Source organism: Bufo gargarizans, chromosome 1 (assembly GCF_014858855.1).
Source record: "Bufo gargarizans isolate SCDJY-AF-19 chromosome 1, ASM1485885v1, whole genome shotgun sequence".
In the NCBI taxonomy this organism is placed as follows: Eukaryota; Metazoa; Chordata; class Amphibia; order Anura; family Bufonidae; genus Bufo; species Bufo gargarizans.
In genome coordinates this window covers 618,198,989-618,271,077 of record NC_058080.1, presented here as the reverse complement: position 1 = coordinate 618,271,077, position 72,089 = coordinate 618,198,989, and positions in this window count along the sequence as shown.

The following is a 72,089-nucleotide window of genomic DNA, read 5'->3' as shown; positions in this document are numbered from 1 at the left end:
GGGCACCAAAGCATGGTGGCTCCAGGCAAGGCTGCTAATATCTTTAGGTTCAGAAGACGAACAGGGGAAATGTCTAGCAGACATGCTGGACACAACATCAACAGACCAGACATGTAACAATGCACAAGACATAACAACCAAATCCCAAATCGAACCCACACCAAACATAGACACATAAGGATGGGTGGAGACATGGAGAAGACATAGGGATGACATTGCTAAAAGACCTTGATGTCCAACAAGGGGCCCTCAATGACTAGGCAGATGGAATAGCCACAGAAAGGAGCATAGCTTCCAGCCCGGAGAAAGGCTAGAGCACAACTACCCTCCATGCAACAAGCCTAGGCTAAATAGCTCCAAGAGACCACACCCTGATCCACACCTAGTCAGGAAATTAACCCCACACTCACCAAACAGCAGGAAGAATCAGTGCAAACCGAAAACTACTCGTTGCCCCCGGCAACCAGTCTGCACGGCAACCGCGTCATGGTCAAACAATACGACAGTGACAATCAAGTTTAACGTCGGCTGTTCTGGGCACTCTTTGGCCACATGGCCGTACTGCTGACATGCCCAACAGCAAGGCCCTCTCTCCTGGGTCATCCTGGGTGAAGTAGCGCAAGGTGTTAGGGGTATTTCCGGAGACTGGGGTGATCCTGCCTTCATCTGGGACACCTCCAACCGAAGTTCTCTCAATTTTGTCTGCAGGGCCTGGACCAGATCCTTTAAAGATTTGGATTCTTCAGACCCCGGCCAGTACCTTGTAGCATGGGTGCTACTCACTACTCTCGCCACCATAGGTACATGCTCTTCCTCCCTCTCCACGGCAGCTTGGTAGACACTGTAGAATGTCATGTTGGCTGCCGTCCTGGTCATCTCTTGCCGCTTGTCCTGTAGGAACTTGTTGGAGAGCCTCACTATGAACTGATCCCTTAGTAACCGGTCCATCTCCCGGAAGGCTCTCATGGCCTCTGGGTCCCGCCACTATATTTCATTGCATGTCTCCTGTAGGGCATTGGAGTACTGCATCAGGGTCTCGCACTATTGCTGTGGTTGGTTAAAGAGCAGGGAAAATATCTTCTCTAGAGTGTCTTTCTCGGGTTCTGGCCTCACCATCATGGTCCATCTGACGTCACCCTCTAGAGCCCCCAATGCAACTTCGGCTCGCAGCTCAGGGGTCAAGTTACACATTTTAACCGCACTTCGCACCCTCTCAGTCCAGTCCTGCAACATCATGTTTTTACTGTAAGATTTTGGCAGATGACGCAACAGCGCCCCCACAGGGATGTATCCTACTGGGGCAGGCATAGCGTTGGCTGCAAACTGGCCTTGCAGTGGCGCACTCTGAGCTGGGTCATGATCCGGTGCCACTATACCTGTTATTACCCTATCGACAACACAAACGATTGAGTGAGTGCTTAGTATGGGGTTTTCTGTGGTGCAGCACAGCAGCTTACAATCTTATCAACTCTAGAACACCGCTTCTCCCATAACTACATAGTACAGGAACCCGTATCAGAGTATTGTTTCTGAGCAATGCGCTGAACTGAATTGAAGTAGTGAGACAGTTGTCAGCTCTCACTTGCGCAATGTCCCTTTTAGTTATGGAGTTCTTGGAGTAAATGTGGAAAACACTTTTGGCCTTATATAACACAGAGTCACAGTCTCCTAGGCGCCAACCTGTGACCGGATTATGTTCACACTAGTGATGTCCGGTTCATGAACGAATTGTTCTTTTAAATCGATTCTTTTCAATGAACCGGAGGAGTCGATTCATCTGACTGAGTTGATCCGTTTGAAACAGCTCAGTCAGACTCAGTACATAGCAATGAGCCTACAAGAAACCTCTCTGTCTATATTTGACAGCACAACGTTCCACCTGGAATAACATACAATGTCATAACAAAAAAAGCCAGTGGAAATAATATATCCAATTTCATATCACTTTATTATGTATAAAAAATAGTGACTAGACTGTCATGTATCCCTACAAGGCTAATAATAAGCACTAACCGGGTACTACTGTAGGTCAATGCTGTGTCTCACAAGCACCCAATGTATGCCCTGGAGGTGATATAAAATATACACCCCCAATAAAAAATATGTATAAAACAATTGTATCAAGGATTATTTCATGGCTGTTAGTGAGAGCCACAGCCTACGTCTATGGTAACCATAAATATATGGTGCATGGTACCAGTATGTCATACAGAATGCTTAGTAAAATAGGGCTGGAGGGGTTAAAAAAAAATTATAATAATTTAACTCACCTTAATCCACTTGTTCGTGCAGCCCGCCTTCTCTTCTTTCTTCTTACTTCAGGACCTGGGTAAAGGACCTTTTGAAGACATCACTGTGCTCATCACATGGTCCATCACATGATCTATCACCATGGGGATGGATCATGTGACGGACCATGTGATGAGCGCAGTGAAGGTCCTTTTCCTCCTGCACAGCAAAGAAGAAAGAAGCGAACAAGTGGATTAAGGTGAGTTACATTTTTTGTTTGTTTGTTTAACCCCTCCAGCCCTATTTTACTAAGCATTCTGTATTAAGAATGCTATTATTTTCCCTTATAACCATGTTAAAAGGGAAAATAATAATGATCGGGTCCCCATCCCGATCATCTTCTAGCAACCATGCGTGAAAATCGCACCGCATCCGCACTTGCTTGCGGATGCTTGATTTTTTCACGCAGCCTCATTTACTTCTATTGGGCCTATTGCGTGAAAAACGCACAAAATAGAGCATGCTGCGATTTTCACGCAACGCACAAGTGATGCGTGAAAATCACTGCTCATGTGCACAGCCCCATAGAAATGAATGGGTCCAGATTCAGTGCTTGTGCAATGCGTTCAACTCACGCATTGCACCCGCATGGAAATCTTTATTTTTATAATTTTTTTTTTTTTTTACCACTCAGCTTGTGAGCTCTCCCTCCACCTTCTCCATGACAGAGATTTCCGCATGGAAATCTTGCCCGTGTGAAAGAGGCCTTAGATTTAAAACAATACATGATTGTATAGATGTATTTATTACATATACTACACTTCAGATAGGTAGATAAAACCCTCTAAATAACAGTATAATAACTGAATGAAACAAGACATTCAGTGCATTATAAGTATATAAATGTTTTTTTTTTATTTTTTTATTGAAATGACTAATCTTCATTGAACAATCTGCTGCCAGCAGTGTGTGTTCCCAGCAGAATAGAACATGGCGGGCAGTCAACATTTCTGTCTAAGACATGGTGTGGGCTTCATAATGTGCATTAATTGTTCATATTGTGTCAATACGTCATCACAGTACACTGTGTTCTCCTGAAGTAGCTCTCTAAGCTTTGGACTACAATTACTGGACTAGCTGTAGCTTCCAAGAAATGTATTTCACGTTTATATTTCAAATCAATCTGTTAATTTGTGTTTCATTGCTAAGTGAACCCTGATATATGGTTGGAAATATATCCATTAAAGCAGTGGTGTATACCCTTTTTTGGTTTGGGGGCTGCATTGTCACATCGCACTATTTCAAGGGGCCACAAAAAAAAAGCTAATCAGCGCTTGTTTGCATCAGCCTATATTACACAGGCTAATGCAAAGTAACTGGGGAGGAATGATCACTACCACAGTCATTCCTCCCTCATTCACTTCTATTCATTATTGGTAGCCGATCCCTGATTACATGGTGAGATGTGCTGATGATAATTGTACATCTTTCATCCTGATAAAATATGCAAATCAGCCGACAAACGAGTGATTCCTTGTTTATCAGCCGACCAGATATCAGGAATGAGCTCTCCTATGAACACTTGTTCCCAGTAATTGTCCTGAATATGGGCCGTGTAACAGGGGCTTAGAGAAATTTCCTTGTGAAAAGTGATTTTTTACACGTTCCTGCAACATAGCCCCTGAAACAAAAGATTCATACTTTCCTGCTCCCTGCGGCTCCCTTTGTTTCCATGATCTCCATCTTCTGGTTCTGGCGCTGTTTACATCCGGTTGGATATGGGCAGTCACTTGTACCTTTCCAGCCAATGACTGGCTTCAGTGATGATGTGGCCACAATCAGCGTTTCACTGCTAAAGTTAGTCATTTGTTTGAGAGGTGCTCCGGGAGCAGAAGATGGAGACAGCGAGAGCAGCACAATGCAGGAAAGTAGGAAACTTCTGTTTCAGGGGCCATGCTGCAGGAACTTGTAAAAAATATAGAGAAATTAAAAATTATATGTACCCCAAAATAGTATCAATAAAACTGGCACCTTATTCCCTAGTTTCCAAAATGGGGTAACTTTTTGGGAGTTTCTACCGTAAGGGTGCATCAGGGGGGTCTTCAAATGGGACATGGCAAACCAGTTCAGGTAAATCTGCCTTCTAAAAACCATATGGCGCTCCTTTTTTTCTGCGCCCTGCCGTGTGCCCTTACATCAGTTTACGACCACATGTGGGGTGTTTCTGTAAACCGCAGAATCAAGGTAATAAATATTGAGTTTTGTTTGGCTGTTAACCCTTGATGTGTTAAAGAAAAAAATGGATAAAAATGGAAAATCTGCCAAAAAAGTGAAATTTAGAAATGTCATCTCCATTTTCTTTTAATTCTTGTGGAACACCTAAAGGGTTAACAGAGTTTGTAAAATCAGTTTTGAGTAACTTGAGGGGTGTAGTTTCTACAATGCAGTCATTTATGGGGAGGTTTCCACTATGTAAGCCCCACAAAGTGACTTCAGACCTGAACTGGTCCTTAAAAAGTGGGTTTTGGTTTTGGAATTGCTTCTAAAATTCTAAGCCTTCTAACGTCTTAAAAAAATAAAATGACATTTCCAAAATGATGCCAACAAAAAGTAGACATGGGGAATGTTAAGTAATACATATTTTATGAGGTATCACTTTCTCTTTTAAAAGCAGAAAAATAAAGAAAATTGAATTTTTCAAAATTTTTGGTAAATTTGGGATTATTTTATAAATAAAAGTTATTAAATATATTAAATTTACTACTGTTATAAAGTACAATGTGTCACAAGAAAACAATCCTAGAATGGCTTGGATAAAAGCGTTACCACATAAAGTGACACATGTCAGCTTTGGAAAATTAGGCTCTGTCAGGAAGGGGGAAATGGCCCGGATGTGAAGTGATTAACTTTTTTTTTTATATAGTTCTGCTACAAAAAGACCTTTTATTTATTTTGTATTTTTTTTTATCATCACTTTATTATTTATTTTTAAAATATATTTTTGCCACATAACATGACAGTGATCAAGTTTATTTTGCACTTTTTACTTTTTATAGTTTTCTTTTACTTGTATTTTATTTATTTATTATTTTTAATGAAATTTTTTATTTATTTTTTATATATATTTTTGCAGCACTGTATGTCCCCCAAGAGATGTTTAAAAGATTTCTGGGGACACTGAATTGTTTTTATTTTTATTTGTTTGTACTTTTTTCCTTTTATTTATTTATTTTATTGTGTTTTAAATATTTTTTTACTTTCAGTATGTATATTTGCCACATAATTTGTCCCCAAAAGGTCCATAAAAGACCTTTGGGGACACAGACTTTTTTTTTGCACTATTTCCACTGTTACTGGAGCATCCAAAGGAGTTATAGGGAAAACCAGCCTCCTGGCGAGGATTTGTACAGGGCAAAGCTGGTGAGGCTCTGTACTCCTCTGCCCCTGACACCCGGCGATCACGTGATTGCCAGGACTAAACTGCACAGTGCGCCGCTCACCTTTGTGAGGAGAAGGCAGAACCACTGATACACTGCTTCTGCCTTCTCCTCGGCTCCACCGCCATCTGACAGCCGGGGACCCGTCCTGCTCCTGCTACAGTGCAGGAGCAGGAGCTGTAATCCTGCAATTGTGCGGTGCTAGCTGATCGCACCATCACTGATAACGAGCGGTACCTGAGGAGATGAGATCCTGCCAAACAACAACATACAAAGAGGAAAACAGAGAGACCTGTCAGATAGTCTCACGTGCAGCAAGTCTATCTGATCTTCTCATCTCTCTCACAGGAGGGGACCGTGACAGACAGAGGCCGCAAACCATGGCTCAGGGGACGCAGGTTGTGCACCCCTGATTTAAAGCATGAAAATGATTTCTGAGCTCTGTAGAGGGAAACGGCACATGCTCATCCTGCTCTCTGCTAGAGAATACTGGTAGGTACTTGGGGCTCCTTGTTCTCAGCAATGGTGGGGATTCTAGAGATTGGACCACACTTTACTTATTTTTATAACCTGTCTGTTGGGTTTGAAAAAGTAAAAAGGTTTTGTTGTGGGGCAACTTGCCACATCTTACCACTGGGATTATTGCCCATTCCTCCTTGCAAAACTGCTCCAGCTCCTTCAAATTGGAATGTTTAGACTTATGAACAGCAATCTTTAAGTCTGACCACAGATTTTCTATTGGATTGAGATCTGGGCTTTGACTGGGCCATTCTAACACATTTACATGTTTCCCCTTAAACCACTCAAGTGCTGCTTTAACAGTGTGTTTGGGGTCATTGTCCTGCTGAAAGGTGAACCTCCACCCTAGCCTCAAATCACACATAGAGTGGTACAGGTTTTGCTCAAGAATATCCCTGTATGTAGCACCATCCATCTTTCCCTCAACTCTGACCAGTTTCCCAGTCCCGGTGTTCTAAAAACACCAGGGGTAAGGAGATCTGACTGTCTTTTCTCCTTACCCTCACACAGCGCACGCGTGGATTGTGAAATCTCCTTTTGCTCCCAGTGCTATCAGCCATCTGGGGGGTGGGAGCAGCATATTGGGGGCCTAATGAGGGTAAGGAGATTTCACAATCAGCGCAGTGTGAGGGTAGTGAGAAAAGACCGTCAGATCTCCTTACCCCTGAGGGCGCACGTGCAGTGTCCATGAGTCAGCTCTCCCTGTAATTTTAGCTTACCGGTGCCGGGGTAGTGTGCTTGCGATGAGGTGCACACCCCTGGAAGTTGAGGAGCACACCCCCGGAAGTCACGAGGGGTAAGGTATTTTAACAAAGGGGGTAAGGATTTTTGTTAGAACACCGGCTGCTGAAAAACCTCCCCACAGCATGCCACCACCATGTTTTACTGTGGGGATGGTATTCTTTGGGTTATGTGATGTGTTGGGTTTACACCAGACATATCCTTTTCTTTGATGGCCGAAAAGTAACATTTTACTCTCATCAGACCAGAGCACCTTCCTCCATACATTTTGGGAGTCTCCCACATGCCTTTTCACAAACTCACAACGTGCCTTTTTGTTTTTAGCTGAAAGTAATGGCTTTCTTCTAGACACTCTGCCATAAAGCCCAACTCTATGGAGCGTACGGCTTATTGTCGTCCTATGTACAGATACTCTAGTCTCTGCTGTGGAGCTCTGCAGCTCCTCCAGGGTTACCTTAGGTCTCTGTGCTGCCTCTCTGATTAATGCCCTCCTTGCCCGGTCTGTGAGTTTTGGTGGGCGGACGTCTCTTGGCAGGTTTTCTGTTGTGCCATGTTCTTTCCATTTGGTTATGATAGATTTGATGGTGCTCCTGGGGATCATCAAAGATTTGGATTTTTTTTATATCCTAACACTGACTTGTACTTCTCAACATCATTGTCCCTTACTTGTTTGGAGAGTTCGTTGGTCTTTATGGCAGTGTTTGGTTAATAATGCCTCTTGCTTAAGTGTTGGGGCCTTTCAAAAAAAGTGTGTATATGTAATGACAGATCATGTGACACTTAGATTGCACACAGGTGGACATCATTTCACTTATTATGTGACTTCTGAAGGTAATTTGTTGCACCAGAGCTTTTTATGGACTTCCTAACAAAGGGGGTGAATACATACGCACATGCCAATTTTCTGTTTTCTATTTCTGAACAATAGTTTTATATATTTTTCTCATTTCACTTCACCGACTTAGATTATTATGTTCTGATCCATCACATAAAATTCAGATTAACAAAACATAGAAGTTAAGGCTGTAATGTAACAAAAGACAAAAAAAAGTCAAGGGGGTGAATACTTTTGCAAGGCACTGTATTAGCCTGAGACACTGACTATAGTACCATGATGATAGTGGGCTAATAACAAGATAACCTGTAGGATGAAATATGATGGGCACCATAATGTTACATGGAAGGACACAGCTCACAACAGTCATACAGGAGCTTTTACTATCCCACATTTTGGGCAAAAATATTTCAGTGTCTGCTCCTTTGTTCAGATTTCCTGGGTTACTATTCTGTAAACATAGAATAGAAACACAAATACTATAATAATAGTAGTATTGACTGGATTACCTTTATCTTTCAAGTTGCCGTGCATGGTCAACCATTGATTTCTGCACAACAGGAACCGATGCGTATAATATTTAACGACCATGTAATATAGAGACACCCTTGTTTCAATCAACAAAAAATTGGCTGCACAGAGAAGTATGGCATTTACAAGTCACAGCAACAATTATTTGTTGTTGTTACCCTGAGTGGCATAACCCTTTTGTTTTAAGCATGTCACATCAAATTGAGCAGAATCAAACTCATCATTTAAATTCATCTTCCTTTCAGTTAAATTGCACTTAACTTGCCTAAGTGTCAGAATGACATGAAGCTGGCTTGCCTTAGTTCCTCTTCTGTCAATCTGTATTGTAAAATGGATCTGTTCTAATCAGGCGTTATTGCCAATGCTGTCATCTTATGGATGAATGAGATAGGAAAAAGTTGTGTTGCATTCAGCCATCTTGAAATAACCTTGCAAATAATAGAATAAAAAAATGAATGACTCAGATAGTAAGTAATACCAGGACAGTGACAGGCCTGCTCCCCAAAAAGCTTCAATTTAGAATATTTATGCAGATGAAGACACAGAGTGGTGCCATTTGTCTGATTGAATCAGGCCACTGCTGAATTAAAACACAGAGAAATGACAGGCCGTTTCCAGCTAACAAAATCTCCTGCCATTGCTGTGATACATTATAATCCTTTGTGGCTAAAATGTACAGTGACAAAATACTAAATAGTACAGATGACCGAGCAGTCCTGCTGGAATGATTGTAGGTATATCTGTAGTGCTGTGGAGCAAGGGTTCTTGGGACTATGGACATTTTTGGACATTTGCCCCTACCACACAAAGTCATCAACACTTTATGGCACTTTGAAGAGTTAACTTGCTCTGTGATATATGCTGTTGTATGTGCTTACAGGTGCATCTCAACAAATTAGGATATAGTCAAAAAGTTAATTTATTTCAGTAATTCAATTCAAAAAGTGAAATTCATCTATTATATAAATTCACTACACACAGAGTGATATATTTCAACCGTTTATGTCTTTTAATGTTGATAACTATGTCTTACAGTTAATAAAAACCCCAAAGGTAGTATCCCATAAAATTAGAATATTGTGAAATCAAGAAAAAACACCTGAAAAGTTTTTAAATGGTGTGTTTCAGTAGGCTACACAATCATGGGGAAGACTGCTGACTTGACAGTTGTCCAGAAGACAGTCGTTGACACCCACTACAAGGAGGGTAGGCCACAAACAAGGTAATTTGAAGCAAAAATTATGGTAGAAAAAGGTGCAAAAGCAACAGGGATAGCCACAGCCTTGAAACAATTGTCAAGAAAAGGCTATTCAAGAATTTTGGGGAGATTCACAAGGAGTCGACTGCGGCTGGAGTCAGTGCTTTAAGACCCACCACACACAGAAGTATCCAGGACATGAGCTACAACTGTCACATTCCTTGGTCAAGCCACTATTGTCCTAGAGACAACCTCACAAGCATTTTACCTGGGCTAAGAAGAAAAAGGACTGAACTACAGCTCACTGGTCCAAATTCCTGTTTTCAGATAACCGATTTTGCATTTCATTTGGAAATCAAGGATCCAGAGCAGGGCCGGCTCCAGGTTGATGTGGGCCCTTGGGCGATAAATCAGAGTTGGCCCCCTTGAGGCTTTTTTTTTTTACATTTACATGTCCCCCTGTGGCTCCCACATGGTATAATGACCCCCCAGTGGCCCCTATACAGTATAATGACCACTATTGGGCCTTCACACTGTATAATGACCCCACAGAGGCCCTCCATTCAGAATAATGACCCCTAGTCCCTCCGACACTGGGGTCATACTGTATGCAGGGGCAATGGGGGTCATTATATTGAATGGGGGCTATGGTGGTCATTATATTAAATGGAGGGTCAATGAGGATCATTATACTAAATGGGGGGCACTGGGGGGTCATTATATTGTGTAAAGGGCCCTCACAGTGTGTGGCCCCCTCACATACCTATCATTGCTGGAGCTCAGAGGAGCCAGCGGTCCTGTCATTCACTAACCACAGCTCCCTGCGCTCCTTCTCTCCTCAGACCCGTTGCAGCAGTGAGACACACGTCATGACACCACCCCTGGGCCAGGCCTGGAGGAGAGAAGGAGATGTGCAGTGATGTAGCTAGAACTGACTGGGCCCCACAGCAAATTTTAGTACGCCCCCCACCCCCCCGTGGGTTCACATTATGTTTTTCTTATCGGTTTGATGTATACAAATGTGCAGCACTCCACGTTTTTGTATCCTGCAGAGTCCAGTAAAAAAATGCATACGTTAACGTATATGTTTTTTTACAATGGTGTATGGTGAACGGACACCACTGTACGGCATCAGTCTGAGGTATCTGTTAACACATACATTTTTGGTATACATTAAATGAATAGCAAAATGGGATGTGAACCCAGCCCTAGTGTCAGAATAAGCACCAGTACATAGCGGGGCGGAGAGGGGAGGCCGCCATGTACTGACAGAGCGCTACCTGGTCCTGGTGGTCAGGGATGAGGACTGTGTTTCCCAAGGATTATTTTCTACTGGGAAATACAGGGCACAGTATAATACACTAGAATCTATATACTATAAAGATATTAGCCCTACCCTTGAATAATAATACAATTAGGGGGTCATTTATTATATAAAAATACATCTATATTAGGCGTATTTCTGACACAGATGTGGCGCAAAGGTCCTTAGCACCGCAATCTGTATCTTTTCCCGCTCATGCCAGGTCTAAAAAAAAGTGGCGTGGGCAGGGAAGGGGATAAAGTTATGGCCATACAGTTATTGGATACCACCGTCATACAGTGATAACACCGCCAGACAATGATAAAACCACCATACAGTGACCGGATAAAAGGGTATAAGGGGGCACAGTACAGGGAATGACTAGGGGCACTGTACAGGGTGTGGTAAGAGGGCATAATGCAGGGTATAAAGGTACACAGTACGGGGTGAGGGGCACAGTACTGTGTGGGGGCACAGTACAGGGTGGGGGCACAGTCACATGACCCTGTGATGCTAGAAGGTCCTTATGGTGAATGCGATTCAGATGCCACCATAATGTGAGGAAGAGGAGTGAGACAGGGGCCCTGGATGGACAGGAGAGGTGGACACAGCAAGTAGGTGGAAGGGGCTCTGAGAGGGATTCATAAAACAAGTAGTGGAAGGAGGTCTGTGCAGGGCAGCAATAGGAGATAGGAGGGTGGAACAGGAGCTCTGGATACATGAGGGAGGAAAGGAGACAGCAGGGGCTCCATAAGGATGAGATAGGACAGGATATGGGGGGGGACAGGTGTCATGGAGGCAAACTTCTTAATGAGGCAGTAAAACAACTAAATAGATTGAAGCAGCATCCAGCAGCACATCGAAGAGTCCCCTCCCCTGTCCCACATAGAAGAGACAGTCACAGTGCAGACTCACTGACAACCTGTGTTCACATTCTGCTCCAGCCCTTCACAGTGCAGACTCACTGACAACCTGTGTTCACATTTCTGCTCCAGCCCTGCCAGTCTTTTTCCTCAGGCAGCATGTTCTGTGTAGCAGGGGCGTGTCTGAGTCTCTGCAGCAGCCGGTCTCATGTGACTCAGAGGGCCCACCAAAGGGGTACTGCGTAAGTGAAATGACAGCAATGAAATCTTCCATCTGTATTGATGAAAGTGCTAATAGCAGCTCAGTGGGCACCCCCAGGAGCATTGGGCCCCGGCACTTGCCCGGATTTGCCGGGTTATGACGCCAGCCTGATCCAGAGTCTGGAGGAAGGCTGGAGAGGCACACAAGCCAAGTTGCTTGAGGTCCAGTGTGAAGTTTCCACAGTCAGTGATGGTTTGGTTAGTCATGTTATCTGCTGTGTTGGTCCACTGTCTTTTATAACATAACTTCCATAACACCTCAGCAGTGCCACAGGCTTATCACCTCCATGCTATGCCACATTTATGCAGTAATTTATGCAAAAGGAGCCTCCACCAAGTATTGAGTGCATATGCTGGAAATACTTTTCAGTAGGCTAACATTTCAGTATTTAATATCATTTTTTACATTTTATTTTGTAAATATTGTACTAACTTTTGGGTTTTCATTAGCTATAAGCCATAATCATCAACATTAAAAGAATTGATCGCTTGAAATAGATCACTCTGTGTGTAAGGAATCTATACATTAATTTCACTTTTTGAATTGAATTATTAAAATGCATTACCTTTACGATAATATTCTAATTAATTGAGATGCACCTATGTCTCCTATAGCAGCCCCAGTATTTATAAAGCCCTGCTGTAGTGCTCCCTATAGGTAGAATGACCATCTGTAGTGCTCCCTGTATTATAATAAGCCCTGCAGTTCTCCAGCCTGTATTATAATGCCCCCTTATTCTGTATGTCCTGATGCGCTTTCATATAATACAGGGCAGTGAAAGGTTAATACGACAATACAAATGACGCAAAGGTGTCTCTTAGTATTGGACTCAAGTCTTTCCTCTGTTGTAAGATTGCCATCTGTGTCATAATCCCTGACCTAATACCTGCTATGTGGATTTTAAATACTTGCTTCAATATCTGGCACATCACATTCATCTTAATGTCTTTGCCTTGGGTTGAAGCCATCTGTGACACTGGTGAATGTTTGAAGAGAATGCCAAGATACCCAGCCAAGAATTTGTACTATAAATTGCTTTTCCCTGCAGTCATCTAAAGGTCGGGGTGACCTTGGCCACTGCTGTTGTACAGTCTGTAACCAAGGCGTTCGAATACTAGAGGTCAGGTACAAAAATGTAATCAGTTACAAAATTATAGTAAGGCATGAGACATTTATGAAAATGCTAGTTTTATGACAATTCAGTCACATATCTGAATGAAATACTTGTAATTTGTGTCATGTCACCAATGCATCAATCTTTTAACACAATGAATTACAATTGGAATGAATTGGAACCTATAGATCTGGTTCATATCGTTGCCATCTCTTCAGACTGCTGATAGGCAACCTTTAACCATACCACTGGCTCTTACTTACACCAACCCCTCCCCTTTCTGTTAGCCAAATAACTGCCACAGACTCCATTAACTTGTTTTTTGCCGGGCAGTGAACAGCCACAGCTTCTTTATTAATTGTAACATGGCAAGAACAAAACATAGAACCTTCTGAAAACCACATTATATGGAACGGTACCCCAGCGTCTGGCCACCAGGTCTGCGTGCCGCCCAGAAAACATATGAGCGGCCAACAATCCAAATGGCCAGCCGCACGGAACCTACAAAAAAACGGAAATGTACTAATAGACCAAACGGAAAGGTATGTGTCTCGAACACCACAAATACCCCCCTTATTTATTTATTTTTATAACAAAAGGTCAGGGTGAAGATACTTGGCAAAACATGCGGAGCGCCATCTGCCTATCCACATAACCTTAGTTTTTGGTAGACCCTTCTTTGCTGCCTCTGTGGCAGCACCAATACGAAATGAGTGAGTGCCAAATTCACCTGGATCGGTACCCATAAATGTCAGACAGCTGTTAAAATGGGGATAAATTAGAATCTAGTCAGGGCGGGCTGTCCTGATGAGAAAATAAATTAGAGCCCCCATGCGTGACACTCTATACTCTGACACCAACTGGACTGGGCACGCCGTGCCTGGAACCAGCTCTAGGGGGATCCATGCCCCCTTCCGAACTGGTCAGTTTTGGAACACCTAATATAGATTCTAAGGGAACCATTGTCCAGTAGGACATCATCGAAAAACAGCCCTCCCAGCCTCAATTTTGAAGGTGGTAACAACTCGCCGATGTGGCGGCCAGCAACGCAGTCTCAAAAGCCGAAATACAAACTGATGGGCAGGTGCCAAAGGTGCAATGGGCATTCCTTGCCATCCCGATACGCCTCAGGAAGGAGGTCCCAAAACTCCTATCAATGGGAACAAGAAAGCAACATCAGCAATTTTGTTAGACACACCTAGAACATGGTGAGCCCCGAAATAAATGTTGTGTTCCAGACAACACAGTATCAAATGGCACAGCAAACCAAGTGAAGAAGATGACAGGCTAATGATGCAATGAACCACGCTCAGGTTATCTATCCAGAAGCAGGCGCGGTGGTTAGATAATATATAGCACTTTTCAGCACTCTCAGAATGTAAGGACAACATGGATATGGACTCAAGCACAGAGGGTGAGAAACCATCGACTCCTATGTCTAATGTATGCAAGACTGCAGCCAAGGACAAAAAAGATAAAGTGAAGTCTCAAAGGAAGTAGCTGTTGCTGGGTGATTCAATCATAAGAAGTGTGGAGCTTAAAGAAAATGGTTTTGTGAGATGTCTCCCTGGGGCTACTGCTAGAAGAGATAGAAGACGTATTATTAATATTGTTAAGCAAGCAAAGCAGGAAGGGGACGTGGATGTTCTTGTCCATCTAGGGACAAATGACCTGGCTTGCAATGAAGTATCAGAGGTGAAAAAATCTTTTATCACACTTGGTAATGACGTACAGGATTTTGCATCCACCATTTCATTTTCTGAAGTTCTGCCTGTGCATAATGTTCAGAATGATAGGCAGAGGCGCATAAAGGAGTTCAACATATGGCTTGGTAAATGGTGTCAAGAGCAAGGACTTGGCTTTGTTTCTCATGATAGCTCTACTTGGAATAGAAAGGAACTGTACAAAAAAGATGGTTTGCATCTTTCTCTCAAAGGAACAAATGTACTTAGTGAACAACTCCAAGAATTTGCGAAAGAGTATTTAAACTAGGAAGGGGGGGGGGGGGGCAAAAGAGTAAAAATAAAAGAGTCCAATTGCCCCCCGAAACAATGCCAGAACAGGTCAGAAGCACAGAGGTTAAGAAATGATAAGCTCAGAGTCCTGTCTACAAATGCTCGCAGTTTAGGTAAAAAAATCAATGAACTTGGGTCAATAATGGCATCTGAGAATGTAGATTTAGTGGCTGTTACGGAGACATGGTTTAATGAAAGAAATGACTGGGACATAACCATACCAGGGTACTCTTTATACAGAAGAGACAGAGAAGGCAAGAAAGGAGGAGGAGTGGCCCTGTATGTGAAAGATAGCATTAAATCTAACCTAATACAAGTTGGTGAGGCCAACATAGAGTCAGTTTGGGTTACGTTGCAGTTTGCTAATCATGCAGTAACTCGTGTAGGTGTGATATATAGACCACCTGATCAAGTTAAAGAACTAGATGATCTACTAGTTGAAGAAATAGCTAAAATGACAATGAAAGGAGAAGTTATCATTATGGGAGATTTCAATCTTCCAGATATAAACTGGAAAACCAAAATAGCAAGTTCTACCAGGAGTACAGATATTCTAAATTCCCTACTGGGGTTATCCCTACAACAAATGGTTGAGGAGCCAACCCGGAGGGAGGCCATTTTGGATTTGATATTCACAAATGGGGATTCGGTATATGATGTCATTGTAGGCGAAACCTTGGGATCTAGTGATCACCAGTCAGTGTGGTTTAATATAAGAACTGTGAAAGAGTCCCACCACACAAAAACAAAAGTTTTAGATTTTAGAAAAACAGACTTTTCAAAAATGAAATTAGTCATAAATGAGTCCTTATCAGACTGGAACGGATTACATGGAGTCCAGGAGAAATGGGACTACTTAAAAGGTGCATTATTGAAGGCAACAGAAAATTGCATTAGACTTGTCAGTAAAAGCAAAAAAAGGAAGAGACCACTGTGGTACTCAGCAGAAGTGGCCCAAATCATTAAAAATAAAAAGCTAGCATTTTGTAATTATAAAAAAAACCAGAGCAATGAAGATAAGGAAATCTACAAGATTAGGCAGAAAGAGGCCAAGCACGTTATAAGAACTTCTAAAGCTCAGGCAGAAGAAAAACTAGCTCAGTCTATGAAAAAAGGGGATAAGACATTCTTCAGATATATAAATGAAAAAAGGAAATTAAAACAAGGAATAACTAAATTAAAAACAAAGGACGGAAGGTATGTAGAAGAGAATAAAGGGCTAGCCGACTGCCTTAATGAATACTTCTGTTCAGTTTTTACAAAAGAAAAAGAAGGAGAAGGACCTCCACTAGAAAGTATGACTATTAAATCGTTTGATGCATGTGTCTTTACAGAGGAAGATGTTCTAAGTTTGCTGTCTAAAGTGAAGACAAATAAGTCACAGGGGCCTGATGAGATACACCCAAAATTATTAAAAGAGCTTAGTGGTGAGCTGGCAAAACCGTTAACAGATTTATTTAACCAATCATTAGTAACAGGAGTCGTCCCGGAAGATTGGAAATTGGCAAATGTCGTGCCCATCCACAAGAAAGGTAGTAGGGAGGAATCGAGCAACTATAGACCAGTGAGTCTGACATCAATAGTAGGCAAATTAATGGAAACCCTACTAAAGGATAGGATTGTGGAACATCTAAAATCCCATGGATTGCAAGATGAAAAACAACATGGGTTTACTTCAGGGAGATCATGTCAAACAAATCTTATAGATTTTTTTGACTGGGTGACTAAAATAATAGACGGTGGAGGTGCAGTAGACATCGCATATCTAGATTTTAGTAAGGCTTTTGACACTGTCCCACATAGAAGACTTATCAATAAACTGCAGTCATTGAGCATGGACTCCCATATTGTTGAGTGGATTAGGCAGTGGCTGAGTGACAGACAACAGAGGGTTGTAGTCAATGGAGAACATTCAAAACAAGGTCATGTTACCAGTGGGATTCCACAGGGATCTGTACTGGGACCAATTTTGTTTAATATCTTCATAAGTGATATTGCAAAAGGCCTCAATGGTAAGGTTTGTCTTTTTGCTGATGACACAAAGATATGTAACAGGGTTGATGTTCCTGGAGGGAAACGCCAAATGGAAAAGGATTTAGGAAAACTAGAAGAATGGTCAGAACTCTGGCAACTGAAATTTAATGTGGATAAGTGCAAGATAATGCACCTGGGGCGTAAAAACCCAAGGGCAGAATATAGAATATTTGACACAGTCCTGACCTCAGTATCTGAGGAAAGGGATTTAGGAGTAATTATTTCAGAAGACTTAAAGGTGGGAAGACAATGTAATAAAGCAGCACGAAATGCCAGCAGAATGCTTGGATGTATAGGGAGAGGTATAAGCAGTAGAAAGAGTGAAGTGCTTATGCCGCTGTACAGAACACTGGTGAGACCTCACTTGGAGTATTGTGCGCAGTACTGGAGGCCATATCTCCAGAAGGATATAGATACTCTAGAGAGAGTTCAGAGAAGAGCTACTAAACTAGTACATGGATTTCAGGATAAAACTTACCAGGAAAGGTTAAAAGACCTTAATATGTATAGCTTGGAAGAAAGAAGAGACAGAGGGGATATGATAGAAACTTTTAAATACATAAAGGGAATCAACTTGGTAAAGGAGGAGAGCATATTTAAAAGAAGAAAAACTACCACAAGAGGACACAGTTTTAAATTAGAGGGGCAAAGGTTTAAAAGTAATATAAGGAAGTATTACTTTACTGAGAGAGTAGTGGATGCATGGAATAGCCTTCCTGCAGAAGTGGTAGCTGCAAATACAGTGAAGGAGTTTAAGCATGCATGGGATAGGCATAAGGCTATCCTTCATATAAGATAGGGCCAGGGACTATTCATAGGATTCAGATATATTGGGCAGACTAGATGGGCCAAATGGTTCTTATCTGCCGACACATTCTATGTTTCTATGTAAGCCATAAATCTCAACTGCCACAATTATGTGGAAAAGCTCAAAGAAGGTAAGATTTTTGCACAAACCTAACCTTGATGCCATGTCTCGAGCCAGGGGAGGCATACAATTCCATACCAAATGCAGTCTTAAAACCACAGGAGCTAGAGGCATCCGAAAACAATGACAGATCCGAGTTGGAATGCTCATCAGAGATGTAACAAGTGTGACCAATGTAAGAGTGCAGGAACTCCCTCCAAACCTCCAAATCAGCTTTCAATGACCTGGTGATTCAGATACAATGAAGAGGACACTTTACACCATGGGTAGCTAAAGAAAGGTGTTGGGGAAAAAAACCTGGCCCATAGCCCTAACCGACCGTCAAAAACTAATAGATTTACAAGGGACTGGACCTGGTGAAGGGTGACTTTCCTAACCACCAAAAACCCATCAATCAAACTGAGCAGACTCTGCAACTTCTCAAGAGGAAGAGGGAAAACCATTTCCACTGTATGAATCTCGATACCCAATAAAGACAGCCCCTTAAGAGGGCCCTCTGTCTTTTCAGCCAAGATAGGCAACCCGAGTTGCTCCATGACAGAGATAAAGGTCTCCAGGATTTCCCGGCAGTTATCCCCTCCCACTGGGGCCACAAATAGAAAGTAATCGAAATAATGAATGACGGCCCTAGAACCTGATTCAAAACTAACCCACTCAAAAAAGGAACTAAATATTTTAAAGTAGTGACATGATATAGAACAATGGGGAGGCATGTGTCTGTCATAATAGAATTGGCCTTCAGCAAAGCAACCCAAAAGTTGATAGCAATCTGGGTTAACAGGGAGAAGTTGAAAAGCCGATTCTATATCCGATTTTGCCAAGAGTGAGCCTTGGCCCTCCTCCCTGACCAACATAATAGCACGATCAAAGATGACATAAGAGACTGATGCTTCCTCCAGGAAAATGGCATCATTCACTGACGTACCTTTTGGGTAGAAGAAATGATGGATCAACCTGACCTTACCACCCTCTTTTTGGGGGGACAACCCCAAAGGGGGACATCTGGAGGTTAGGGAATGGAAAAGAAACAAATAGGCCTTCAATCCTGCCTAGGGCTACTTCCTTGGACAGCATATCCCTTGCCGACTTGAGGTTCTCAGCAAACATGGGTTCCCTACTCAGAATTAAGAAACCAAACGAGAATCCAAATTGCAATTGAGTTGCGGCCGGCTTATTGGGATAATGGTCGAGCCAGGGGCCCATCGCAGCTACACATACCAGAGTCTTTTGGATCACTATGCACAGGGGTTAAGGGATCTTAACTGGGGGCGGGAGCACTGAGCCACGGCATGAGGGCCTCCACAGGCTGATCACACGTGTTTATACTCTCAGAGGCCTGCAATCTTGCAATATCCCTTGTTAAATAACCAGCATGCTAACGAGAAGCCACTGATCCCTGGGTGGAAGGCTCCTGGACCAGTGACCCCTCCTGAAAAGGGGGTAGAACTTTGCGCCATCATCAGGCATAATCAAACGTCAGTCCCCTTTACCCCCAACCAATTTTGGGTTGTAAGGACAACCGCTGGCTAACCTTGCAAAAGAAGGAGTCTTTGTGGACACCCGCTGGCACTGAAAGGGGCTTTGCAGGAGCAGTGAAAACTGGTGGCTGAATGGGAGCTTGTTGTAATTTATCCAGAACAACCTGCAGGGCTGCTGCCACCACCTCCATACCACTACCACCTGCTCCCCAAGCCCCCATGTATTGGTACTCAACCAAACCAAGAGGAAACTGGGACCACAGGAGGAACTTCCACTGGATCAGCATCCTGTCAAAAGGTTGCAGAAACCAGAGGATTGGCTAGGCACCCGCCTCTTGCATTTTGACTGTGAAATTAAACCAGACTCCTCTGAGGCGCCTGACAAAAAATCATAAGATGACAGTGAGCACCATCTCGAGGATCTGGAGCACCGACTTCTCTCGGATTCCCTGGAACTGTGACGGGACTGGGGCCTACAGGAACCATGGTGGCCACTCATGAATTCCTGCAAGGAGGAGGATGAAGTGGATTGGCGTCATTGCCTGCGGAACCCAGAGGATGTGGGAGGGGTCGGGGAGGGACTAGCAGGCGTCTGGGGAGGGCCTGGGAGGGGCTCCAGCTGCAATACACTGGGATCTGATGTAGCTGGGGGCTCTAAGGCGTCCACTACAGGAACAGCAGGGGCAGGCATCAGCTGAGGGTTGCTGTACAGGCACCCCAGCAATAGGTTGAGATGGGGAGGGTGTAATCGGATGCTCAGGGGGTGACTAAGAACTTTCTTGTGCCCCTTAGTGCCTGATCTCGTCTGCCTTACAGTTTGCTGGCCAAGCGCTCCAGGCGGCATTGGGGGGAAGGGTAGGAGCCACAGCGCAATGATGTGTGCGCTGCTCCACCGTGACCAGGGGAGTGACGCTGTGGCTGTGAGTGGTACAGCGGGGTTGAGGGGAACTATGGCCAAGGCAAATGGGTGGCAGAAGCGCCGTGCGGATGGCCACCTCCTCCCTCTGCTGCACTTGATCCAGCTGCACCACTCAGCACCGCAGCGCAGGTGACAGAAGCAGGAGGAGGGACAGAGGGAGTCAGAGGAGAGCTGATACTGGCTAGAAACGACAGAGCCAGCCTTTGCCTTCAGCCTAGAAGCGCACCAGGAGAACTGCCCAGAGGGCATTGGCTCCGATTGACATCCATGGGGTGGACAGAGCAGGAACAGGTGAGGTCACCAGACAGCTTCCACGATCCAAGAGGAAGTGCCTTGGAAAAACAAGGGGATATATACACAGTAGGCATGTCCCAAGCATGGCATTGAAATAGGGGTGAGGAGATGTTCTTTATCCTATTAACCCCTTGCTACTCATTTAGGCCACCCAGCTTGCTAGGTAGCCAAAAACAAACCCTGCAAAGGGAGAAAAAAAGGTGGGGAGGGGCAATAACCTGGACCATAACCCTTTGGGGGTAGGGCACCCTCAGTCCTTGCACACCTTCCCTAGATGGTCAGGTGCCTCCCATAAGCTCAATTGTTCTGTTTTTAAGTTTTAAAAAAAAAGGCTTTCCACATTGCTTAAAGGGCTTGACCCACAACAAAAAACCTTGGCTCAGCTATCTCCAGCAGTCTCAGAGTTGAATTGAGTGAAAACGGAAATGCGAGACAGCCGGCTCCATTACAAATGTATCCCCCATCCTTTTCTATCATTTGGATGGGAATATGTTAGGCATTGGGACAAACCTTTTAATCACCCAACAGTCACACTGAAATTGGAGAAATCCTCCTAAAAACCCAATTTTTGAAGGTCTTTTTTTATTTATGTCTCAAATAAACATAGTTGGTTCACAACTCTTTGGTGCCTTAACTTCATTTTGACCCCTTAGTGACGTAGATAATTTTCTCCTTAAAGAGGACCTGTCACCAAAAAATGAAATTAAATCTGAAAGCACCATGTTATAGAGCAGGAGGAGCTGAGCAGATTGATATATATTTTGTGGGAAAAGATTTAGGCCTCTTTCACATGGGCGCCATGGGTGAGGGCCGGATAGGATGCGGGTACGTTCAGGGAAAATCATTGCGTTTTTCAGTTTTTTCCACGCAAGTGCATTTTTGCATTTTGCACGAGCGTAATAAAAAACGGAATGTTTGGTACCCAGACCCGCCGAACCCTTTACTGAAGTTCGAGTTTGGGTTCGGTGTTCTGTGGTTATACAGGGAGTGCAGAATTATTAGGCAAATGAGTATTTTGACCACATCATCCTCTTTATGCATGTTGTCTTACTCCAAGCTGTATAGGCTCGAAAGCCTACTACCAATTAAGCATATTAGGTGATGTGCATCTCTGTAATGAGAAGGGGTGTGGTCTAATGACATCAACACCCTATATCAGGTGTGCATAATTATGTGCATAAAAATCCTTTCCTTTGGCAAAATGGGTCAAAAGAAGGACTTGACAGGCTCAGAAAAGTAAAAAATAGTGAGATATCTTGCAGAGGGATGCAGCACTCTTAAAATTGCAAAGCTTCTGAAGCGTGATCATCGAACAATCAAGCGTTTCATTCAAAATAGTCAACAGGGTCTCAAGAAGCGTGTGGAAAAACCAAGGCGCAAAATAACTGCCCATGAACTGGAGTGCCCAAAAAGCACAAGGTGTGCAATACTCAGAGACATGGCCAAGGTAAGAAAGGCTGAAAGACGACCACCACTGAACAAGACACACAAGCTGAAACGTCAAGACTGGGCCAAGAAATATCTCAAGACTGATTTTTCTAAGGTTTTATGGACTGATGAAATGAGAGTGAGTCTTGATGGGCCAGATGGATGGGCCCGTGGCTGGATTGGTAAAGGGCAGAGAGCTCCAGTCCGACTCAGACGCCAGCAAGGTGGAGGTGGAGTACTGGTTTGGGCTGGTATCATCAAAGATGAGCTTGTGGGGCCTTTTCGGGTTGAGGATGGAGTCAAGCTCAACTCCCAGTCTGCCAGTTTCTGGAAGACACCTTCTTCAAGCAGTGGTACAGGAAGAAGTCTGCATCCTTCAAGAAAAACATGATTTTCATGCAGGACAATGCTCCATCACACGCGTCCAAGTACTCCATAGCGTGGCTGGCAAGAAAGGGTATAAAAGAAGAAAATCTAATGACATGGCCTCCTTGTTCACCTGATCTGAACCCCATTGAGAACCTGTGGTCCATCATCAAATGTGAGATTTACAAGGAGGGAAAACAGTACACCTCTCTGAACAGTGTCTGGGAGGCTGTGGTTGCTGCTGCACGCAATGTTGATGGTGAACAGATCAAAACACTGACAGAATCCATGGATGGCAGGCTTTTGAGTGTCCTTGCAAAGAAAGGTGGCTATATTGGTCACTGATTTGTTTTTGTTTTGTTTTTGAATGTCAGAAATGTATATTTGTGAATGTTAAGATGTTATATTGGTTTCACTGGTAAAAATAAATAATTGAAATGGGTATATATTAGTTTTTTGTTAAGTTGCCTAATAATTATGCACAGTAATAGTCACCTGCACACACAGATATCCCCCTAAAATAGCTAAAACTAAAAACAAACTAAAAACTACTTCCAAAAATATTCAGCTTTGATATTAATGAGTTTTTTGGGTTCATTGAGAACATGGTTGTTGTTCAATAATAAAATTAATCCTCAAAAATACAACTTGCCTAATAATTCTGCACTCCCTGTAATGAAAAATAATAGCATTCTATAATACAGAATGCAAAGTCAAATGTCAATTGAGAGTTAAAAAAAACCAAAAACATTACTCACCTCATTCCCTTGATGGCGCAGCCGCGATCCTCTTCTTTGTGCTTCTTGAAGGACCTGCAAAAGGACCTTCGCTGATGTCATCACACTCACCACATAGAAACATAGAAACATAGAATGTGTCGGCAGATAAGAACCATTTGGCCCATCTAGTCTGCCCAATATATCTGAATCCTATGAATAGTCCCTGGCCCTATCTTATATGAAGGATAGCCTTATGCCTATCCCATGAATGCTTAAACTCCTTCACTGTATTTGCCGCTACCACTTCTGCAGTAAGGCTATTCCATGCATCCACTACTCTCTCAGTAAAGTAATACTTCCTTATATTACTTTTAAACCTTTGCCCCTCTAATTTAAAACTGTGTCCTCTTGTGGTAGTTTTTCTTCTTTTAAATATGCTCTCCTCCTTTACCGAGTTGATTCCCTTTATGTATTTAAAAGTTTCTATCATATCCCCTCGGTCTCTTCTTTCTTCCAAGCTATACATATTAAGGTCTTTTAACCTTTCCTGGTAAGTTTTATCCTGCAATCCATGGACCAGTTTAGTAGCTCTTCTCTGAACTCTCTCTAGAGTATCTATATCCTTCTGGAGATATGGCCTCCAGTACTGCGCACAATACTCCAAGTGAGGTCTCACCAGTGATCTGTACAGCGGCATAAGCACTTCACTCTTTCTACTGCTTATACCTCTCCCTATACATCCAAGCATTCTGCTGGCATTTCGTGCTGCTTTATTACATTGTCTTCCCACCTTTAAGTCTTCTGAAATAATTACTCCTAAATCCCTTTCCTCAGATACTGAGGTCAGGACTGTGTCAAATATTCTATATTCTGCCCTTGGGTTTTTACGCCCCAGGTGCATTATCTTGCACTTATCCACATTAAATTTCAGTTGCCAGAGTTCTGACCATTCTTCTAGTTTTCCTAAATCCTTTTCCATTTGGCGTTTCCCTCCAGGAACATCAACCCTGTTACATATCTTTGTGTCATCAGCAAAAAGACAAACCTTACCATTGAGGCCTTTTGCAATATCACTTATGAAGATATTAAACAAAATTGGTCCCAGTACAGATCCCTGTGGAATCCCACTGGTAACATGACCTTGTTTTGAATGTTCTCCATTGACTACAACCCTCTGTTGTCTGTCACTCAGCCACTGCCTAATCCACTCAACAATATGGGAGTCCATGCTCAATGACTGCAGTTTATTGATAAGTCTTCTATGTGGGACAGTGTCAAAAGCCTTACTAAAATCTAGATATGCGATGTCTACTGCACCTCCACCGTCTATTATTTTAGTCACCCAGTCAAAAAAATCTATAAGATTTGTTTGACATGATCTCCCTGAAGTAAACCCATGCTGTTTTTCATCTTGCAATCCATGGGATTTTAGATGTTCCACAATCCTATCCTTTAATAGGGTTTCCATTAATTTGCCTACTATTGATGTCAGACTCACTGGTCTATAGTTGCTCGATTCCTCCTTACTACCTTTCTTGTGAATGGGCACGACATTTGCCAATTTCCAATCTTCCGGGACGACTCCTGTTACCTCACCACGTGGTGAGTGCGGTGACATCAGTGCAGGTCCTGCTGAATGAAGTTAGAGTGCTTCTGTGGTGTCCCTGTCCGTGCCTCCGCACCGCAAAAAAAAGAACGTTGTGGACAGATCACGGACCTATGTTGAATGGGTCTCGATCCGTCCCGGCCGCCACATGGAAGTTGCCCGTGCATTGGGGAGCGCAAATTGCGGTCCCCAATGCACAGAACAGCCGCACAACGGCCGTGTTCATGAGGCCTATCTGTGTATGTGTGTATGTATATGTGTTTGTATGTATATGTGTGTATCTGTGTGTATGTATATGGGGGGGGTGTGTCAGGCTGGGGGCAATATGCATAAATTCTTTCAAACTGAGCGTTATGTATAAATTATGTATTTTTAGGGGGCTATTTTAAGGGGTCAAGTGCATTGTATTATTTATTTCAGGGTTGCAGTGCACTTTATTGTTCAGGGGCGTAGTGCACTGTATTATTTATTGAAAGGGCACAGTGCATTGTATTATTTATTTCCGGGGCATATTATATTATTTATTCTAGGGGTGCAGTGCATTGTATTATTTATTTCAGAGGCACAGTGCATTGTATTATTTGTTTCAGGGGCACATTATATTATTTATTTTAGGGGTGCTGTGCAATGTATTATTTATTTTAAGGGTGCATTGCAATGTATTATTTATTTCAGGGGCACAGTGCATTGTATTATTTATTTCCGGGTCGCAGTATATTATTTATTTTAGGGGCACAGTGCAATGTATTATTTATTTCAGGGGCACAGTAGATTGCATTATTTATTTTGGGGGTCCTGCACAGTATACTATTTATTTCAGGGGCGCAGAGCATTGTATTATTTATTTTGGGGGTAAAGTGCGTTGTATTATTTATTTCAGGGGCCCAGTGCAATGTATAATTTATTTTATGGGTGCAGTACATTGTATTATTTATTTTAGGGGTCCTGCGCAATGTATTATTTATTATAGGGGCACAGTGCGTTGTGTTTTTAATTTTCAGTAGGAAAATAAAAAGTAGTGATCTGGACTCCTTGGGGGAGATTTATCAGAACTAATGTAAAGGAAAACTGCCTTAGTTGCCTATAGCAACCAATCAAATTCCAACTTTCATTCTTCAGAGCTCCTTTTGAAAATGAAAAGTGCAATCTGATTGGTTGCTATGTGCAAGTATGCCAGTTTTCCTTTACACCACTTTTGATAAATCTTCCACCTTGTCTGCAGTACTACTCATTTAGTACTGCAAATAATTGTCCAAGATCGTAGTGACAGATTACCTTTAGATGGTATTGTGGTGGTAATATCACATTGGGTTAAGGCTACTTTCACACTTGTGTGGTTTGATTCCGTCAGGCAGTTCCGTTGCCTGAACTGACTGCCTGATCAGGCAAACTGTATGCAAACGGATGTCATTTTTTCTGACTGATCAGGCATTTTTCAGACTGACCAGGATCTTGATCAGTCTGAAAAATGCCTGATCAGTCAGAAAAATGCATTGCAACACCGGATCCGTTTATCCGGTGTCATCAGGCAAAACGGATCTGTTTTTTTTCTTCTCATTTTTAAAGGTCTGCGCATGCGCAGACCGGAAGGACGGATCCGGCATTCCGATATTTTGAATGCCGGATCCGGCACTAATACATTCCTATGGAAAAAAATGCTGGATACAGCATTCAGGCAAGTCTTCAGTTTTTTCGCCGGAGATAAAACCGTAGCATGCTACGGTTTTCTCTTTTGAATGATCAGTCAAAATGACTGAACTGAAGACATCCTGATGCATCCTGAATGGATTGCTCTCCATTCAGAATGCATGGGGATATGCCTGATCAGTTCTTTTCCGGTATAGAGCCCCTGTGACTGAACTCTATGCCGGAAAAGAAAAACGCTAATGTGAAAGTAGCCTTAGCTGTACATTTAATAATAATCTTCATTTATATACAGTACAGACCAAAAGTTTGGACACACCTTCTCATTCAAAGAGTTTTCTTTATTTTCATGACTATGAAAATTGTAGATTCACACTGAAGGCATCAAAACTATGAATTAACACATGTGGAATTATATACATGACAAAAAAAGTGTGAAACAACTGAAAATATGTCATATTCTAGGTTCTTCAAAGTAGCCACCTTTTGCTTTGATTACTGCTTTGCACACTCTTGGCATTCTCTTGATTAGCTTCAAGAGGTAGTCATCTGAAATGGTTTTCACTTCACAGGTGTGCCCTGTCAGGTTTAATAAGTGGGATTTCCTGCCTTATAAATGGGGTTGGGACCATCAGTTGCGTTGTGGAGAAGTCAGGTGGATACACAGCTGATAGTCCTACTGAATAGACTGTTAGAATTTGTATTATGGCAAGAAAAAAACTGCTAAGTAAAGAAAAACGAGTGGCCATCATTACTTTAAGAAATGAAGGTCAGTCAGTCCGAGAAATTGGGAAAACTTTGAAAGTGTCCCCAAGTGCAGTCACAAAAACCATAAAGCGCTACAAAGAAACTGTCTCACATGCGGACCGCCCCAGGAAAGGAAGACCAAGAGTCACCTCTGCTGCGGAGGATAAGTTCATCCGAGTCACCAGCCTCAGAAATCGCTGGTTAACAGCAGCACAGATTAGAGACCAGGTCAATGCCACACAGAGTTCTAGCAGCAGACACAGCTCTAGAACAACTGTTAAGAGGAGACTGTGTGAAGCAGGCCTTCATGGTAGAATATCTGCTAGGAAACCACTGCTAAGGACAGGCAACAAGCAGAAGAGACTTGTTTGGGCTAAAGAACACAAGGAATGGACATTAGACCAGTGGAAATCTGTGGTTTGGTCTGATGAGTCCAAATTTGAGATCTTTGGTTCCAACCACTGTGTCTTTGTGCGACGCAGAAAAGGTGAACGGATGGACTCTACATGCCTAGTTCCCACCATGAAGCATGGAGGAGGAGGTGTGATGGTGTGGGGGTGCTTTGCTGGTGACACTGTTGGGGATTTATTCAAAATTGAAAGCATACTGAACCAGCATGGCTACCAAAGCATCTTGCAGCAGCATGCTATTCCATATGGTTTGCGTTTAGTTGGACCATCATTTATTTTTCAACAGGACAATGACCCCAAACACACCTCCAGGCTGTGTAAGGGCTATTTGACCATGAAGGAGAGTGATGGGGTGCTGCGCCAGATGACCTGGCCTCCACAGTCACCAGGCCTGAACCCAATCGAGATAGTTTGTGGTGAGCTGGACCGCAGAGTGAAGGCAAAAGGGCCAACAAGTGCTAAGCATATCTGGGAACTCCTTCAAGACTGTTGGAAGACCATTTCAGGTGACTACCTCTTGAAACTCATCAAGAGAATGCCAAGAGTGTGCAAAGCAGTAATCAAAGCAAAAGGTGGCTACTTTGAAGAACCTAGAATATGACATATTTTCAGTTGTTTCACACTTTTTTGTTATTTATATAATTCCACATGTGTTAATTCATAGTTTTGATGCCTTCAGTGTGAATCTACAATTTTCATAGTCATAAAAATAAAGAAAACTCTTTGAATGAGAAGGTGTGTCCAAACTTTTGGTCTGTACTGTATATCATCACCATATTCTGCCGTGCTTTACAAGGCATTTCCTTAACCTTCATTTGTTATTTTGAATTTTGTCCATCATTGCAAATCCAATGTCACCATGTACCATGTCTAGTGATGTAACTTATTTTTTTTCATCTTTTCTTTAGTTACATGGTGCATGTTTTAAAGCTAGCACTTTAATCTCTGAAAAATACAGACCATCTGAATAATAACTGCTGCCACACATTGCTATCTTTGAGTTATGTCTCCCGGTATAGCTTTCTACTTGACATCTCTCTTTTAGAAGCAGTCAGTGTTTACTTACCATGAAAAGACAATCCGATAGACTTAAATTAATTTCCCTTGTCAATCTGAAAACCATTTCAACACTAAAGCCCTGAACGATTGCTTAGTAATAAAAAAAATGATTGCTGCCACTGAAGTCTTCAGGGATGGAAAATATAGAATTTATATGAAGGGAATCCCTTTTTGAATAGCATCTCATTAAGGCCTCATGCACACGACCGTTTTTCGGGTCCACATCCGAGCCGCAGTTTTTGCGACTCTGGTGCGGATCCATTCACTTTAATGGGGCCGCAAAAGATGCGGACAGCACTCCGCGTGCTGTCCGCATCCTTTGCTCCGTTCCGTGGCTCCGCAAAAAAAATATAGCATGTCCTATTCCTATTCTTGTCTGTTTTGCGGACAAGAATAGGCATTTCTACTTCTCATTTCCGCCCATTCCGTTCTGCAAATTGCCTATGAGGCCTAAGGGAAATGCTTAATAATTTAACAGGGGATATGTAATAAATGTGGTTTTACTTGAAAGAGCTGCTTTGTTGTGAGATAACACGAAGGTGAGCATTAAACGTCTTCCTCATATGTTTTTTTTAATGTAAAATAACACAAGCTCTCATCTTGGTGTCTCATGATCTGGTGGACTGAGATTTGTCTGCGTTATCCCATCAATCTTCAAAACTTCTGGAGGAGAAGAATGGCTTACATGGTTATGATATGATTTTACCGGACCTTAAATGCGATGTGTGAGCATATCCTACATAATAAAATCCCTGTGTGAGTGCGCTGTGTCTGTGTGTGTGTCACCAGTTTTGCACTGGGCATGCACAGCGGGGCGTCCAATCAGGACTCAGCGCTACACACACACACACACACACACACAGCACTCCATAACTATTTAAGCCCTTCCATGCCGCGGTCCTTAGGGACCGCTGTCTGGAAAGGGCTAACCATCGGGCCGCTGCTCTGCCCTGGCAGCGGCCCAATGGTTGAAGGGTTAATGCCCCCCCCCCCCCCCCCGCAGCACTCCTGTCCCCCTCTTTCAAGATGGCAGAGCATGCACCCCCCCCTTCCAGGATGTGCACGATGTTATGAGCCAGCATAGTCAGTGGAGAAGGAGGGAGTCCCTCCCTCTTCTCTGTGTGCGGCTGCCGCTGGCCACCAATGAGAACAGAGAGGAGTAGAAGGGAGGGACTGTGGCCACTGCGCCACCAATACATGTAGTTAATGCTTGAATACAAATGTAGCCTGCGTGTGCCGGCCATATCCCATACCCAGCCTCTATGATTGCGTGCTGTGATCTGCCGCATTTAACCACTCAGGTTAATGTTACTTCTTCCACGTGGTGACCACCGCACTTCCCAAAAAATAGTATAAAAGTGATAAAAAAAAGTCATATGTATCCAAAATTAGCACCAATCAAACCTTAACCTTATCTCACAAAAAATTAGCTCCTACATAAGCCAATTGTCAAAAAAATAAAAAAAATATGGCTTTTAGAAAATAGAGACACAAAAACATGTTTTTTTTCAAACATGCTTTAATTGAATAAGATAAAGTTAAAAAAAAAATGCACATATTAGGTATCATCATGTCCGTAATGACCTGCTCTATAAAAATAGCATGTGATCCAACCCATCTGGTGAACATTATAAAAAAATAAAAAATGGAAACACAAAAACATGATTTTTTTCAAATATACTCTTATTGTGGAAAATAAAATTTAAAAAATGCACATATTAGGCATATGTGTCAGTAACAACCTGCTCTATAAAATAGTATGTGATCCAGCCTGTCTGGTGAATGCCGTAAAAAAAGGGCCAAAAAAGCAATTTTTTATCCCCTTACATCACAAAAAGTGTAATACCAAGCGATCAAAAATTCATATGTGCCCCAAAATGGTACCAATCAAACCATCATCTCTTCCACCAAAAATATGACCCTACCTAAGAAAATCTCCCTAAATTTTTTTTAAAAATTTGGCTTTCAGAAAATAAATTTTAATTGTGTAAATCCAAAATAAAATGTAAAAAATATTAGGTATCGTTTTATTAGGTATCGCCGCATCGTTACGACCTGCTCTATAAAAATATCACATTATGAACATTGTAAAAAAACGAATAATAAAAACTGTGCCAAAACTTTGGACCCCTGTCAGCAATCTGACCTACCTGTAGCTACCAGCAGTCTCATCCCTAGCAGTCAGTGCCAATCATACAGCCACAGCTACCAGTCACAGTGCCAGCAGTGTCAGCCACCAGTCAGTGCCACCAGCCTCAGCCAGCAGTCTCAGCCACAGCCACCAGTCAGTGCCAGCATTCTCAGCTACAGCAAGCACTCAGTGCCAGCAGTCTCAGCCACAAGCTGCAGCCAGCACTCTCCACCACAGCCACCAGTTAGTGCTAGCAGTCTCAGGCACAGCCACCAGTCAGTGCCAGCAGTCTCAGCCACCAGCCGCAGTCAGCAGTCTCAGCCACAGCCAGCACTCAGTGTCAGCAGTCTCAGTCACAGCCGCCAGTCTCAGCCACCAGTCAGTGTGGTCAAGTTCCCTTTCCATTTAATATAGACTGTTACTACTAATGTTTATGCACTACAGTTCTAGCGCCCGTTATAGTAACAGGCTTGATGTCTAGTACTACAATAAACCCTTATGACCCCTTAGAAAAATGTGGAATAATTCCACTATGATCACCTTTAGCATCGAATTCAGAACCTGAAAAAGTTTATGGTTTTTTGGTTTCCTTAATGAACAGGGTACACAGTAATGTCACTGTTCTACCCAGCAGGGTTAGAAAAATATTCTAGTTCATTCTGCCAGGGTCATGGTAGTTCTGAAGTGTTTAGTGTGGTTATAGCGAAAAAAGCTGCAACAGCACTCTGCAAACACAAATAAAGTATAATAATGCCATAATTATAGAAAACATTCTCGTGCTAATGCTACGCTTATTAGGCAAATTTAAGATTCTTGGCAAATACATTTTGTACAAAATTATTTGGGCCCGTCTGCCAAACGTCAAGACGATCTCTATAAGACGGGAACCTAACCCTAAATACTACCTGTTATGTGCCATAATGGCCACCATAAAATTCAGGAAGTACAGGTTCCACATACATGCTGGGTCCACTCTGCTTTATACCATTTTTGGTGCCATAACGGCCTCCATTAAATCCAGGGATGCAGGTACCAACATGCATGCTGAGCCCACTCTATACTTCTCTTGGTGTCAAATGGCTTCCCATAAATACAATGAGATCAGGCTACAGCTTTTTACCTACTCTAATTAAAATCAGCCTATGGGGCAAACAGGCTAGTAAGGGGTGCAAGACCAACAGGAGTCAGCCACACCTCCAGCTCTAGTACAACTGCAAAAAAAGGGGGTCAGTCAGCACATCCCAATGTGCAGGTGCAAGCTGCCATGGTTAGAAACATAAAGAAAAAAAGACAATGCAACAGCACTCTGCAAACGAAAATAAAGTACAATAATGCCATAATTGTAGAAAACATTCTGGTACTAATGCTACGCTTATTTTGAAAATTTGAGATTCTTGGCAAATACATTTTGTACAGAATTATTTGGGCCCGTCTCCCTGAATTTTATGGTGGCCATTATGGCATATAACAGGTAGTATTTAGTGTTACATTCCCGTCTTACAGTGATTGCCTTGACGTTTGACTTTATGTTTCCATTTCTCAAAAGAAAATGGCGACAGCTGACAGCTGAAAAACAAGAATTAAGCTAAAAGACAATACTAGCATCTGTGTGTATTAAGATAAGATACGCGTGTCTGCGTGCCTTTAACCAAATATGTATTCCTTGCTAAAAACAGTCCTAGCTATTAACTTGATAGTGGAATATTAAAAAGCCCACAGAATATTAACCAATCAATAGATGGATTCAGTTCTAACCAATTAGAAGTACTATATGTGTACCAATCAGAAGCCATTATTGAAATATCTGTAAACCAATCATGTTTTACTTTGAGAGGTTACACCCTTTGAACCGTGTATAAATAAAGGGCCCAGGGCACTCCCTCTTTGGGATCCTGGCAGAATTTTGAACTATGCGCTGACCTCTGTCATTTTCCTGCATCAACGTCATTCCCCTGAACATGTAGCAACGATCATCACGTGACTGACCCTTGGTCTGCCACAACATTTTCTGGTGGAGAATTGCAGGCACTACAACAACGCTCCTAGCTGCAGACCTCGATACGGAGACCAGGACCCAGGAAGACCGCGGTAAGTAACCCATTGTGTTACTACCTGTCTCCTGAGCTCTGCTCGATGTTCTGCAGTGTGGTGTGTGAACATGGTGCCTGTACCATGTTCTGGTGAATGTTTGCTTATTTCCCCTATATGTGCAAAACTGTCTCTAGGCGTATGAATGCATGAATGTGTGAGTGGCTGAGATAAGCTGAATCTAGGAAGGGTCTGACACTGTCTCCCTGAGCCAAGCTAAAAGTCAAGAGACCACGGACTGGCTTGTCCAATCAGTGTCTCTGGAGGCCTCTGGTTCTGGTGGAGAAACAGGTTGATGGACTTGTCTTAGAGTAGACTGTGAGAAATGGCAGTGTATAAAGCTGTCCAGCAAGATCGGATAGGGTCCCTGCAGTTCCTTGTTGGTACCTGAAAAAGGCACCTGAGGTCAGGGGTTGTTCCAATGTTATGTCAGGCTGTGGGATCTCACATGTTCTGAGTGCCTGCTGATATTGTGTGAGGAAGAATTACTGCATTGTTGCCAATTCCTGTGCTGTATAGTGTACGCATGCATGGGCATTATGATACCAGTTTGGATTGGGTGGTTGCAGTTATAATCATTTAGATAGCAGTGTTTGTGTGCTTCCCGTGCCATAGAAAGAACATAGAGGGGTTTAAGGGGTTTCCAGCGAGTAACCCCAGAGAGGACGTGTGAATTACTCTGTGTGTGGGCAAGACTATACTGTAGTGTTGCCAACCAGTGGATAGTGCTGCCTTGGAAGCGTGCCCACAGCACCACTGGTAGTAGAGAAAAGTGGTGCTGCCTCGGAAATGTGTCCACGGCACCACTGATAGTGCTGCCTCAGAAGTGAGCCAACAGCACTGTTGTAATTCACCAGGTGTGTGAGTACCTGGATAGTGAATTACATGGAGCCACCCACCGGATGGGGGCTACACAGAGTAAGCGATCCTCTGAGAAGGGAGCAGAGAAATGGGTCTCTTCAATTGATATTGTAGAATGCACAAAGGGCACTGAAGCAACCAAAGACTGTAGACAAATGTTAAAGAAACTGGGAGCAGGTGTGAATGGAGCATTGGATGAATCAGTATGGCAGAAATGTCTCACTAATATTAAGGGGTGGTTGGAGAACCATAACAAATATGACCAGGCCACAATGTGGTATGATGTAGCCCAGGGGATGATCATGACTGCCCATAAGGAAAAAGACACTGCCAAAGGGACAGTGTATGAAATATGAGATGTGACTAAAATGCCATCAAAATAATTAATCATCCCTCATGAAGTACGGTCTATTATCCACCATAACCCACAAAAATATCTCTCTCCAACAGCACCACCTCCATATAATGGCCCGGAGGGGTGGACTTGTCCTAAGTGTGGACAACAAAACCCAGACTCAAGAGAGAGATGCTCAGCCTGTGGGGGGGCCAAGCCACATTAATGTGTGGCGTGTGGCTTGTATCCACTGGTCAATAAAACCCTCCGCACAGTGAGGCTGGGCAAGTGGAAACACATCATTATAATGTTTATCGGCCATTGACTCCTAATGAGTTGCTGGCTATGTAAAACACTTTGCCAGACTCTTGTACTGTCCCCAGTACTTTCCTTAGTAAATTGGAAAGTATCTAAACCGCATATAATGCCACTTGGGTGGATCTGGAGAGTCTTCTAGAGACAAAAGAAGGGGAGGTACTTAAGAATAAAAATTTTGGCAATGGCCCCTAGTGCTGTCCCTATGGATAAGGTGAAAATGGAGGGCTGTCCAGGTTCAGCTCTGAACCTGGACAACCCCTTTAACTGTCTGACCTGAGAAGCCATCACAGCCATGCTTACTAATGGCATGGCTGTGATTGGCCAGTGGAGTCACGTAGCGCTGCATCTCACTCTGCTGTTATTAGTGTAGGGAGAGGATGCTGCTGGTGATTTCAGGGAGAGAATAGGAGAGAATCTTTGTTCAGAACTTGAATCTAACTCAGAGATCTGCATACATTTAGTTGTATGGGTGCAGGGCACAATCTTTTTACCCTGCCCTGAGCCCAGTGACTGAAAAAAATAACTTTTATCCATCTGTTAGTTAGGGGGGCGCGGCAGTGACCATTTTATGCAAGCTCAGTGCACCAGCACTGCATATGTGCATTTGTCACATTGAAAAACTGCAACAATAATCTTTTTTTTTTTTTTATCACCCTTTTTTGCCAAAATCCACTATTTTACAGATCTGCACGTGTAAAAATTCAAGTTTAACATATACAGCTTTCATATTCTGTTACTAAAAAGACACACTTTTTGACAATATACAACATCTGGAATAGTCAGTGTGCAATTTAAGCTAGAAATACAGCCATAATTTTCTGGGTTTTTAAAAACACACTTTTTTGCCAAAATACCCAATTTTACAGCACTTGCTGCATCGGTACGTGTAAAATTCAAGGGTTATATACTGTTGTCATATTCAGTTATTAAACAAACACCCGTTTTGGGCACATATCTTTAATTGCAGCCTAGTCTGGATAAGGGCGTGTGAGATTTAGCCTTTACATAGAGTGGTTCTATTCAGAAATTTGAAAAACACTCATTTTGGGGACAAATCTTTAATTGCGGCCTAGTCTGAATCAGGGCCGGTGAGATACACCCTTTAGATACTGTGTTTATATTCAGTAATTTGAAAAACATCCATTTTAGGCACAAATCTTTAATTGCGGCCTAATCTGCATCTGTATGTGTGAGATACACCCTTTAGATACTGTGATTATATTATTCTATTAATAAAACACCTTTTTGGGCAAAAAACACAATTTTAAAGCCCTTGCAGCATCAGCACGTGTCAAATTCAAGGGTTATATACTGCTGTCATATTTAGTTATTAAACAAACACCCTGTCACGAACTATGGATCCGATCGCTCCGGATCCCACAGTTGTGACGTAGTGGTCTGTGACGGAGTCTGCGCACACACAGAGACCTCACGTGACCGGGGTATTACCATCCGGCTAACACCACCCACTACACTTCAGTAACTGCCACCACGTGGGTTCCCGGTCCACGAGCCGACTATCCGGGTCATTCACTATCACACAGATCAGTGGATGAACCGGATATCACTTACTGACCAACCGCAGTCAATCACCCCCAGCTACAATTCCTAAATGCAATTTAACTAACTACCTGGTAACGTCTCTTCAAAGGCAAGGTACGTTGTTCAGCAGCTTATGGAAGACTATGGAAGACTTGGCTATTTAGATTTTATAATCTTTAATAAGAGGTAAAAAGCAGTGCATACAAGTCTAATGAAAATGACTACAAATCTACAGAATAATAATAACAATATAAATAATCACGACAGTTCAAATGAAAGGGAAAAAGATGAAAGAATACTTAGTTTCTCTGGAGGGTTTCAGATGGTCGTTCATATGTCCTTTTTGAATCCTTGCAAACCCCTTTTCAGTATGTATCAGGGGAGACCCTCAAAGTTCTTCTGATACAGGGATATTCTGTCAATGTCCAATTAAGTGTCTGGTGATGTTCCATGGGTCTCTCTCCTCTGTCCTTGTGCATGGATTTTTATGAACTCTCCCATGGGCAGGAGACTTACTCCTGTCAGCCAATGGCAGCAGAGTGACTGTGAAGCCTAGGGATGGCCCCCAAGTGTTTTATGACCCCATCAAAGTTCAGTTCCTACAATGAGGATTATACTTAAGCCCGTATCTCCTTGATACATCTGCATATTTTTATACAGAATACATATTTGCGATCCTTATTTATTTACCTACAGAATGAGACCACACACGGTAATGCTGGGACCTGTAGTTCTTCTACCACCCATAGGTCAGCTACAGAATCACATCCTCTAGTCATATTTGATACCCAATTAACCACAATACTCTGTAGAGCCTGGATCTGGTGTCAGAAAGGGCATAAGTTGATTCATAAATGAAATATGAAAGTGGACTGGTTTTATGCCCAGAGCTAATTAAGGGCTATTAGCTCTCCTCAAACCAGACCTGGAAATTAATGACGTCACGCTCCAGCCAGGCTTGACAGCGAGCTGATCTTATCTTACAGGACAGGATGAGCTGGGCCTGGTATAGCCTTTATGACCTTTTTATAGCTGGCCTCAAAGAGTAGTGGTAATAAAAGTGTCCATCTATATCATAGGTGACCCAGGCTTCAGGAAGATGAGAGTTCCCAGTTTTTTTTTACATATGCCAGAAGCATATAAGATGGCTACCCAGAGGAATTATGTATGTATGCCGGCACACACCCGTTCTGGGCAAAAAAGTAAATTTTGCAGCCTTTGCTGCATATGTCATTGTGAGATACACACTTTAGATACTGTGGTTCTATTCAGGTATTTGAAATACAGCTATTTTGGGCAAACACATTTAATTGCGGCCTAGTCTGGATCAGGGCGTGTGAGATACACCCTTTACATACTGTGGTTCTATTCTGCTATTAATTAAACACCCATTTAGGGCAAGATCCTAAATTTGAGAAATATGAGGAGAGCGTCAGATAAAGGACGTGGCCCAGGTCATGGTGCTGCTGAAGGAGCTCCTGTTGCAGGGAAAGGACCTGGTCGATCTGTGCCAGCTACGCGCACAAGTGAAACCCCTTCCTCAGGTGCGAGTAGGCGACAGAACCTGCAGTGGTATTTGGTCGGGCCTAATGTGGCTCTACGAATGGTGAGGCCTGAACAAGTACAGGCGATAGTAGATTGGGTTGCTGACAGTGCCTCCAGTTCCTTCACATTGTCTGCCACCCAGTCTCCTGCTGAAAGATCAGAGTTGGCACCTGCAGCCGATGTCCATCAGTTTTTCACCTCACCCCCTTGCAAATCAGCCTAGAAGTCTGAGCCCCAAGTCATGCAGTAGTCTCTTCTGCTTTTTGATGACTCTGTTAACAGGGTTGCCCAGGGCCATCCACCAATCCCTGCCCCAGAAGTGGAAGAGATTGAGTGCACCGATGCACAACCACTTATCTTTCAAGATAAGGACATGGGAGGACCATCGCAGCACGTCTCGCAGCCAACTGCTGGGGCTTTTGAAAGTGTGCAGACCGACAAGGAGGGCAGAGGTGAAAACTGGGTGGAAGATGATGTGGGTCACCAAGTATCTCTATAATATCCCACGGAAGCGTTCAGCTCTCCATCTCCAAAACACTGGAGAGGAAGAGGAAGTACCCCCCCTACCCACCTGCGATCCCTAGCCCTGAATGCCAGCATTTCTAAATTACTGGCCTTTGAAATGCTGTCAATCTGTCTGGTGGAGACGGATAGTTTTAAAGGACTTATGGCGGTGGCAGTCCCACAGTACGTTGTGCCCAGCCGCCACTACTTCTCCAGGTGAGCCATCCCTTTCCTGCACAACCAAGTAGGGGACAAAATCAGATGTGCACTGCGCAACGCCATCTGTGGCAAGGTCCACCTAACTACGGATACGTGGACCAGTAAGCATGGTCAGGGACGTTATATCTCCCTAACAGCACACTGGGTAAATGCAGTGGCGGCTGGGCCTGAGGCGGATAGCAGTTTGGGGCATGTCCTTCCACCACCGAGGATTGCAGGGCGCTTCAGTTGGCCTCCTGTTGCTTCCTCCTCCTACTCCGCTTCCTCATCCTCTACCGGCTCCTCATCCAGTCAGCGTAACACCTTCACCACCAACTTCAGCACAGCCAGGGGTAAATGACAGCAGGCAGTTTTAAAACTTATCTGTTTGGGGGACAAACCCCACGCTGCGCAGGAGCTGTGGACGGGCCATGAACAACAGACCGATGAGTGGTTGGCGCCAGTGAGCCTCAAGCACGGCCTGGTGGTGTGCGATAATGGGCGAAATCTCGTAGCAGCTCTGGGACTAGCCGGTTTGACGCACATCCCTTGCCTGGCGCATGTGCTGAATTTGGTTGTGCAGAGACTCCTTAAAAATTACCCCGATATGTCAGAGCTGCTGCATAAAGTGCGGGCCATCTGTGTGTGCTTTCGGCGTTCTCACCCTGCTACTGTTAGCCTGTCAGCCCTGCAGCGTAACTTCGGCCTTCCCGCTCACCGCCTCATATGCGACATGCCTACAAGGTGGAACTCCACCTTAAAAATGCTGGCCAGACTGTGTGAGCAGCAGCAGGCGATAGTGGAGTTTCAGTTGCAGCACGCACGGGTGAGTTGCTCGGCGGAACAGCACCACTTCACCACCAATGACTGGGCCTCAATGTGAGACCTGTGTTCCTTGTTGCGCTGTTTCGAGTACTCCACCAACATGGCCAGTGCCGATAACGCCGTTCTCAGCGTAACTACCACATTTCTATGCCTCCTTAGAAAAACGCTGCTGACAATGATGGAAGAGGATTTGGCACAGGAGGAAGAGGGATCATTTCGTAGGGTTTCCGGCCAGTCATTCACAAGTGGCTCCGACGGCGAGTTCCAGCACCCACAAACGCCAGGTACACTATTGTCCATTCAGGGCACAGTTCTGGAGGATGACGAGGTGGAGGATGAGGAGGAGGAGATGGAGGAGGAGGAAACATGCTCACAGCAGGGTGGCACCCACACCAGCTCATGGCCATCACTGGTGCGTGGCTGGGAGGATACAGAGGACACAGACAATACACCTCCCACAGAGGACAGCTTTTCGTTGCCTCTGTGCAGCCTGGCACGCATGAGCGATTACATGCTGCAGTGTCTACACTACGACCACCGAGTTGCCCACATTCTAACTTGTGCTGATTACTGGATGGCCACTGAAAGGATTTGGACCGTTTTGGACCTCTACGACAACCTTTGAGACACTGACGTCAGAAGAGATGTTTCTCAGTTGGCAATAATAGACAGACACATCACTGAAAAACACTCTAACTTTATTATGCTATAGCTTGGCCTAGTTTGCATAACAACAGCGTTAAACCTATCATAAAATGTAAACATTGTTGCTCATACAGATACTACCGTAACATCCTTTTATGGGTATGCAATACGTCACATATAAGAATGTACGCAGTTGTGCCGAATGACCCTGAATGAGACAGAACATTTGTTCTAGTTCTGGGAGATTCCCAGAATCTGTCCTGAGACAGATAAGTGAACCTAACTCACAGCGGGGGGATGTGAAAGAGTGCCTGGGAGAGATATTATAACAATTCTGTACATGTAAGAGAAGACAAGATGGAGTCACATTTCCCTTCAATCCCCTCTTAGGACCAAATTTCTTAGATACTATGGTTCTTACCCTTTCCCTGTTTACCGTCAGATATTTTCTATATCCTTCATGTGAGCTGCTGGATCCCCGTTACAAGGACAGCGTACCGTCCTTACTTCCATCACTGGAGCGTGATCGTAAGATGCGTGAGTACAAGCGGACGCTCGTAGACGTGCTGCTGGTGGCATTCCCACCTGACATCGGGGGCACAGTGGAAGCACAAGGCGAAGGGAGAGGAAGAGGTCGCCAATGCAGCTGGGGCACCGCCAGCACCTCAGAAGGCAGGGTTAACATGGCGAAATATGGAAAAGCTTTGTCAGCACGCCACAACAACCAACCACACCAACTGATATGGAACGTTTTAGCAGGAGGCAGCATTTCCCCAACATGGTAGAGCAGTATGTGTGCACATGCCTACATGTACTGAATGACGGGTCTGCCCCCTTCAACTCCTTCAACTTCTGGGTCACCAAATTGGGCACATGGCCTGAGCTTGCCCTTTACGCCTTGGAGGTGCTGGCCTGCCCTGCAGCCAGTGTATTATCTGAACGTGTGTTTAGCATGGCAGGGGGCGTCATCACAGACAAGCGCATCCACCTGTCCACAGCCAATGTGGACAAGCTCACATTCATTAAAATGAAACAGGCATGGATCCCACAGGACTTGTCTGTACCTTGTGCAGAATAGACATGTATACCGGCCATAACCAGCCGTTGTTATACTGCAGCACAATTGCTCATTCTTGTATTTTGGATATTTCACACTCATTTGGAGTGTACCCTAATTTTTTACCAAAAAACTGTGTTGGCTACCTCGTCCTCCTCCACCGCCGCTTCTACCTACACCGCTACGTCCACCACCTCCTCAAATGCCTACTCTATATGGAACTCCACCTCATAAATCAAATTTTTTAGTTATTTATATGTATTTAATTTTATTGTACTCGCGCATCTTACGATCACGCTCCAGTGATGGAAGTAAGGACGGTACGCTGTCCTTGTAACGGGGATCCAGCAGCTCACATGAAGGATATAGAAAATATCTGACGGTAAACAGGGAAAGGGTAAGAACCATATTATCTAAGAAATTTGGTCCTAAGAGGGGATTGAAGGGAAATGTGACTCCATCTTGTCTTCTCTTACATGTACAGAATTGTTATAATATCTCTCCCAGGCACTATTTCACATCCCCCCGCTGTGAGTTAGGTTCACTTATCTGTCTCAGGACAGATTCTGGGAATCTCCCAGAACTAGAACAAATGTTCTGTCTCATTCAGGGTCATTCGGCACAACTGCGTACATTCTTATATGTGATGTATTGCATACCCATAAAAGGATGTTACGGTAGTATCTGTATGAGCACCAATGTTTACATTTTATGATTGGTTTAACGCTGTTGTTATGCCAACTTTTCTACTGCCTATATAAGGCCAAGCTATAGCATAATAAAGTTAGAGTGTTTTTCAGTGATGTGTCTGTCTATTATTGCCAACTAAGAAACATCTCTCCTGACGTCAGTGTCTCAAACCAAGGTTGTCGTAGAGGTCCAGAACGGTCCAAATCCTTTCAGTGGCCACCCAGTAATCAGCACAAGTTAGAATGTGGGCAACTCGGCGGTCGTAGCGTAGACACTGCGGCATGTAATCGCTCATGCGTGCCAGGCTGCCCAGAGGCAACAAAAACCTGTCCTCTGTGGGAGGTGTATTGTCTGTGTCCTCTGTATCCCCCCAGCCATGCACCAGTGATGGCCATGAGCTGGTGTGGGTGCCACCCTGCTGTGAGCATGGTTCCTCCTCCTCCATCTCCTCACTACTTTGTCAGTTACATTTTCAGCTGAAATTCAACAATTGTTGGGTGTGATGTACCACTGCTATACCTATTAGACCGGTAAACAATAAAAATTCATTGTCAGTTACATTTTCGGCTGAAATTCAACAATTTTTGGGTATACCTAGTAGACAGGTAAAAAAAAATATTACATTTTTGGGGGAAATGCATTAATTTTTGGGTGTGATGTACCACTGCTACACCTATTAGACCGGCAAAAAGAAAAAAAAAATGTCAGTTACATTTTAAATTGAAATTCAACAATTTTTGCTTGTGATGTACCACTGCTATACCTAGTAGACAGGTAAAAAAAAATGAAAAAATTGTTACATTTTCAGGTGAAATTTACAATATTTTGGGTGTGATTTACCACTGCTATACCTAGTAGACAGGTAAAAAAATAATAATCATTTGCTACATTTTCAGGTGAAATGCACCAATTTATGGGTGTGATGTACCACTGCTATACCTATTAGACCGGTAAAAATAAAAATAAAATTGTCTGATACATTTTCGGGTGAAATTCACAAATTTTTGGGTGTAATCCACTACCTAGTTGACAGCTTAATAACTTTTTTCTGTCATAGACCTCTGCTCTACTAAGTACTAAGTAGACAGGTTAATACATTTCTGTAATTTTTCTGTTACATTCTTGGGTTGACATTTTACAATTTTGCGCCTCAATAACTTTTCCCATATTTCCGCTCGATCTAAAAAAAAATTTTTTAACATTTATCTCCCTTAGATGTGGTCTCTCTTTCTCACACTCCCTCTCCCGCGTGGAACCCTGATTTGCAGATAACCGTGATCAACATGGTAGGCTCAGAAAAGAACATCGAAAGTTGATAGAGAAGATATCCAAATGGATGGTGGATGTCACTGGAGCACCTCTGCATAGGTGACAGGAACCTAAATTAAAAAAAAATCATCTGTTACATTGTCAGGTGACATTTTTCTAATTTTGCCGGATAGAAATCCCTGCTCTGCATAGTTGACAGTTCTAAAATTTAAGAAATTCTTCATTAATTGATGCGCGCCACATCCTTTCATTCAATGCTTAAACTTTAAAAAGTTGCCCCACATTTACACTTTAATACTTTGTGCCATATTTCCACTCTATCATTTTTTATTTGAAACATTTATCTCCCTTGGATGAGGTCTCTTTCTCCCGCTCCCTCTCCGGCGTGGAACCCTGATTCGCCGATAACTGTGATCAACATGGTAGGCTCAGAAAAGAACATCGAAAGTTGATAGAGAAGATATCCAAATGGATGGTGGATGTCACTGGGGCACCTCTACATAGGTGACAGGAACATAAATTTAAAAAAATCGTCAATTACATTGTCAGGTGATATTTTTCTGGATAGAAACCCCTGCTCTGCATAGTTGACAGGGAATAACATTTAATACATTCTTCATTAATTGTATTGTCATGCGGGAAAGACTTGATGAGTGTTATGGGTCAATAGAAGCTATAGAAAATGCTTTATATAAAAGAATTGATAATTTTCCCAGAATAATGAGTAGGGGTTACCAGAAGCTCAGGGAACTCAGTGGCTGGTTGATAGAGGTACAGGTTGCTCAGGCAGAAGGAGATCTGTCGGGGCTAGCATTCCTGGACATCGCCAGAGGTGCCAATCCGGTTGTCCAAAAAATCCCTTATAATCTACAGGAGAAGTGGATCACGCATGGTTATAAACAGGTTCACAATGTGCCACCCCCCCCCCCCCTTCGTGGTGTTTGTAGACTTTCTTGCTTAACAGGCAAGGATCAGAAATAGGGTTGAGCGAACCCGAACTGTAAAGTTCAGGTTCGTACCAAACTTTAGGCTTTTTGGACCCTGGACCCGAACCCGAACTTTTCAGTAAAAGTTTGGGTTCGGGTTCGGTGTTCAGCCAATCAACAAGCGTTTAACTCTGTGCCCTTAGAAGCCATCACAGCCATGCCTACTAATGGCATGGCTGTGATTGGCCAGTGCAGCATGTGACCCAGCCTCTATATAAGCTGGAGTCATAGCATAGCGCTGCAACTCACTCTGCTGTTACTAGTGAAGGGAGAGGATGCTGCTGTGAGGGAGAGAATAGGAAAGAATCTTTAATCAGAAGTGCTTGCTAACTCAGCGATCTACATAGATTTAGTTTTGTGGGTGCAGTGCACAATCTTTTCATCCTGCCCTGAGCCCAGTGACACAGAAAAATAACTTTTATCCGTCTGTTAATTAGGTGGGCGGCGGCGGCCATTTTATGCAAGCTCAGTGCACCAGCACAGCATATGTGCATTTGTGACATTCAAATCCAAGCTTAAAATACTGCAATAATAATCTGGGTTTAAAAAAACTCCTACATCTGGTGCCTTTGCAGTAGTTGTCAGTGTGAAATACAAGCTTGCAATACTTCAATAATTTTCTGGGTTTTAAAAATCACCCATTTTTTGCAAGACCCTACATCTGGGGCCTATGCTGCATTTTTTAGTGTGAAAAACAAGTTTGAAATACTGCAATAATAACCTAGGTTTAAAAAACACCAATTTTTGGCAATATCCTACATCTGGTCCCTTTGCAGCATTTGTCAGTGTGAAATACAAGCTTGCAATACTTCAATAATATTCAGTGTTTAAAAAAACAACCATTTTGGGTAAAAAACTAATTTTGCAGCCTTTGCTGCATCTGTCAATGTGAGATACACAAGTTAGATTCTGCAGTTCTATTCTGTTATAAAAAAAATACCCATTTTGGGCAAAATACTTAATTTGCAGCCTTTGCTGCATCTGTCAGTGTGAGATACACGTGTTAGATACTGGTGTTATATCCTGTTATTTAAAAATCACCCATTTTGGGCCAAATACAAAATTTGTGGCCTTGGCTGCATCTCTAAGTGTGAGATACACACGTTAGATACTGCTGTTCTATTCTGTTATAAAAAATAAATAAAAATATTTTGGGAAAAATACTAAATTTTTCAGTCTTTCCTGCTTCTGTCAGTGTGACATACAAGCTAGAAATACTGCAATAATATTCTGGGTTTAAAAAAACACCCATTTTGGGCAAAAAACTAAATTTGCAGCCTTTGCTGCATCTGTCAGTCTGAGATACACGCGTTAGATACTGGTGTTATATTCTGCTATTTAAAAAAAAAACATTTTGGGTAAAATACTTAATTTGCAGCCTTTTCTGTTTCTGTCAGTGTGACATACAAGCTTGAAATAGTGCAATAATTTTATTTATTTAAAAACACCCATTTTGCAAAAAAACTAAATTTGCAGCCTTTGCTGCATCTGTCAGTGTGAGATACACAAGTTAGATTCTGCTGTTCTATTCTGTTATAAAAAAACACCCATTTTGGGCAAAATACTTAATTTGCAGCCTTTGCTGCATCTGTCAGTTTGAGATACACGCGTTAGATACTGCTGTTCTATTATGTTATTAAAAAATCACCCATTTTGGGTAAGATCCTAAATTTGCGGAGAATGAGGAGAGAGTCGCATAAGGGACGTGGCCCCGATAGTGGTGCTGCTGGTGGAGCTCCTGTTGCACGGAAAAGACGTGGTCGATCTGTGCCAGCAACACACACAAGAGAAGCACCTTCCTCAGGTACGAGTAGGCGACAGAACCATCAGTGGTATTTGCTCGGGCCTAATGCTGCTCTACAAATGGTGAGGCCAGAACAAGTACAGGTGTTAGTAAATTGGGTTGCTGACAGTGCCTCCAGCTCCTTCACATTGTCTCCCACCCAGTCTCCTGCTGAAAGATCAGAGTTAACACCTGCAGCCGATGTCCATCAGTCTTTCACTTCACCCCCTTGAAAATCAACCAAGCAGTCTGAGCCCCAAGTCATGCAGCAGTCTCTTCTGCTTTTTGATGACTCTGCTAGCAGGGTTTCCCAGGGCCATCCACATAGCCCTGCCCCAGAAGTGGAAGAGATTGAGTGCACCGATGCCCAACCACTTATTTTTCAAGATGAGTACATGGGAGGACCACCGCAGCACGTCTTGGATGATGACGAAACACAGGTGCCAACTGCTGTCGCTTTCAAAAGTGTACAGACCGACAAGAAGGGCAGGGGTGAAAAATGGGTGGAAGATGATGTGGAGGACGATGAGGTCCTCGACCACACATGGAATCAAGGTCATGTAAGTAACCTGTGTAGATCGGAGGAATAGGCGGTGGTCACACAGAGCCACCAATAAAGCAAAAGAGGGAGCAGGGTACAAAAGCGGAGCGGCCGTCCCCTAGACAGTACGCCTGCTACTGCCCATTGCAGCAAGGTACCAAGCACACCAAAGCCAGCTCCAAGGAGTTCCCTGGCGTGGCAGTTCTTCAGACAATGTGCTGACGACAATACATGAGTGGTTTGCACGCTGTGCAATCAGAGCCTGAAGCGAGGTATAAAGGTTCTCAACCTGAGCACAACCTGCATGACCAGGCATCTAAGTGCAAAGCACTAGCTGCAGTGGAGTGCACTCCTCAAAAACCAAGAAAGGTCTCTGGCTCCTCCTGCTTCCTTTTCTGCTGCAGTCTTGGCCTCTTCAGCCACCTCTGGAGTGACAGTGCCAATCTGCAAACAGAGGATCTGTCAGCAACACCACCACCTGGGTCACCAAGCATCTCCACAATGCCCCACAGAAGCATTCAGCTCTCTATCTCCCAAACACTGGAGCGGAAGAGGAAGTACCCCCCTACCCACCCGCGATCCCTGGCCCTGAATGCCAGCATCTAAAAATTACTGGCCTTTGAAATGCTGTCATTCCGTCTGGTAGAGACAGAGAGCTTTAAAAGCTCTATGGTGGTGGCTGTCCCACAGTACGTCGTGCCCAGCCGCCACTACTTTTCCAGGCGATCCATTCATTCCCTGCACAACCAAGTAGGGGACAAAATTAGGTGTGCATTGCGCAATGCCATCTGTGGCAAGGTCCACCTAACTACGGAGTCCAGTAAGCATGGTCAGGGACGTAATATCTCCCTAACAGCACACTGGGTAAATGCAGTGGTGGCTGGGCCTGATGCGATAGCAGTTTGGCACATGTCTTTCCACTACCGAGGATTGCAGGGCGCTTCTCTTTACCTCCTGTTGCTTCCTCCTCCTCTTCCTCTACCGCCTCCTCATCCGGTCAGCGTAACACCGTCAACACCAACTTCAGCACAGCCAGGGGTAAATGACAGCAGGCAGTCTTATCTGTTTGTGGGACAAACCCCACACCGTGCATGAGCTGTGGACCGGCATGGAACAACAGACTGATGAGTGGTTAGTGCCAGTGAGCCTCAAGCCTGGCCTGGTGGTGTGCGATAATAGGGGAAATCTCGTAGCAGCTCTGGGACTAGCCGGTTTGACGCACATCCCTTTCCTGTTGCATGTGCTGAATTTGGTGGTGCAGAGGGTCCTTAAAAATTACCCCGATATGTCAGAGCTGCTGCAGAAAGTGCGGGCCGTCTGTGCACACTTTCGGCATTCTCACCCTGCTACAGCGCCTGTATGAGACGTTTCCATAAGGTGGAATTCAGCTTTGCACATGCTGGCCAGACTGTGCGAGCAGCAGCAGGCAATAGTGGAGTTTCAGCTGCAGCACGCACTGGTGAGTCGCTCTGCGGAACAGCACCACTTCACCAATGACTTGGCCTCCAGGCGAGACCTGGGTTCCTTGTTGCCCTGTTTCGAGTACTCCACCAACATTGCCAGTGTCGATAACACCGTTTCCAGAGTTACTATCCCACTTCTATGCCTCCTTGAAAAAAGCTTCTGGCGATAATGGAAGAGAATGTGGCACAGGAGGAGGAGGAGGAAGAGGGATCATTTTATAGGGTTTCCGGCCAGTCATTCACAAGTGGCTCCGATGGTGGGGTTAGCATGGGCGAAATGTGGAAAAGCTTTGTCAGCTCGCCACAACAACCAGCACCACCAGCTGATATGGAACGTCTTAGCAGGAGGCAGTATTTCAGCAACATTGTGGAGCAGTATGTGTGCACATGCCTACACGTACTGAATGACAGGTCTGCCCCCTTCAACTTCGGGTCTCCAAATTGGGCGCATTGGAATGAGCTGGCCCTTTACGCCGTGGAGGTGCTGGCCTGCCCTGCAGCCAGTGTATTGCCTGAACGTGTGTTTAGAACGGCAGAGGGCGTTATCACAGACAAGCGCAGCCGCCTGTCCACATCCAATGTGGACAAGCTCATGTTCATTAAAATGAACCAGGTATGGATCCCACAGGACTTGTCCGTACCTTGTGCAGAATGGACATGTATACCGGCCTTACCCAGCCATTGTTATACTACAGCACAATTGCTCATTGTTGTATTTTGGATATTTCCCACTCTTTTGGAGTGTACCCTAATTTAAAAGAAAATTACAAAAAATTAAAACCATTTCACTAATTTGTCTGTTACATATTCAGGTGAAATTCACAAATTTTTGGGTGTTATATACCCTATACCTAGTAGACAGGTAAAAACATTTTACTAATTTGTTACATTCTTGGGTGAAATTCACCAATTTTTGGCTGTGATATACCCCTACTATACCTAGTAGATAGGTAACAACATTTCAGTAATTTTTCTGTTACATTTTCGGGTGAAATTCACCAGTTTATGGCTGTGATATACCCCTGCTATACCTAGTAGATAGGTAAAAAATTTCACTAATTTGTCTGTTCCATTCTTGCGTGACATTTGACCATTTTTGCTGTGATTAAACCCCTACTCTACATATGTGACAGGCACATAAATTTCAAAAAATCATCTGTTACATTGTCAGGTGACATTTTACCAATTTTGCTGTATACAAACCCCTGCTCTGCATAAGTGACAGGGAATTCAATTTCAAAAATTATTTTTTAATTGACGCGAGCCACCTCCTTTACTTGTAAGCTTCGGCTTCAATAATTTGTCCTACTTTTACGCTCGATCAACATTTCATTTCATCCATTGTCCTCCCTTGGATGTGGTATCTCTTTCTCACGCTTCCCCGCCAGCGTGGAACCCTGATTCACCGATAACCGTGATCAACATGGTAGGCGCAAAAAAGAACATCAAAAGTTTATAGAGAAGATATCCAAATGGATTGTGAACGTCACAGGGACGTGCAATTAGGCAGAAGTTATCTAGAGTCAACAAAGCGGCAGCAGGACCTCTCCTGTCTAATGTTTCCAAATTCAAAATACCCCACTGACATCCCCTATAATTTTTTTATAATCATTCCAATAACAGGGCATCTTAAGAGTCCTGTATTGTTATTTATCGTCACTACCTCCCCGAGTCGGGAGTGGGTAATTGCTGCGCGTCCCCCTCCTTAACTTAGAAGCTTATGCTTCAATACTTTGTCCCACATTTCCGCTCGATCACATTGAATTGAATTTCATCCATTGACCTCCTTTGGATGTAGTATCCCTTTCTCATGATCCCTCTCCGGGGTGGAACCCTGATTCACCGTTAACCATGATCAACATGGTAGGCGCAGAAAAGAACATCGAAAATCGATAGAGAAGATATCCAATTGGATCGTGAACATCACGGGGACGTTCGACATGGTGGGGCAGTATGTGTGCATACGCCTACACGTACTGACTGATGGATCTGCCCCCTTCAACTTCTGGGTCTCCAAATTGGGCACATGGCCTGAGCTTGCCCTTTACGCCTTGGAGGTGCTGGCCTGCTCTGCAGCCAGTGTATTGTCTTAACGTTTGTTTAGCATGGCTCGAGGGGGTTATAACAGGTTATATTTCCCAATGTTTTGGGGTGTACCCGAATTTAAAAATAAATAAATAAATAAAAAATAAAACCAAAAAGCAGTGTAGGCTACCTCCTTATCCTCCACTGCCACTTCCACCTACACCACCACATCCACCGCCTCCTCAACCTTATTTTTACATATTTTATGTTATTTGAAGTCATTTCCCTATCCACATTTGTTTGCAGAGCACTTGCCATGCTCTTAACCACATTTGCTGGCATATGCAGTCCTCTAGCCCCTTTTTTACAGGCATATTAGTGCTCAAAAGTTCGGGTCCCCATTGACTTCATTGGGGTTTGGGTTCTGGGTCAAGTTCGGGTCAAGTTCGGGTCCCGAACCTGAATATCCAGGTGTCCGCTCAACTCTAATCAGAAAGGATCCCAGTTTTGACTTTACTATGTCATGTCCCACTACCCCTGGTGTCAAACCTCATAAAACACCAGTGGCAGTCCAAAAAACAAATTTTACCTCCACAGGTTCTCCTTATAGGCCGTTTAAGTCTTCTAAAGAAGAGAACATGCCGAAAGATCTTACCAAACAATGCCCCCTGCACAAAAAAACACATTCTCAACTAAAATGCAGAGCCTTCAGGGAGAAGTCTTTAGAGGACCACAAAGATTTCCTGAAAGAAAACAACATCTGCTTCAGGTGCTGCGCTACAACATCGCACTTCGCCAGGAACTGTAAGGTCAGTGTGACGTGCACACAATGCGGTAGCACAGAACACAGCACAGCTTTACAACCTGGACCACCCTCTCAGGTATCATCCCAAGCAGAGGAGCATGACGGAAAGCACATGGACACTGACATAGACACCCCAGTAGTCACTTCTCAGTGTACAGAGATCTGTAAAGAGGAAAGTCCTGCTCAAAAATCTGCCTTGTCAGCATTTATCCGGTCGGCCACCGAGATAAGGCGATCAAGGTATATGCAATATTAGATGATCAAAGCAACAGTTCTTCTACACCTTCAACATCGTAGGACCCTGTTCTCCCTACTCCTTAAGGACATGTGCTGGTACCGTTGAGACGGAGGAGAGGAAAGCAACTGGGTACAAGGTACCGTCCATAGATGGTCAGACCTGCTTGTCCCTGCCAACCATACTGGAGTGCAACCACATTCCTGACAACCGGTCTGAGATACCTACACCAGAGGTAGCAGCATACCACCCCCACCTGAGGCATATAGCTCACCTTATACTGGAACTGAATCAAGAAGACCTGATAGTCTTACTCCTTGGAAGAGACATACTACAAGTTAAGGCTAGAGGACAGTTTAACGGTTCCCAAAATGCTCCATACGCCCAGAGACTTGACCTAGGAGGAGCACACAAGCCAAACTCAGTCAACAATATGCTCACTAACACACTTAAAAATGGAAGCCCTTCCCTATTCCAGCCATGTCACAGTAGTTTCCTGATAAAAGAATTGCCACATAGTGCTCCTGTGCCTTGTCCTCTCACAGATCCCTCCTGTGAAAACCACGCCTGCGATGGCGAGCAAGGTCACTTAGGGTACACAGTCTATCAAAGAACAAGGGAAGACAACAGGGTCACAATGTCAATAGAAGACAGGCTGTTCTTGGATATCATGGATCAAGGAATAGTAAAAGACAAGTCAAAAAGCTGGGTCGCACCTTTACCGTTTAAACCCCAGAGAGAACGCTTACCTAACAACCAAGAACTTTTCCACAGTCGATTCATCTCCCTCAGGCACAAACTTCAGAGGACACCAGAGATGAGAGAACATTAATTACCTTCATGGAAAGAATATTCCAGAACAACCATGCAGAAATGGCACCTGCACTCTAAGACTCTGAGGAGTGTTGGTACTTACCCATATTTGGTGTTTATCATCCTTAAAAAACAGGGCAGATACGAGTAGTATTCAACTCGAGTGCCAGGTGCGAAGGCGCCTCGCTAAATGATGTCTTACTGTCTGGTCCAGGCCTCAACAACAGACTTCTGGAGGTACTTCTCCGCTTTTGCAGAGATTCTGTAGCATTTATGGCCAACATTCAACAGATGTTCCACTGCTTCCACGTCAAGGAAGAACATAGAAACTACTTGAGGTCCTTCTGGTACAGCAACAACGACCCCAATGAAGAAATTTTAGAGTACCAAATAAGAGTGCACATCTTCGGAAAAAGTCCTTCCCCTGCAGTCGCTATCTATGGTCTTAGACATTCAGCCCGAGAGGGTAAAGCAAAGCATGGATCGGATGTCAGATCCTTTGTGGAAAAGGATTTCTATGTGGACAACTGCTTGAAATCCACACCCACGAATGAGACCGCAATCAGTCTTTTGAAAAGGGCCCAAGAGATGTTTGCTTTATCTAATTTGAGGTTGCACAAAATCGCCTCCAACAGCTGTGAGTTAATGAAGGCCTTCTCATCCCAAGACCATTCAAATTATCTAAAGGACTTGGATATTAGCACCGACTCCCTTTCCATGCAGCGGAGCCTCAGTTTGCTCTGGGACTTAAAGGCAGACACATTCACCTTCCAAATCAGCAAGGAAGAAAAGTCCTTCACATGTAGAGGAGTCCTGAACACCATAAACAGCTTATGATCCTCTGGAATTCGTAGCGCTTGTTACCATCCAAGGTAAAATTATGTTAAGAGACTTCACCAGAGAGACGTCAGATTTGGATGATCCGCTTGCCACAGAGAAAAAGGACCTGTGGACAGGTTGGGAGAAGTCTGTTGAAGCTTTGACCAGCCTTCACGTGGCACGACCCTATGCTTCTGTGCCATTAACTGAAGTCAAGATGCAAAGACTGTATCTCTTTTGTGACACTTAGTCAAGGCGATTGCTGCAGTAGCATACCTAAAGACAATTGATGTCAAAGAACAATGCCATATAGGGCTTGTCATGAGCCGGACCAAACTAGTGCCACTCTGCGAACACACGATTCCCAGACTGGAGCTCTGCACTGCCGGGCTTGCAGTGGAGTTGGCTGAACTTATGACAACAGGAATGAACCTGGAAATCGAGGAAGTAAAGTTTTACACAGACAGCAAGGTAGTCCTAGGATATATTTGCAACAAAACCAGACACTTTTACGTCTATGTCAGGAATCTGGTGATAAGGATCAGGAGATTCACTTTTCCTAAACAGTGGCACTATGTTCCAACACACCAAACTCCTGCGGACCACGTGACTTGATCCATCGCACCAAACTGTCTTAAGGACACAACATTGTTTACGGGTCCTGCATTCCTTTACGGTTCAACGTCTTGCAGCATTGGATCCGACACTTTTAAATTGGTAGACCCAAATGCCGATGAATAAATCCGACCTGAAGTATCTGTTCTACATACAGTGACTTCTGACCACCAACTCATATCCCATTGTTTCAACAGGTTCTCCACCTGGATGTTGCTCGTTTATGGTATAGCCTGTGTAGTTCATATAGCTCAGTCTTACAAGTTGACATTACCTGTGAGTCAGAAGCCTTGCAAAGGTTGGCATCACTGCAAACACGCATTTAACGCTCCCAATATGGAAAGGTCCAAGAGTATAATAATTCGCACTATACAACACGAATGTTATGCTAAAGAAATAGACTACCTCATCAAAGGCCAAACAGTCTCCAAGGATAGCGCTTTGAAAAAGCTTGATCCCACCATTGACCAAAATGTGTTGCTAAGAAAGATGGATACAGTAGTGGCGTCTGTTGACGCCAGATGGGGAGTGTTCTGCCCAGCAGGGTTAGAAAATGATTCTAGCTCACTCTGCCAGGGTCTGGGTAATTCTGAAGTGTTTAGTGTGGTTATAGTGAATGACCCAGAGTGCCATTACCACTCCACACCCTGCTACTGTCTCATATGGGCTAACACAGTGTCCTCTTATGCATTTATTGCAGGTCCTATACAATGTGCATTGCTATTCCTATGTAACTGTTAATGTTAATGTAATGTATCTGGTTTACCAGAAGGTGGCAGCAAGCATGGCAGAGCTACATTTGCAAAGGATGGTGGAACCTTCTTTCCGTTGCTCTGTTCCGTGACCCCGCTAAAAAATATAACATGTCTTATTCTTGTCCGCGCTTGCCATCCGTGTTTTGCAGATCCGCGATTTGCGGACCACAAAACACACCATGGCCGTGTGCATGCGGCCTAAAGGTGTTTTCCAACTTCATCACAAGGTCTGGACTAAATTTATTTCTCCACCCCCCTTCATCAACAACCCCCCTTTTCATTGCTTCGGAGCCAACGCCTAGGGTACAGAGTATCCAGTTAGGAGCACCGTGACACGTACACTAACATTAAGGGACATTTAGGCCACCCTACACCATTTTGGCATTCCTACACCTGGGTACCATCTGCTACATCACAAAAAAGGGGCCCTGTGCCCTTGTTGCTTCACTGCAACTGGTGTCAAGAAAACAAGTACTATTTCCTCTTAAAGGGCCCTGAGGGTAGGTGCCCGCTTCAATAGCACCATCTAGTGGTCTTAAATTGGAAATTCAAGTATAGACTGGCACTCAAATATAGGAAAAAAACAGGAATTTTAAAAGGTGGTAAAAACAATGGTAAATGGACCAAGTAGGAGTCAGTGCAAGGTGTGCAATGAAAACTACCAATCAAAACATATTATATAATAAAAAAGGTATTATATAATAAAAAAGGTAAAAACAGAGTAAAAGCAAGGTGACCCTGTGTGGGTGGTGTCAGCTCTGTAGTATGTGGCATAGGCTGAGCTGGGTAGGATATATTATGCTGCTATGAAAGGTAGCTGAGTGAGAATGGATACAATGTGGATGACAGTTAATAGTAGAAATCGTATAAAACACAGGGTATAACTGTTTGTGAATTAAACACTTCTGGCTACTTTGTTGCGGTATCTTATGTTTGCCAGAGGCTCGTCCCGGTGGGTTCATTCAGCAGAAAATACACAATATGGTGAACAGTACTTCAGTCTATGAATGAAAGGTTCTAGCCAGTGGTAAAAAAAAATGAACAGACCTCGTGTGGTATAAAAATAGGATAATGATAACAGGCCAGAGTCGGGTGGCATCTGTTACCTTACTCGATGTCTGCTCTGTACTTTGCTGGTAGCCGGTCTTTTTTCTCTTTGCAAGGTCTGTGGCCGATGCTGGAGTAGGTGTTCACGTGTGTTCTGCTGGGTCAGACGGGCCTTCCTCTGAACGGCGTTCCACGTGTATGGCGCTGGCTGCGCGGCGATATTGCACGGGCTTCTGGCGTTCACGGTCAAGTGAGTGCTCCTGGGAGATCCTTCTTTGCTGGAAGTGCTTCCAAAGCAATATTAGATTTTTGTCTATGAGCAGATTTCCCAAACGCGTTTCGATGTCTTCAGCTGACTTCTTCATCAGTGGTAATCTGTCCAGATCTCCTGGGATTTTTTATAGTGGCACCTGACATCTTCCAAAATCCGGGGTGGATTTTGCTTAAAGTGCGTCTTTTTTGATTTTGTGTTTTAGAAAAAATATTGTAATGGATTACATGGTATAGTGTGGGTGTTGAAGTGGGCTTGGAATATCACTTTAATTTAGGGAGCCTTGGTGTTGCGTTTTTTTGGGTGTGTTTTTTTGGGGATTCATAATGATTAACATGTAGGGGTCCCTCAACACATATACGTAGTTCAATTCAGAAGGTGGTGTTGATATCATATGGAGAATTGAGTGCAGAGAAATAAGTAAAAGTTAAAATTCAAAAGTGTTAAAAAATATAGTAAAAATAAAGTAGAAATAAAAAATATTTTTATTTTATTTATAAAAATGTCATGAAGGTATTTCTAATAACATATTGATGTATTCATAGAGATCATATGTGTAAATTCCTGCTTTTTTCCTATATTTGAGTGCCAGTCTATACTTTCATTTGCATTCTACTCCTTCTGACTGGGTGAGTCAGACCAGACCTAGAGCACCTCTCATATTGCAACACTAGGTGAGCCACCTCTTCCCCTCAGCCTTGGTCTTAAATTGTATTACACTTTGTTTGCCTGTTACAATACTATGGCATTATGGGTGGCGCACTGCATTGTGGGAGTGCAAAGCATCCTTGGAAAGAGAAGTCTTCAGTCTCCAGGACACATCAGCAGAGCTGTCCTATGCATGTCTCCTTCTCAAACTCCACCATCCTTGTAAAAAAAAATATGGTGAGAGATCAACCTTTATTTCAGGGATATTGTGTGTTGCAGAGATGTTCAGATAGTTGTAATTGTTACTCAGGGAGTTTTTTATTACTGTAATTAGCTAGCCATGCAATCTTATGTACAGGCAGCCATTTTACCATGTGCTTCAGGTTTAATGTAATGTTATAGTACATGCTACGCTATTCTTAATACTTATACAGGGAGTGCAGAATTATTAGGCAAATGAGTATTTTGACCACATCATCCTCTCTATGCATGTTGTCTTACTCCAAGCTGTATAGGCTCGAAAGCCTACTACCAATTAAGCATATTAGGTGATGTGCATCTCTGTAATGAGAAGGGGTGTGGTCTAATGACATCAACACCCTATATCAGGTGTGCATAATTATTAGGCAACTTCCTTTCCTTTGGCAAAATGGGTCAAAAGAAGGACTTGACAGGCTCAGAAAAGTCAAAAATAGTGAGATATCTTGCAGAGGGATGCATCACTCTTAAAATTGCAAAGCTTCTGAAGCGTGATCATCGAACAATCAAGCGTTTCATTCAAAATAGTCAACAGGGTCGCAAGAAGCGTGTGGAAAAACCAAGGCGCAAAATAACTGCCCATGAACTGAGAAAAGTCAAGCGTGCAGCTGCCAAGATGCCACTTGCCACCAGTTTGGCCATATTTCAGAGCTGCAACATCACTGGAGTGGCCAAAAGCATAAGGTGTGCAATACTCAGAGACATGGCCAAGGTAAGAAAGGCTGAAAGACGACCACCACTGAACAAGACACACAAGCTGAAATGTCAAGACTGGGCCAAGAAATATCTCAAGACTGATTTTTTCAAAGGTTTTATGGACTGATGAAATGAGAGTGAGTCTTGATGGGCCAGATGGATGGGCCCGTGGCTGAATTGGTAAAGGGCAGAGAGCTCCAGTCCGACTCAGACGCCAGCAAGGTGGAGGTGGAGTACTGGTTTGGGCTGGTATCATCAAAGATGAGCTTGTGGGGCCTTTTCGGGTTGAGGATGGAGTCAAGCTCAACTCCCAGTCCTACTGCCAGTTTCTGGAAGACACCTTCTTCAAGCAGTGGTACAGGAAGAAGTCTGCATCCTCCAAGAAAAACATGGTTTTCATGCAGGACAATGCTCCATCACACGCGTCCAAGTACTCCACAGCGTGGCTGGCAAGAAAGGGTATAAAAGAAGAAAAACTAATGACACGGCCTCCTTGTTCACCTGATCTGAACCCCATTGAGAACCTGTGGTCCATCATCAAATGTGAGATTTACAAGGAGGGAAAACAGAACACCTCTCTGAACAGTGTCTGGGAGGCTGTGGTTGCTGCTGCACGCAATGTTGATGGTGAACAGATCAAAACACTGACAGAATCCATGGATGGCAGGCTTTTGAGTGTCCTTGCAAAGAAAGGACACTATTTGCATATTTCATCCGACCAATAAAAGAAAAGTGTTTTTAATACAAAAAAAAGTCAACCTTCAATTATGTTCAGTTATGCACTCAATACTTGGTCGGGAATCCTTTTGCAGAAATGACTGCTTCAATGCGGCGTGGCATGGAGGCAATCAGCCTGTGGCACTGCTGAGGTGTTATGGAGGCCCAGGATGCTTCGATAGCGGCCTTAAGCTCAGAGTGTTGGGTCTTGCGTCTCTCAACTTTCTCTTCCCAATATCCCACAGATTCTCTATGGGGTTCAGGTCAGGAGAGTTGGCAGGCCAATTGAGCACAGTAATACCATGGTCAGTAAACCATTTACCAGTGGTTTTGGCACTGTGAGCAGGTGCCAGGTCATGCTGAAAAATGAAATATTCATCTCCATAAAGCTTTTCAGCAGATAGAAGCATGAAGTGCTCCAAAATCTCCTGATAGCTAGCTGCATTGACCCTGCCCTTGATAAAACACAGTGGACCAACACCAGCAGCTGACATGGCACCCCAGACCATCACTGACTGTGGGTACTTGACACTGGACTTCAGGCATTTTGGCATTTCCCTCTCCCCAGTCTTCCTCCAGACTCTGGCACCTTGATTTCCGAATGACATGCAAAATTTGCTTTCATCTGAAAAAAGTACTTTGGACCACTGAGCAACAGTCCAGTGCTGCTTCTCTGTAGCCCAGGTCAGGCGCTTCTGCCGCTGTTTCTGGTTCAAAAGTGGCTTGACCTGGGGAATGCGGCACCTGTAGCCCATTTCCTGCACACGCCTGTACACGGTGGCTCTGGATGTTTCTACTCCAGACTCAGTCCACTGCTTCCGCAGGTCCCCCAAGGTCTGGAATCGGTCCTTCTCCACAATCTTCCTCAGGGTCCGGTCACCTCTTCTCGTTGTGCAGCGTTTTCTGCCACACTTTTTCCTTCCCACAGACTTCCCACTGAGGTGCCTTGATACAGCACTCTGGGAACAGCCTATTCGTTCAGAAATGTCTTTCTGTGTCTTACCCTCTTGCTTGAGGGTGTCAATGATGGCCTTCTGGACAGCAGTCAGGTCGGCAGTCTTACCCATGATTGCGGTTTTGAGTAATGAACCAGGCTGGGAGTTTTTAAAAGCCTCAGGAATCTTTTGCAGGTGTTTAGAGTTAATTAGCTGATTCAGATGATTAGGTTAATAGCTCGTTTAGAGAACCTTTTCATGATATGCTAATTGTTTGAGATAGGAATTTTGGGTTTTCATGAGCTGTATGCCAAAATCATCAATATTAAAACAATAAAAGGCTTAAACTACTTCAGTTGGTGTGTAATGAATCTAAAATATATGAAAGTCTAATGTTTATCAGTACATTACAGAAAATAATGAACTTTATCACAATATGCTATTTTTTTTTTAGAAGGACCTGTATAGCACTATAGAATATAGTGCTATATATTAGTTTTTAAAATATTCTGCATTTTTTCCATCTGAACACATGATTCCTCCCTCTTTCTTGCTTGTGGGCCAATGAGTCATTGGCCCACAAGCAACTTAAGCAGGGAGGAATCGTGACTTCAGATGGAAAAAAATGACGAATATTCAAAAAAACAAATATATAGCTCTATATTCAATATAGTGCTATATATTCATATTTTAGAATAGTCGTAATTTTTTTTTCATCTGAAGTGAACACTGAACACTGTTCACTTCAGATTTAAAAATATGATGAATATTCAAAAAAACAAATATATAGCACTATATTCAATATAGTGCCATATATTAGTTTTTTAGCATATTCGTCATTTTTTTCCATCTGAAGTGAACAGTGTTCACTTCAGATGGAAAAAAATTACGACTATTCTAAAATAGTCAGACCCCAGAGCAGACCACTCATTTACATATCTTTTCAACTTCTGATGCCACCACACTAGGACCTGATGCTGTGCAGCATCAGGACCTTGTGTTTGGCCAATGATGGGTAACAACCTACTGTGATCGCACTGGAAGGTGGAGAAAAGTGAGGAGCAGTGATGGCAGCCAATATTTATTGGACTTGATTTGCACCAGTTATGCAATGCAGCATAGTAGCCAGTTCTAGCCCGTGCTGGCGTGATGACGTCATCTCATGACGAGCAAAATTTTGCGCCAGATCTTTAAGCAAGATAGAGGCGGCCGGCCCATTGCGAGCAAATGGAGGTGGTAAATTTGTTTTAACTTTTTTTAATGTTAATTTTACACTGTTTTTACACTCAGATGACGCGATCATGTATGAACGCATCATCTGAGGGGTACAATGACTAGGAGGCGGCGTTATCGCAGCTTCCTGTAATTGCACCTGCTACTTACAAAAAATGCGCTTTGTGTGGAAGTAATTCGTCATGAAGCAAATTTTTTTGTAAAATTTGCTGAAGCAGCCGAATCAAACTTTTCAATAATTTGCTCATCTCTAGTCTGCACTCCCCTAAGCCTGGCCCTGGTCCGATGCATAACTGAAAGCGCCAGTGCCCTAATGCAATATCTTCAACAGAACCTTTTAACTACCCTCATTTATAATACTGGTGTCTTCTTTGGACTCCTTCAGGGCCAGGGTATGACTGCTAACGCTGTGGCTCTTATATGTATTCTCCAGGATGTAGTTTTTAAAGACCACATGTCCTGTAGCTGAAGTACTTCATGATAAAGAATGTCTTCTAGTGAAGCTGTGAGTTTCCAAGCTAAATATTTATTGCTCTGTCTGCTTCTTCATTACAGAACTGTCAAAGATCTAAATGAGATAAGCATATAAAATCAACACATTTTTCCCTTTCAATGAAATGGAATATACACTTTGCAGTTATTCATAGTAGTATGGTTGTTGTTGGCTGATTGCCTCCTGCTATTTGAAGAAATTATATTAGGTTCACACACAAACTCGATTCAGCAAATGTACCAGAAAACAGGTGAAAAGAGTATTTAATAACAGACAAAAAAAAAAAAAAAAGAGTCCTAAAAGTCAAATACTGTATTTTTCTTACATAATATATAATTATAATATGGTACTTTGTTATCTGATTTGTTGTAAACTAGATATAAAACTATCAGATTTGGATCCTTACTGTACTGAACATTATATTGTCAGATATATACAGTATATACCGTACTTTTTGGACTATAAGACGCATTGGACTATACTGTAAGATTCACCTAGGATTTGAAGGAGGAATAAAAGAAATGGCCCCTAATTAAGTTAAAATAAAAAAATGGTGCAGACATGTGCACTGGTTATTGTGTTGAAGATCTGCCTTCAGCACAGTAACCATCAGGGACCATTATTATTGATCCCTGATCATGTGGTCTCCATGATAACCCTATTATGGAGATCACATCCATTATATTTACTAAGCACAGCTAGGACATGTGCTGTGTCTCTCTCTCCCCTCAGTGCAGTTGTTCTGTGAGGAGAGAGAGATCGGACTTCTGTCCTGGCTGTGCGATTTACTGTGAAAAAAAAGAAAAATCTATTTTTAAACTGTCCGTCCGTAACTGCCGGTCAGTGGGTGTCCATCATTAGGCGTCTATTAGGTATGGTCAGTTACTTTCATTAGGGACCCTGTGTCCGTCTGTTACTGGCGGTCAGAGGCCATCTGTTGCTTTCCGTCTGTCACTGGCGGTCAGTGGGCATCTGTCAAGGTCTATCTGTCACTGGCGGTCAGAGGCCATCTGTCACTGTCCATCTGTTAGTCAGTCAGTGGGCATCTGTTAGGGTCCGTCGATAATTGTCGGGCAGTGAAATTTTTAGGTTGGGATATATAATATATATATATATATATATATATATATAAAATCTTTTTTTTTCTTTATGAGCTTTTTAGTAAAAAAAAATTGCTCGAAGATTATACAGTGTGGAGCAGGCATATGAATTTCTATGCTCTGAAAACTCTGAAATTGGCACCACTTCAGAGGCAGAAATATTTTCCAATAGCCGGGACATTAGCTCTGCTTCCAAGCCCAGACCCCATAGCCCTATGGTGATGGTGATGATGTATAGTCTTGTGTACACGCAGTCTTACCCTTAGGGCCTCGATACGCTTAGCTGACTGATTCAAGAAGAAGGCATGACACTTTGCCATGGGCCGCAAAGGCCTAGAGAATAAGGCACCTATTCCAGAGACCAATTTCCTAGCACATATCAAATGGAGAATCAAGAAAAATGGAGAGAAGGTAGGGAGATCTCAAGGTTCCAAGGGTTCGGACGAGATATACAGAATGTGAAGAGAACAAAATTAATAAACGCGAGGAAAAAGTATCTTTAAAATAGAAGGGACATTACCAACCGTGAATTTATAGACTAAAAATTAGGAAAGCCCCCAAAATTATATGAACCAAAAATAAGTGTTATATAGAAAGATCAAACGCCTGTTTGAAAAGTAAGGTTTTCAGGGCATGTCGGAATGAGAGAAGACTGGGAATTATTTTCAGGGCCAGAGGTAGGTGGTTCCAAAATCTGGCCCTTGAGCCGAAAAGGATCTACCTCCACGTCTGATCTTGTTAACTTGCGGGATGTTAAAATTTGCAGAATTACTAGACCTCAATGTCCTCAACAGGGCGTACGTGGTGTATTTACGTCACAGGTACAGGGGCCCCACACCATGGAATACCCTATGCATAAAGCATCCAATCTTGAACATCACCCGTTGTTGGACGGGGAGCCAGTGCAAGGCATTAAGAGAGGGAGTGATATGCTCTCGACGGGCGACACCCGTTAGTAGCCTTGCTGCAGCATTCTGCACAAGTTGAAGTCTATGCAAGTTCTTCTTAGGGAGTCCCATGTACAAGGCATCACAATAGTCCAACCGACTGCTGATCGCTGCTCCGACCAAGGCTTTCCTGAGAGGGGATTCAATGTATTTTAAGATCCTCCTCAGAAGTTTCAGCTGGTAGTGGCAGGTACTAACCACCTGATTTATCTGAGGAGCTAGGGTTAATCTGGAGTCCAAGACCACTCCCAAGTCCCTGACCTGGATGGCTGTCTCAGGGACAGGTCCAAAAGACATTGGGGTGCTGAGGGTGTAATTTTCTGGTCACTGAATGTAATATATTGAGTTTTGGTGCCATTAAGCTTTAGATGATTGGCACTCATCCAGTGATCGATCTCCAAGAGACATCCGGCCAGATCGACTTGATCAACTGTTCCTTTGGCAAGCCTAGTTGTTCCTTTGGCAAGCCTAAGTACAGTTGTGTATCATCCGCATAAACATTGGGCAGACTAGATGGGCCAAATGGTTCTTATCTGCCGACACATTCTATGTTTCTATGAAACTAAAGATTGTGGCTCCTGATGATGTTGGCCAATGGTCTCAGATAGATGTTGAACAAGACTGGAGATAGTGCCGAGCCTTGTGGTACTCCACAGGACAGTGGGAGATCGGCTGAGTGAAATACCCCCAGCTTCACTCGTTGTACCCTGTCCTGGAGAAACGAGACCATCCATGCCAAGGTCTTTCCATCTAATCCGGCTACAACTTTCAACCGGTTCAGTTAAACTGAAGATGGGCTGAAATTCTGTGAGGGAATAGGGTAAGGTTGGGATTGAAGAAGAAAGTATCTCGTCCGTCCTATGAACCATAGGGATATTGTCTCTAAGTTTCTGGATTTTTTCAGCAAAGTAGTCGGCCATTTGCTGGCACAGTGCTTGAGAGTGCTCCATCGTTGCAATCTTACATCTAGGATTGGCTAGTTCTTTAGCCACTTTGAAAAGTTCTCTGGTGTTAGCCGCATTGCCTATTTTATTTGAGTTGTATGTTCTTTTGGTATTTTTAATATTATCTCTATACTTTCTCATACTTATTTTGTATTTAATTTTGGTGTCTTCTATGGGATTTTTTCTGCAGGCCTTTTCAAGGGCTCTCGTAGCCTTTTTTATTCTCTCTTAATTCAGCAGTGAACCAAGGCGGGATTTTATTAGGAGGACGAGGTTGCTGTTTATGTTTCATAGGTGTTAAGGTGTTTAGTGTAGCCTCTATACAATCATTAAAAGCCGTTAGCTTTGGTTCTGTGGATTCTATAGAGCGGAATAAATCTATATTCAGATGCTCCTTAAAACTATTGCCAATTTCCTCCAAATTAAGAATATTCACATTTCTTTGTTGGGTGAGAGTCTTATCTCTCACTGGAAAATGGAGAGCTTTTTTTAAATGGGGGATAATTTGAGTAAAAAGTATATTTTTATGATCAGTCCACACCAGATCATATATGGATTGGACCTCTATTGTGGTAGAAGTCGCCACTTCAACGCATTTACAACCCAGCATTTCTATCCCTTCTACTACGTGGGTTCCTGCTTCATCATTTTCCCACAAGTACCCCAATTTTTATCTACTCCCAAAATCAATGTGGACTTCGCTAATTTTACCCCCTATGATTTTTTTTCATTTATTTGTGGATGATAAAGTCCTGGAATTAATTGTGCAGCAGACTAATCTGTACGCCACACAATTTGCTGTACAAAAGCCCTCGTCTATTTATCTAAGATGGTCGAATCCTGGTGTCCCTGAAATTAAAATTTGGGCATTGTAAAAAAGCCATCTGTCTGATCCTATAGAGCTGCGAGTACTGTCCACTCAACCCCTGTGTTTGCAGCAGTTATGTCCCAAAACCGCTATGAAGCCCTAATGCTGTTTATGCATTTTTCAGCCAATTCCCAAGTCCCATCCCTAGAACTGACCTATCCTTTGACCGCCTAAATAAATTGAGACCCCTTGTTTACCTCCTTAGGGATTTATTCTTAAAATTAGATAACCCTAATAAAAATCTACCCGTCGATGAATCCGTTTTTAGTTTTAGGTGCGCGAGAGCACAACAGGCTACACCTGCAGTCAGTCTGTATATGAAGGCAGAGATTCCCAACTTAACCCCCCAGGCTGCCCCGAAATTATTGGGACATTGGGAAAAATTTGTGGGATCTATTGGTGCCATTCCTACACAAAGGGTACCATGTGTACATTGATCATTTTTATACTAGCATACCCCTTTTAAAATCCCTCCATGCTGCAAACACAGGGGCTTGTGGGACAGTCTGTAAAAATAGAGTGGGATACCCACAACTGCTGGTGTCCAAGCGTTTGGAGAGAGGAACATCCTTCGCCCTTGTAAGTGACCAGCTGCATGCAGTGAAGTGGAAGGACAGGAAGGATGTCTACATGCTCACTACTGTGCATGCAGACACCACAGTAGCAGTTAGGGAGAGGGGGGCTACTGCTCACAAACACAAACCGGTCTGTGTGACAGATAATTACATTTATGGGAGGTGTATACCTCTCTGACCAGGCGCTACAACCCTACCTGGTGAAGCGAAAAAACAGGGCCTGGTATAAAAAGGTAGCAATCAACCTCATTCAGATTGCTACCTATAACAGTTTTGCTTTATTTAAAAAGGCCCAAGGAACCCTCGACTTCCTCGAGTTCCAGGAGAAGGTGATTGAGAGTCTCCACTTTGAGTCCCCCGCACCTGGGCAAGCCGTTGAATCTGAGAATGTTCGAAGGCTTTCAGAATGCCATTTCCCTCACCCAGTCCCTGCCACTGCCAGCAAGACATATCCTCAGAAACAATGCCAGGTGTGTAGCAAACATGGAAGGAGGAGGGACACACAATTTTACTGCCCCAGTTGCCCATTACAACCAGATCGCTGCAATTACCCATGTTTTGAGACGCACCATGCGGTTGCTAATTATTAATTTTATTTAATACCAAAAAGTCTGGTTGGAGGGTCTTTTCAAGAAGTCAATGTATTCTTATTTTCTGTTTAGGTTGTGGGATTTCTAGGGAGGGATGAGTCCTTTTGGGATGGGTTGTGGAGCTAATATTTTTTTTCAGACATTGGAATAAATTTTACCTTTTCTGATTTGTTTTCTTAATTTTCCTAATTTCATTTTTTATGACTATATCCTGCTGTTCTTCATTAACATTAATGTATCATGACATTGGCATGATATTTTTTTGATTGAGTGATTGAGTTGTTCCTCACCAGTGAATTAAGATTTTTTTTTTGTGGAAACCCCACAACAGGTCTAGAAATCCTGGCATCATTTTGGGAATTAGTGATCCATTACTGTTCCTACAGATGGTTCTGGACACTGTCCTTTCATATATTCTGTAGGTGACTGGTTGATTGTGTAAATAGCGGTTTCTACCTTGCTGGGCAGGGGTCTGTTATAGTGCACCGAGTCACTTAGCACATTTGTTTTTCATATAGAGATTGATGGGGCTAAAGAGACGTTGTACAACCATTCATGTGGTGGATGAAGGGTTTGCATTAACTCAACATGTTATGCGGCCCATTCCAAAGCGTGGTTTGGATGTCAGGAGGTGTATTTTTAACTACCGGTTGAATCGTGCCAGTGGGTATGTTGAGTGCGCTTTCAGAATACTCTCTAGCAAGTGGAGGGTGTTTTTGTCATCCATACAGATGGACCCGGAGACTGCTACCCTGGTAATTCAAGCTTGTGTTATTCTACACAACTTCCCCAGGATTCACGAGGCTTCCTCTTTTGTTGACATGGAAGATTTTCCTTTGTCAGCAGGTTTGGGTTTGGATAGGACCCTGCATAGACGACCTGGGACTGCAGGCATTGCAGTTCGGGAACTCTATGCAGACTACTTTTTCAGCCCAGAGGGGTCCTTGCCATGGCAGAAGGACACTATTCTAGGCAGTGTTTGATATCTTCTGGGCTCGTTAGTTTTTTTTATTATTTTTCAGATAGATTATGGCATTTTATTGTGGTAGTTGAGTGTAGGGACTCGCAAAAGAATGAGGACCCTTGACATGGGCTTGCGGGCTGAGTTTTTTTGACCATAAAATAGTTTAAAGTAAATATAAATACTAATGATGTTTTTGCCAAAATTTAAAGGTGATTAACATCTTTAGTATTTTGCCTATATGGTCCAAAAAATCTTCTAATACCTCATGTTCACATTACCCAAATACAGATTATGTTCCTAAATAAAGTGATATTTTTCAAACTATGAAGCGTGTTTATGTTTAGTGGAAATGTGTAGAACTGAAAATGTTATGTGTATGAAAAACATGAACACAAGCCAATTGAAAGTTTTCCAATTAACTTTACTGGAAACATGGTAACCCAAATTAAAATCCCAGACAATCCCATTATGCATTAAATAACAATAACTTATAAAAAATATAACATTTGACAAAATCAAATTACAGCTCGAAAAGGTCTACGTTACTCCAACACTTGGTCACATTCATATCATACTAGTCAGTTCCTATGCGGCACATGAATGGCTCCGTAAGTGCTTAATGTGGCAACTTTTAATTTACATAGCTGCAAAGGCCCTGTCAAGAGAAGCCGAGTATTTCAAAGCATCAAGAAAGCAGCGATTGATATAATTATACTGCAGGAAACTCATTTTCGAGCCCTTCATGTGCCTAATTTAGGCAACTCTGCATTTCATTATTGGTACCATTCATGCTCTGACAATTCAGCCTCTAGGAGGGTCAGTATTGGGCTAAAAAAGAGTGTACCCTTCACCTTTCATTCTCAGTTGTCAGATTTGGAAGGTAGATACCTCTTGCTGAAATGTGAAATAGGCCATACAATGGTTACCCTTTGTAATCTTTATTCCCCGAATATTAGGACAGTTCACTGGCTGAAGGATACCTTTGGCAAAATTGCTACCTTTGCTTCTGGCATGCTCATAATAGGGGGAGATTTTAATCAAACCTTAAATCCATTGCTAGACTCCTCATCTCAGAAATCAGCTGTAACATTTAAAGCACTTAAGTCCCTAAAGACACACTTGAGGGACTTACATGTCAGTGATATTTGGAGGTCAGTCCACGGTGACAGAAGATATTATACAATCTACTCAAACCCGCATAAATCTTACCAGAGACTGGAATACCTACCCTTAATTCAGTCCTCAACTATTGATAGCATTACAGTATCAGATCATGCTTTGGTATCCTGCGCCATTCAGCTCTCAGATTTAAAATGGAGAGAGTGGACGTGGAGGCTAAACCACACATTGCTAGACACACAGGCGCATGTAGATGCTATTTCGAGGAAACTCCAGGAGTACTTTGCCCTCAATGAAAATACCGCAGCGACGCCTGCTATAGTATGGGAGGTGCACAAGGCAGTAGTACACGGGGAACTCATAGCGTTAGGCTCGCATATTAAAAAAGAATGTACTAAACGTCTGACGGACCTTTTAACCCGCATCTCCCAGCTTGAAAGGTCCTACAAAAGGTCATTAGCCTTGAAAGACTTAGAGAGATTGGTGTCGCTTAGACAAGAGCTTAAGATATTACTAAACATTAAAGTAGCAAAGGCGTACCTAAGGGTTAGGCACAAACATTATATGCACGGGAATAGAGATAGTGAAATTATGTCAGCTCTTATAAAAAAAATAGCAGAGCAATCCTACATTAAACAAATGAGAACACAGGATGGGGCCCTTTACACAGATACTGATAGTATCTCCAAAGTTTTCACTGCATACTATCATAAACTATACAATATAAGGATAGATGAACCCAGTGAAGTTGTGAAAATCCGGCAGGAGGAGACATCTACCTTCTTGCAGGAACTTGACTTACCGGTAGTTTCAGAAATGGACAAAGGGATTTTTTTGGCTCCTATAACATTGGAAGAGGTAGGAAAAATCCTCAAATCGACCCCCAAAGGCAAGAGTCTGGGACCTGATGGTCTGACGGTTGCTTACTATAAACGGTTTCTTCACACACTAGGCCCCCAACTAGTAACTCTTTTTAATTCCTTATTGAAAGGTACACCTTTAGTTAGGCAATCGCTGGAGGCACACATTACTGTACCGCCCAAGCCGGGTAAAGACCCAAACCTCCCAGCCAGTTGCAAACCAATCTCGCTTTTGAATGCAGATGTCAAACTATGGGTGAAGATTCTGGCTTTTAGAATTGCACCTTTACTTAATGATTTAATATATCCAAAACAATCTGGCTTTGTAGGGGCAGGGAGTGCAGGGATAGCACATTCCAAGTCATTCAAGCACAGCAGTATGCCTTGTTGCACGGTCTGAGAACCACTTTTCTCAGCACTGATGCCGAAAAGGCATTCGACAGAGTGGACTGGCAGTTCATGGAAGCCACCCTACATAGATTTGGCTTTCCTCCCCAGTTCGTGGCTGCTGTGTTGTCACTGTACTCCTCACCCATGGCAAAAATACGTATTAATGGCATCCTCTCGCCTTCCTTCGATATACACAATGGGACACGGCAAGGGTTCCCGTTGTCACCTACTCTATTTATCCTTTGCCTAGAAACATTCCTCCAAGCTATCAGGCAAGATCAGGAAATACAAGGGATACGAATAGGCCCTCAAACGCACAAAGTAGCTGCTTTTGCGGACGATATGTTATTGCTTTTATCTGATCCGATGGCAGCGTTCCCGGCACTTCTAAAGCAACTAGATAAATGTTGGACCCTATCCAATTTTAAAATAAATCTTGCCAAATGTGTAGCATTTAATACCCCTCAGTCAGTTATGGCAAAACTCAAACAGGATTTGAGTTGGCCCTCAATGGAGGGCTGACTGTCACGACCCTTGGTCATGGTCGTGACTCTTTGAGCCGCATGCAGTTGCCCGTGGTTTAGTGTTGTGTCAACCGCAGCTGGGGGCACTTAGTGGTTTGCCTCAGGTGCGGTTGCCGCGGACAACATGCATGCGAGCGGTTGCCTTTGGCAACGTGTGTTTGTGTGCCCTTCCTTGTCTGTTTGTTGTGCACGAGGTGGTGTGTAGCATGCACTTGGTCTCCTTCCTTCAACTGCGGTTGTCCGCAGCAACGTCTGGTGTTGTTTGCATGTAGTGGAAGTGTCTCGGGCTGTTGGCTGTTCTTTAGGACACGGTTGCCGCGCATGCCGTTGCCGGCGGTAACGGGTGAGTGAGTTTGTGTGCTTTCCCCTTTATGTGTGTTTTCCCTTTCCTGTGGTGCTGGAAGGGTTAACTTTCTTCCCAGTGTGTGTGATGTCACTGGGTGTGTTCTGACCGGTGGGTGTGGCCACTTAGGCCTATAAAGCCTCGTTCTCTGGCTTGGCTCAGTAGGTTGCTTTCAGCCAGGCATAGCTGGAGCAGCCTCCTGTATATTACCATCTACCAGTGGGGGCCTCCCTTCTGGTCATAAATCTTTGTTACACTGTGTTATCTAGGTGTGTGTGGGGTTTTGTGTTATTGCAGCTTATGGTCCAGGGTTCCTGTGTGATGTCTGGTGTGTGCTGTGTTCCTTGGTGTCTTGAACTAACAGCACCTGCACATGGGTTCCTGGTTGTGTTGTCTGTGGCAGGTGAGTGATGTGTTGGTTCCATTTGCCTGTCACTGCCATAAGGTGTTTTCTGTTTCCCTTTGTTGCTTGGCCATTGAGACTCCTGCTCCTCCGTGCCAAGGAGGAGTAGGTCGTCTCACCCAGCTCCTAGGTCAGGGATCTGCGGAGGGTCAGCAGGGATCCGAGGTTCCTGAGTATGGGCCCTCCTACCATCAAGGTCGGCCCATGCAGGTAGGAGACAGGGTCAGAGTTAGGGACGCAACAGGAGGTGACCTGCTCCCTAATTCTGTGTTGTTTGGCCAAGTGGTAACCCTACCATCTCCTGGCACCGCACAGCTGGGGGTTTCCCCCACCTCCAGCCGTGACACTGACAATATCAACTACTTGTTCAGATAACAAGAGACCCTGAGCAGCTTTTCCCCCAGAATTACCTCAAACTACTAGCTGACATCAAACTTTAGCTTAAAGAACTAAAAATTCCCTACTTAACTTGGCTGGGGAGGAAGAACGTCTTAAAGACATGTATCCTTCCTAAACTGTTATATTTGATGCAGACGTTGCCAATATTTCTGCCTCACCACTACCTCGCACAGATCCGTAAGGTGTTTTCTGCATTTGTTTGGAATCATACTAAACCAAGACTCACCTACAAAAGATTAATTTTGCCCAGAGACAAAGGAGGGCTTGGACTTCCGGATGTAACCGGCTACTATAGGGCAATACAGATAAGATTACATTCAGAGCTTGCCAATCCTGGAGTAAATAAACTAGGTTGCCAAATAGCAAGAAAAGTTTTAGGGCCAAAAGGCCTAGCTATGTTATGGGATTTCCACACAAAACCCCAACATAGACTGGATGCTCCTAGCTCGCTAAGAGGAATTCTGGACTCTTGGTATAAATTATCAGGATCTTTACATCCCTCTCGCTGCCTCTCACCTTTTACGCCTATCAGGCACTTACCTTACATATTTAATGCAGACTTTAAAGATGATCTAGGACTTTGGGCAGCTCTAGTCCCCCCCCCTACAAACCCTGAAAACACGGTTCAAACGTCCTTAACCCACTATTCCCAAATGAATAAGATTTGTACACAATACTTGACAAATACTCCCAGCGACTATACCCCAACAAGTATGGAATCTAATGAGATCCCGAGTCTTAGGGAATGGGTATATAAGGTTCAAGACATCTGCCAATTAGAAGAACTAACTAGTTGGGAATCGTTATCGCAAGATAAATATTTAACCCCTTATGGACACATGATGTACCGGTAAGGCATGTTTCCCGAGTCCTTAAGGACACATGAGGTACCGTTACGTCATGTGTTTAAAACGCGATTGCGGTGCGGCGGTGGTTAATCGGAACAGCGACCCCCCCGTATCAGTGATCGCAGCAAACCGCAGGTCAATTCAGACCTGCGGTTTGCTGCGTTTCCGGTCCATTCAGGTCTCCGGTGACCCGATGAACCGGAAAAGGACTGTGATCAGTGGTGTGATTACACACCACCAATCATAGTCTGTGCATTTGGGAGAGGTGGTGCTGGCCGTGGTGCTGAATGCTGCTGTCCAGGGTGCTGATTGGTGCAGGGAGAGAGGCGCGAGATTCAAACTTCCAGCGCTCCTCTCTCACCTCCTCTTCCTGTTCAGCACCTGCACTGTCTAGCACCGTCCTAACCAGGCTCCTGCGATCCCCCCATCGGCACCCATTACCCTCCTGCACCCATCACCCTCCAGGTAGGTTAGGGTCAGTGAGGGAGAGGCACCGTTAGGCAGGGATAGAAGGGAAAAGTTAGTTAGGAAAAAAAAAACACTCTAAACTTATTGTTTTTTAGCTTTTAGACCCTAGACCCCCCTGCCACTTGCCTTTTATACTAGCATTCCCTTGTTCAGGTCCCTTGCCACCAGATCCACGTTCGCTTTTGGGACCTGCCTACCCCCTCCAGGTACCTATCCCCAGGGGTGAGACCAGTGCCCTTACCAGTGGAAACCTGTTGCTGGTCAGGTATAAGGACAAGAGGAATGTCTTTGTACTGTCCACAATCCACGGTAATGGCATAACTCCTGTCCCTGCGCAAGGTACCGCGGCAACGGTCCTCAAGCCTGATTGTATCGTCGACTAAATCGGTATATGGGAGGAGTTGATCTCTCTGATCAAGTCCTCAAGCCATATAATGCCATGTGAAAAACCCGGGCATGGTACAAAAAAGTTGCTTGGTACAGGTTTCCTTGTACAACGCTTTTGTACTATTCCGAGGGACAGTTCTCCAATTCTATGAGGCAGTCCTCAAGGACCTGATTTTTTCAGACTGGGAAAGAGCAGGCCGGAGTACCTCAGGAATTGGAGGCGCCTGGCCTACATCGTCCCTGGCCTACATTTTCCAGGTGTGGTCCCCCATACTGGAAAGAAGGGACGAACCCAAAAAAAATGCAGAGTGTGTCACAAGAGGGGGATACGGAAGGACACCACCACTCAATGTGACACTTCCCCCGATCATCCGGGCCTCTGCATTATCGATTGCTTCAGGGAGTATCACACTTCCATGGAGTACTAAATTTTTATAATCCCCAACAGTCCCCTAGAGAACATAAAAAACTATGGCTCTCAGACTTTGGAGACACGGAAACAAATGTATTTTTTCAAAAAATATTAGTTTTAGTGC